This window comes from Ahaetulla prasina, chromosome 7 (genome assembly GCF_028640845.1).
Source record: "Ahaetulla prasina isolate Xishuangbanna chromosome 7, ASM2864084v1, whole genome shotgun sequence".
NCBI lineage: Eukaryota > Metazoa > Chordata > Lepidosauria > Squamata > Colubridae > Ahaetulla > Ahaetulla prasina.
In genome coordinates this window covers 42,195,526-42,258,559 of record NC_080545.1, presented here as the reverse complement: position 1 = coordinate 42,258,559, position 63,034 = coordinate 42,195,526, and the positions used below count along the sequence as shown (strand labels likewise).

Here is a 63,034-nt window from a genome sequence, read left to right as displayed (position 1 = left end):
CCAGCACCAGCCAGGAAGGACACGGGTCCAGTAAACATGTGGTTGCATGTAACCACCCCAGCAACCTGTCCATGTCCTCGAGAGCCACAGTCTCAAACTCATACCAAACAACCTCAACAAGACGTGCCTCCACCATCCCACTTGGATCATCACAATTTTGGTCTAAACTATCCCGAAGCTGAACGATTTTATCATATAGATAACCGTTAAACTCCTCAGCATGTCCCTGTAGGGCAGTGCTTCTAAATTATTTTCTGTCATGCCCCCTAGGAAGAAGAAAACATTTTTCGAGCCCCCCCGCGCGACTGTAAACACGGAGCTTAGCTTGTTATGACAGTGTTTGCCGAGGTCAAACGCGCCCCCCTTTACGGAGCCTCGCGCCCTCCCTAGGGCCCTGCCCCACTATTTGAGAAGCACTGCTGTAGGGGGTCATCCCGCCATTCCTGGTTATTTTGTAATTTTGTTATATTTGTGTTATTTTTGTGTAAAGTGTGATAGTTGGTTTTTGAGCTCTCTGTGAAAGTGTAAACTTCATGCTTCTTGCAGGGGCCATTTTGTGTGAAGTCCAGCTGTTTTTGCATTGTATGTGAGTCAGTTGTGTCGTTTTTGTGTTATTTTTGTGTAAAGTGTGATAGTTGGTTTTTGAGCTCTCTGTGACAGTGTAAACTTCATGCTTCTTGCAGGGGCCATTTTGTGTGAAGTCCAGCTGTTTTTGCATTGTATGTGAGTCAGTTGTGTCGTTTTTGTGTTATTTTTGTGTAAAGTGTGATAGTTGGTTTTTGAGCTCTCTGTGAGAGTGTAAACTTCATGCTTCGTGCAGGGTCCACTTTGTGTGAAGTCCAGCTGTTTTTGCATTGTATGTGAGTCAGTTGTGTCCTTTTTGTGTTATTTTTGTGTAAAGTGTGATAGTTGGTTTTTGAGCTCTCTGTGAACAGCTGCGTATCATCAGTGTATAGTTGGTACCTCACCCCAAAACCACTGATGATCTCACCCAGCGGCTTCATATAGGAACAGGAGAGGCGAGAGAATCGACCCCTGCCGCACCCCACACATGAGGCACCTTGGGGTCGATCTCTGCCCCCCTGCCAACACCGTCTGCGTCCAGTCAGAGAGATAGGAGGAGAACCACCGATAAACGGTGCCTCCCACTCCCAAACTCCCCAGCCGGTGCAGCAGGATACCATAGTCGATAGTATCGAAAGCCGCTGAGAGGTCTAATAGGACCAGGGCAGAGGAGTAACCCTTGTCCCTGGCCCTCCAGAGATCATCAATCAACGCGACCAAAGCCGTCTCCGTACTGTATCCGGGTCGAAAGCCGGACTGGAACAGGTCTAGATAGACAGTTTCATCCAGGTACTGGGGTTATTGATGTGCCACCGCACTCTCTATAACCTTCGCCGTAAAGCAAAGGTTGGAGACTGGACGATAATTTCCTAAAACAGCTGGGTCCAGGGAAGGCTTTTTGAGGAGGGGTCTCACCACGGCCTCTTTCAAGGCAGCAGGAAAGACCCCCTCCTGCAAAGAAGCATTTGTAATCCCCTGGAGCCAGCCTCGTGTCACCTCCTGCGTGTCCAGCACCAACCAGGAGGGGCACGGGTCCAGTAAACATGTGGTGGCATTCAACCTCCCCAGCAACCTGTCCATGTCCTCGGGGAGTCACAGGGTCAAAACTATCCCAAACAGTCTCAACAAGACGAGTCTCAAACCTCTCACCTGGATCTACCCAATTTTGATCCAATCCATCCCAAAGCTGAACGATTTTATCGTACAGATAACCGTTAAACTCCTCGGCACCCCCTTGTAATGGGTCCTCCCGCCCCTCCTGTTGAAGGAGAGAGCGGGTCACCCAAAACAGGGCGGCCGGGCGGTTATCTGCTGATGCAATGAGGGAGGAAACGTAAGAACGTTTTGCATCCCTCAATGCCACTAGGTAGGTCCTACTATAGGACCTAACTAGTGTCCGGTCAGCTTCTGAACAGCTGGATCTCCAAGCACTCTCTAGGCATCTTCTCTGACGTTTCATCTCCCTCAGCTCCTCGGAGAACCAAGGAGCTGGTTGAGACCTAAGCCGGGTCAGAGGCCGCAAAGGCACGACATGGTCCAAAGTTCCAGCTGCGGCCTGTTCCCAGGCCGTGACTAGTTCTTCAGCCGTGCCGTGGGCCAGATTCTTGGGAAACGGCCCAAGCTCCGTCAGGAACCTCTCTGGGTCCATCAGGCACGTGGGATGGAACCAACGCATTGGTTCCGTCTCCCTGTGGTGGTGAGTAGTGGTCCAAAAGTCCAGACGAAGAAGAAAATGATCTGATCATGACAAGGGCTCGACAACTAAATCATTTAAAATCAGATCATTCGACCACTGGCCAGAGATAAAAATCAGATCTAGGGTGCTTCCCCCGATGTGGGTAGGGCCGTCCACTAATTGAGTCAGGTCCATGGCTGTCATGGAAGCCATGAACTCCCGGGCCATCGAGGATGCCATGCCAGTTGATGGCAAATTGAAATCCCCCATGACCAACAGTCTAGGGGTTTCAACTGCCAACCCAGCCAGCAAATCCAACAGCTCGGGCAGGGCTGTTGTCACACAGCAAGGAACCAGGTACGTGATCAACAAGCCCACTTGAGTCCTATGACCCCACTTCACATAGAGGGATTCACAACCAGCTATCTGAGGCACAGTGGTCTCCCTCGGTTCCAGGCTTTCTGTTGTGATCCAGGTTCCTGGACCCGGACTCCTGGACTCGGATGATTCAGAAAGTGAGGGAGAAGACCTGGCAAGCCCTGCTTCTCTTGAGCCCTTTCCCTCCCTGGCACCCACTCAAAGGGAGGAGGAGGGGCCGGCAAGACCTGATTCTCTGGAGCCTTCTTCTGATTTGGCAACGCCCCAAGAACAGTTTTGGAGTGATGCAAGGCTGCGGAGGCGTGACCGGCGCGCGCAGCAGAAGCAGTGTTGGGATAAAGCCAAGTCATAATTGTCATGCAGTGACATCTGCAGAGACTATAAATAGGAGGCGGGACTTCCTGGTTTTTTGTCTTGGACAAAGCAATGAATTTGCGCGGGCAAACTGTTTCAATGGAGGGAAGAATATATTCGTGAGTAATTCTGGCCTTATCTATAATTTCCTCGTTATCTCCAGAAACTTGGCAGGCCTGTGGGTAGACGTGGCCAGGACATATATCTATGTAAATAAAAGGAGAAAAGGAGGCCTCTGACTGACTCTTTGCTGGGAGTATTGGGGGGAGGGAAACAGAACATTTTGTCCAAGACCCCGACTAAAACATCTTCCACCAAAGATGGACCAGCAGCAGGTACAGCAGCAGTTACAGCAGCTACAAGCGGCTAATCAACAGCTCCAGCAGCAAGTGGCTCACTTGGCAGGCCAACTTGCTGCCGGGAATGTGCCTGCAGCCCCCCCATCCTCCCACTCCTCCTCCTCGTCACAAGTGCCCGATAACCGTGCCGGATAAGTTTTCTGGGCAGCCTGAGATGTTCCCGACCTTCTTGGGACAGTGCCAGCTCTACATGGCTATGAGGCCAGAGGATTTCCCAGACAACCGGGCTACGGAGGCCTTCGTGATTAACCTTCTTTCCGGCTCGGCTGCTCGATGGGCCACGCCCCTCTTGCTCCAGGACAGCCCCCTGCTGGCGGACCAACAGCGTTTTTGGCAGCACCTGCGCATCATGTACCAGGACCCCGTTTGAATGCTGACGGCAACCAGGCGCCTTAAGGAACTCCGTCAAGGGAAACGCCCCCTGCAAGAGTACATCGCCGAATTTCGTCTTTTGTGCCAGGACTCTGACTGGAATGATGCAGCGCTGGTGGATGCGTTCCAGGAGGGACTCTCAGAGGAATTGCAAGACGAGCTGGCCCGGGTGGAGGCGCCGCGCACCCTCGACAACTTGGTGCCCGTTTGTCTCCGACTCGATGCCCGTCTGCAATGGCGACCGTCCCGTCGCACCCCCCGGGACCCGCCGTCGACATCTGCACCCCCACTTCCTGCACCACCAGCACCCCGGGTCACCCCACGTTTTGTAACCCCTGCGGAAGAGCCCATGGAGTTGGGAGTGGCCAGACCTCGCCTGACAGCCCAGGAGCGGAACTGGAGGCGCCAAGGGGGATTGTGCCTGTACTGTGGGGAGCCCGGCCACTTCGCCGCTTCTTGCCCCAGAAAGCGAAGGGGGGCACGCATGCCGGTCCCTGAATCACAGCGTGACCAATCGGGAAATGGAGCAGGCCCGACCTCGGGGAAACCCTAGGTCGGGCACGTACTAAGCCCCCACTGGACGTTGCAGAAGTAGACTCTGGGCCCCCTCGGCATCTGATTCTGGACACACGGATATGGTTGGGGAACCAGTCGGACGGGTTCCAGGCCCATGCGCTGGTGGACTCAGGGGCCACAACAAACTTTATGGACCAGGCCTTTGTGACCCAGTTTGTGGTCCCCGTGGTTCCGGTGGACCCTCTGATGCGGGTAGAGACAATTGATGGACGAGAACTGGTGTCCGGCCCCATTAAATTCGCCACCCAGCCTTTGTGCCTGGCTATTGGGGACCATGAGGAGGCGATCCAGTTTTATGTCACGGCGGACCTTCATTTTCCCTTGGTCCTTGGGATGGCCTGGCTTCAGACCCACGATCCTCAGGTGGCCTGGTCGCGGAACGCCATCTCTTTCCCGAGTCTGCAGTGCGTCGACCACATCCGCCACACCTGTGCCGGCCAGAACGTTCCCACCGTTGCCATCACCTTGCCTCCTGAGCTGACGGACTTCGCCGACGTGTTCAGCGAGAAGGAGGCGGACCGACTACCCCCGCATCGGCCCTACGATTGCCCCGTGGACCTTCTGCCCAACGCACCACTGCCTGTGGGATGCCTGTATTCCATGTCGGAGCCCGAGTTGGCCGCCCTCAGGGACTTCCTGGACAAAAATCTGGCCCGAGGGTTCATCCGGCCTTCAAAGTCTCCTCTCTCGGCCCCGGTCCTCTTCGTAAAGAAGAAGACAGGGGACTTGCACCTGTGCTGTGATTACCGCCGGCTAAACGCCACTACGGTGTGGAATCGCTACCCCCTGCCGCTCATCCCGGAGCTACTGGAGAGGTTGCAGGAGGCCACGATCTTCACCAAGCTCGATCTCCGGGGGCCCTACAACCTGGTGCGGATGCGAGAAGGAGACGAATGGAAGACGGCATTCGGCACCCGATACGGACACTACGAATACACTGTCATGCCATTTGGGTTGACCAACGCTCCTGCCGTTTTCCAACACTTCATGAACGACGTGTTCCGAGACATGTTGGATCGGTTTGTGGAGATCTACCTGGCTGACATCCTCATTTACTCCCGGTCCAGGGAAAGCCACCTTCGACACGTCGGTCTGGTTCTGCAACGCTTGCGGGAGCAACAACTCAATGTGAAGCTGGAGAAATGCGTCTTCTTCCGGACTTCCATAGAATTCCTCAGGCATATCATCTCGCCCGAGGGCATAGCCATGGACCCATGCAAAGTAGAAGCTTTGTGTAGCTGGGAAGCCCCTCGTCGGGTGAAGGATGTTCAGCGCCTGCTGGGCTTCACCAACTACTACCGGACCTTCATCCCGGGCTTCGCCACACTGACGGCTCCACTTACCCAGCTCCTCAGGAAGAAGGTTGCGTTCCGGTGGGGTCCCCCACAGCAAGAAGCATTCACCGCCCTCAAGAAATCCTTCGTCACGGAACCCGTCCTGAGGCATCCCGACCCGCTCCGGCCTTTTGTGGTGGAAACGGACGCGTCCAATGTGGCTCTGGGAGCGGTGCTGCTACAGGCTCCGATGAATGGCAGCACACTTTTCCCCTGTGCTTACTACTCCCGGAAACTCAATCCTTCCGAGCGCAACTACACCATCTGGGAAAAAGAGTTGCTGGCTATCAAGGCTGCATTCGAGGCTTGGTGACACCATCTGGAGGGGGCCCAACATCAGGTGGAGGTCCAAACGGACCATCGGAATCTCGAGCACCTCACCACAGCTCGGAAGTTGAACCAGCGGCAGATCCGGTGGTCATTGTTTTTTGCTCGGTTCAACTTCCGCGTGACCTACATTCCCAGCGGTCACAACCGGAGGGCGGATGCCCTGTCCCGCAAGCCAGAGGACCTCTGCGCCAAAGACCCCCTTCCTCCACGGACAGTGCTGCCGGCAGAAGCCTTGGCCGCAGCACGGGAGCCAGTGGACTTGTGGGCCCAGGTGCAAGAGGCGCAGCGCCAGGACGCCTGGTCGCAGCAAAGGAGAGTGGAGGTGGGCCCCACGTCTCCTTGGACCTTGGAGGAGGACTTACTCAAGTTTCGGGGGCGATTATATGTGCCCACAGGACCACTCCGAGCCCTCGTCATGACCCAGTGCCACGACAACCCTGCAGCAGGACATTTTGGGTTCTTCAAGACCCTCCACCTGGTGAAACGGAACTTTTGGTGGCCCCGAGTGCGGCATGATGTACATGCCTACGTGACATCCTGTGTACCATGCCGGCAAGCCAAGGCCGCCACGGAGGCCCCTCCCGGGCTCCTCCAGCCCTTGCCGACACCCGACAGACCCTGGGGGATGATCTCCATGGACTTCCTGATGGACCTGCCACCGTCCTCTGGGTTCACCACGGCGCTGGTGGTGGTGGACATGCTCACCAAGATGGCACACTTCATCCCATGCTGCGGACTGCCCACAGCCGCAAAAACGGCCCGTCTCTTGCTGCAGCACATCTTCCGCCTCCATGGTCTACCGGACAGGGTGGTTTCGGACCGCGGAGTTCAGTTCACAACTCGCTTCTGGAAGAGCCTGATGGCCGCGTTGGAGGTGCAGGTGTGTCTGTCGTCATCGCACCATCCGGAGACCGACGGGGGTACAGAGAAGGTCATCGGTATCCTGGAACAGTATCTCCGTTGCTTCATCAACCAGCAACAGGACAACTGGGCCAATTACCTGTCCCTGGCGGAGTTTGCTTTTAACAACTCTCAACACACCTCTACTCAGATGACCCCATTCTTTGCCAATGTGGGGTACCATCCGCGGCTCTTCCCTCTGGCACCACCAGATTCTCCTGTTCCCGAAACGCAGACCTTCCTGACGGAATTGCATGCGGTCCAACAGTTGGTACGTCAGCAGCTGGATCGGGCAAAGGAGGACTACAAACGATCCGCCGACCATTCCCGACGGGCAACGCCCCCGCTGGCAGTTGGAGACCGGGTGTGGCTCTCCACCAAACACCTCCCGTCCGACCACCCGGTAAAGAAGTTGGACCACTGATTCATCGGCCCGTTCCCTGTCGAGGCAGTCATCAACCCAGTAGCCTACCGACTGACCCTGCCACAATCCATGCGGATCCACCCCGTTTTTCACCAGTCCCTTCTGGTTCCTGAGGCCACACCGAGTCCCCTTCGGTGCCCAACAGCACCCGTCACTGTCGCCGAGGACGGATCGGAGGAATACGAAGTCCACAGCGTACGAGACTCCCGCTGGGTGAAGGGTCATTTCCAATATTTGATCGCGTGGAAGGGATACGGGACTGATTTCCCCTGGGTAGATGCCTCCGACGTTCATGCCCCTGACCTGGTGCAGGTCTTCCATGAGCAGAACCCAGCCTGACCGCATCCCGATCGTCAGCCCCGGGGGAAGGGCCCTGTGGTGAGGGATAGTGTTGTGATCCAGGTTCCTGGACCCGGACTCCTGGACTCGGATGATTCAGAAAGTGAGGGAGAAGACCTGGCAAGCCCTGCTTCTCTTGAGCCCTTTCCCTCCCTGGCACCCACTCAAAGGGAGGAGGAGGGGCCGGCAAGACCTGATTCTCTGGAGCCTTCTTCTGATTTGGCAACACCCCAAGAACAGTTTTGGAGTGATGCAAGACTGCGCAGGCGTAACCGGCGCGCACAGCAGAAGCAGTGTTGGGATAAAGCCAAGTCATAATTGTCATGCAGTGACATCTGCAGAGACTATAAATAGGAGGCGGGACTTCCTGGTTTTTTGTCTTGGACAAAGCAATGAATTTGCGCGGGCAAACTGTTTCAATGGAGGGAAGAATATATTCGTGAGTAATTCTGGCCTTATCTATAATTTCCTCGTTATCTCCAGAAACTTGGCAGGCCCGTGGGTAGACGTGGCCAGGACATATATCTATGTAAATAAAAGGAGAAAAGGAGGCCTCTGACTGACTCTTTGCTGGGAGTATTGGGGGGAAACAGAACACTTTCCTTAATAATGACCGCCACCCCCACCACCCCTACCTTGGGCCCTCAGCTGATGGAATGCTCGGAAACCTGGTGGGCACATCTCCACTAGGGGGACTCCCCCTTCCGTGCCCAACCAGGTCTTCGTAATGCCCATAACGTCCGTGGTCCCCTCCTGAATTAGATCTGAAATCAGAGGAGCTTTGTTATCCACGGACCTTGCATTACATAACATCAGCCGGAGGCCCAAGTCCCGAGTACTTTGGCCACTCGGGGAATGGGAAAAATCTGGGGGGCCGGAGCATGCGATCGCTCTTAAATAGCGAGGGCGTACCCCCAAAACCTGATATGCTCCCCCCCTCCACCATATCTGCTTCTCCCACTTACCGTATCGATAACACAACCCTTTTTGTATATTTTATGTGTTTTTTATATGGCTGTACACCACCCTGAGTCCCTAGGGAGATAGGGCGGTATAAAAGTATGAATAAATAAATAAATAAATAAATAAATAAATAAATAATAAACTGGAACGAAACCCTCCCCCGCCACCTTCGGACCTGTTAACTTAACACCGTGAATGCACATTGGACTTGGCTCCCTCCCCGACGGGTTTCCCCCCCAACCCGTCCTCCCCCCCAACCCAAACCCGTCAATTCCCACCCTCCCCTTAAAATTCCCATTAAAACTCCTCTTAAAAAAATCGGTTAAAACAATTAGTTAAAAATCCCCTAAGCCTCCTAGTTTTGGCATGCCACCTCTCCGAGTTCCAAAATCCGTCCTCAAGGTGGGTCCTTGATAATGTAGAGGGCCAAACCTGCGAGAGAGGGGAATCTCGCAGGGCAAGAAGGTCAGCCGCTGAAAATGTCCGCATGACAAAAACCCGGTTAGCGGCCCCATCCTGGCCGGTCAAGATGTCACCGCCAGCTCTCCGGCTGAGAAGATGATGATCTCTCCTTCGCCGACACTAGGACTTAGGTGGCAGGGATGTTAAGGTCTACAGATGGAAATTGACCCAAGATGGCCAACATTTCTGTGGCCATCATCAAATTATTATTATTATTATTATTATTATTATTATTATTATTATTATTATTATTATTATTATTATTATTATTATTATTATTATTATTATTATTAATTTTATTTTTATACCGCCCTTCTCCCGAAGGACTCAGGGTGGTGTACAGCCAAAGATAAAACACAATACATATACAATTAAAACCAACAATTAAAACCTAGCAAATTACAAAAGGCTGATAATTAAAAGGTTAAATTTAAAATTATAAAAAAATTAAAAAACCCAGTAAAAACCCCAATTTAAGATTAAAACTATTAAAACCATTATGCCAGTCCCGCTTGAATAAATAAATATGTTTTTAGCTCACGACGGAAGGTCCGAAGATCAGGCACTTGACGTAGGCCAGGGGGAAGTTCATTCCAGAGCGTTGATGCTCCAACAGAGAAGGCCCTACTCCTGGGGGCCACCAGCCAACATTGTTTGGCGGACGGCACCCTGAAGAGACCTTCTCTGTGAGAGCGTACGGGTTGGTGGGAGGCATAGGGTAACAGCAGGCGGTCTCGTAAGTACCCGGGTTCTAAACCATGGCGCGCTTTGAAGGTGGTAACCAAAATCTTGAAGCGCACCCGAAAGACCACAGGAAGCCAGTGCAGACTACGCAGCAGTGATGTTACATGGGAGCCACGAGCGGCTCCCGTTACTACTCGCGCAGCCGCATTCTGGACTAACTGTAGCCTCCGGGTGCACCTTAAGGGCAGCCCCATGTAGAGAGCATTGCAGTAATCCAACCGAGATGTGACCAGAGTCTGAGTGACTGTGCATAAGGCATCCTGGTCAAGGAAGGGACGCAACTGGCGAACCAAGCGAACTTGGTAGAAAGCCCTCCTGGAGACGGCCGCTAGATGTTCATCAAAGGACAGCCGTCCATCCAGGAGGACACCCAAGTTGCAAACCATCTCCTTTGGGGCCACTAACTCGCCCCCAACAGTCAGCTGTGGGTGCAGCTGACTGTACCGGGGTGCCAGCATCCACAGCCACTCCGTCTTGGAGGGATTGAGCCTGAGTCTGTTTCTCCCCATCCAGACCCGTACGGCTTCCAGGCACCGGGACAGCACTTCGACCACTTCATTGGGGTGGTCCGGGGTGGAAAAGTACAGCTGAGTATTGTCAGCGTACAGATGATAACTCACCCCGAAACCACTGATGACCTCACCCAGCGGCTTCATATAGATGTTGAACAGGGTAGGCGAGAGGATCGACCCCTGAGGCACCCCACAAGTGAGGTGTCTCGGGGACGACCTCTGCCCCCCTGTCAACACCGTCTGCGACCGGTCAGAGAGATAGGAGGAGAACCACTGATAAACGGTGCCTCCCACTCCCAATCCCTCCAACCGGCGCAGCAGGATACCATGGTCGATGGTATCAAAAGCTGCCGAGAGATCTAATAGGACCAGGGCAGAGGAACAACCCCTATCCCTGGCCCTCCAGAGGTCATCCACCAACGTGACCAAAGCCGTCTCCGTGCTATAACCGGGTCGGAAGCCGGACTGGAACGGGTCTAGATAGACAGCCAAATCCGGCAATCTAAGTCTCCAAGGGCCCCTAATGGGGAGCCTTTGCCGCCTCTGATGAACATAACGGCTACGGCTCCCCCACGGTCTCAAAAGGGGGGTCCTTGGAAAAGTCTCACCACAGCAAACTAGGCTCCCCAGCTGGCAGAATGGACCGTGGACTTCCAGGGCTCCGTGGGGCCGCTACTCTACCACCAAACCCAGATCGGCCACCACTCTCCCCAAGTCCAAATAAAGCCAGCTGCTCTCCTCCGAGCCAGCCCGATAGACCTTGATGGTAAAGCCGATATGGGCCAGGCACCAAACACCAGGCACCAAAGAGACCAGAGGTTGGGCGTCCTGGCCTGAATCCAGCCACGGAAAGGCCAACATCGCTGCCATCGCCGCCAGCAGAAATCCATCGCCGACGCCGCCAACGCTGCCAACGCCGCAGACACCATCCGAAGGCAGGGGCCAGGAAGAGGGCCAGAACCTGCCTCAAACCCACTCTCCGGCAGGTTCCACCCTCAAGTTGTCTCCTCTCAACTCCTCTGGCTTCTCAGGCATCGCCTGGTGAGAATTTCGGCTGTCCAGAGCAGACCCACCAAGAAAAAAGGTTGCTGCGCCACCGCCACCCGGAACTCCATGCCGCCACTGCCGCCGCCGCCACCATCCTGGGCCGAAAAGCAGAGGGCCAGAAAGAGGGCCAGCCCCAGCCTCCAACTCACTCTCCAACAGGCTGGACCCTCCAGATGCCTCGTCCAACCTCTCTGCCTCTCCAGCGCCGCCCGATGACAAACTTCAGCCCCTGGGGGTGGCTGCCACCACTGCCGCCGCCGTTGCCGCCGGAAACTAGAAACCACGCCACGGCCACTGCAGCCGCCGCCCCAGGCAGAGGACCGAAGACAACGCTGGGACAGCTGCTCATCCTGGACCTCCAAATCAGCCCAGCCTCACATCCAGCACTGGGTGAGATATTCCCCCGGCAGGGTCTGGGACCAGAGGGTCAAAAAACGCACCCCTCTTGTGCGTTATACTATGAAGCAGCTGTTCTCTCTGCAATAAATGATTGGTTTAATTTAACAGAGGGAGAATTTTGAAATAGAAGGTTATGATTTATTATATGGATGGCATGCATATTTAATTTATGATAAAAAAGTGGATAAGGCTTTTAAAAACCATGTGTTAAGAATTGCTCTCTTGCGTGTCTGGAAGAAATATTTTTATAAATTAAATTATAAGGTTCCTATGTGGGCAAGACCTAGACATACAATAGAAAACATAAATTTAGAACAGACTCAGGAAATGACTACATATAAAGATCTTTTGTATACTGAAAGTGGTAGTTTGCATTTAAAATCTTTGCACGTATTAAAAGAAGAAGGGAAAAATTATCTAAAAATCACTAAAACGGTAAAAACCGATTAAAAACCAATTAAAATTTAACTAAAATATTTTATTCTTAGGCTAGTCCAGCTGGCTGAAATAATAAAGTCTACAGTTCACGTCTGAAGGTCCAGAGGTTGGGGAGTTGTCGTAACCCTGGAGGAAACTTGTTCCACAGGGCCGGTGCCGCCACAGAGAAGGCCCTCCCCCTGGGGGTCGCCAACCTACATTGTTTGGTCGACGGCACCCTGAGGAGGCCCACTCTGTGGGAGCACACGGGTCGCTGGGAGGCCATCGGCAGCAGAAGGCGGTCTCGTAGGTATCCCGGTCCTAATCCATGGAGCGCTTTAAAGATGGTGACCAAAACCTTGAATTGCACCCGGAAGGCTACCGGAAGCCAGTGTAAGCCGCACAGGATGGGTGTTATATGGGAGCAATGCGGTGCTCCCTCTATCACCCGCGCGGCCGCATTCTGGACTAGCTGTAGCCTCCTGGTGCTCTTCAAGGGGAGCCCCATGTAGAGAGCATTGCAATAGTCCAGGCGGGAAGTGACGAGGGTGTGAGTGACCGTGCGTAAGGCATCCCGGTCAAGGAAGGGGCGCAACTGGCGAATCAGGTGAACCTGATAAAATGCTCCCCTGGCGACGGCTGTCAAATGTTCCTCTAAGGACAGCCGATTGTCCAGGAGAATGCATAAGTTGCACACTCCTTCCCTGGGGGTCAATACTTCCTCCCCCCACAGTCAGCGATGGTGTAAGCTGACTGTACTGGGATGCCGGAACCCACAGCCACTCTGTCTTGGAAGGGTTGAATCGGAGCCTGATCCTCCCCATCCAGACCCGCACGGCCTCAAGACACAGGCCCATCACCTCAACGGCTTCGTTGGGGTGGTTCGGGGTGGAAATGTACAGGTGAGTATCATCAGCGTACAGATGATAATCCACCTCAAAACCACGGATAACCTCACCCAGCGGCTTCATATAGATGTTGAACAGGAGAGGCGAGAGAACAGACCCCTGAGTCACCCAAGTGAGGCGCCTTGGGGTCGACCTCTGCCCTCCTGCCAACACCGTCTGCGAACGGTCAGAGAGATAGGAGGAGAACCACCGATAAATGGTGCCTCCCACTCCCAATCCCTCCAACCGCCACAGCAGGATACCATGGTCGATGGTATCAAAAGCCGCCGAGAGATCTAATAGAACCAGGACAGAGGAACAACCCCTGTCCCGGGCTCTCCAGAGGTCATCTACCAACGCGACCAAAGCCGTCTCGCTGCTGTATCCGGGTCTGAAACCGGACTGGAACAGGTCCAGATAGAAAGTTTCCTCCAGATGCTGAGGAAGCTGATATGCTTCCTCAACACCTGGCCAAAAAGCGAAGGTTGGAGACTGGACGATAGTTCACTAAAACAGCCAGGTCCAGGGAGGGCTTCTTGAGGAGGGGCCTCACCACCGCTTCTTTCAAGGCGGCGGGGAAAACACCCTCGAACAAAGAAGTGTTGGTAACTCCCAGGAGCCAGCCTCGTGTAACCTCCCATGTGGCCAGTACCATCCAGGAGGGACACGGGTCCAATAAACATGTGGTGGGATTCAATCTACCCAACAACCTGTCCATGTCATCAGGAGTCACAGGATCGAACTCAGCCCAGATAACATTCTCAAGACTTGTCTCCGCCATCCCACCCAGATCTATCCAATCAGTGTCCAAGCTGTCCCGAATCTGAGCGATTTTATCAGACAGATACTGTACAAAATCCTCAGCACGTCTCTGTAAGGGGTCCTCCCGAGCCTCCTGTGTAAGCAGGGAGTGGGTCACCCTAAACAGGGTGGCTGGGCGATTATCTGCCGATGTGATGAGTGCGGAGAAATAGTTATGTTTCGCCGCCCTGATCGCCACTAGATAGGTTTGAATATATGACCTCGCTAGTGTTCGGTCAGGTTCGGAGCGGCTGGACCTCCAAGTGCTCTCTAGGCTTCTTTTCTGGCGCTTCATCTCTCTCAGCTCCTTGTTATACCGAGGAGCTGGTCAAGTTCGTCGCCGGGTCAGAAGCCGCAAAGGCACGATGCGGTCTAAGGCGCCAGTTGCCTCCTCCTCCCAGGCGGCCGCCAGTTCCCCAGCCGAGCCGCGGGCTAAATCCCTCGGAAATGGCCCAAGCTCCGTCAGAAACCTCTCAGGGTCCATCAGGTGCCTGGGATGGAACTATTGAACCGGTTCCGTCTCCCTGCGGTGAGGTGTAGCGGTCTGAAAGTCTAGCCAAAGGAGTAAATGATCTGACCATGACAGGGGTTGAGATATTAATTCCCCTAACTCCAGATCATTTAGCCACTGTCCCGAGATGAAAATCAAGTCCAGTGTGTTACCCCTGACGTGGGTGGGGACATAAACTACCTGGGTCAGGTCCAAGGCCATCATGGAAGCCATGAACTCCTGAGCTGCCATTGACGATTCGTCCGCCGACGGCAAGTTGAAATCCCCCATGACCATAAGTCTAGGGGTCTCAACCGCTGTCCCGGCTATCATCTCCAGCAGCTCGGGCAGGGCTGCCGTCACGTAGCAAGGAGCCAGGTACGTAATCACCAAGCACACCTGCACCCCCCGACCCCACCTCACTAAGAAGGTTTCACAACCGGCTATCTGCGGGACAGCGACCTCCCTCAGATCCAGACTCTCGTTAATGACCACTGCTACCCCCCCACCCCTACCCTGGGCCCTCGGCTGATGGAACGCACAGAAGCCTGGTGGGCACATCTCAGTGAGGGGAACCCCCGCCTTCCGTGCCCAACCAGGTCTCCGTAATGCCCATTAGGTCCGCTCCCCCCTCTTGAATAAGATCGGATATGAGGGGGGCTTTATTCATGACGGACCTGGCATTGCATAACATCAGTCAAAGGTCTAGGTTCCAGGGGATATAACCACTCGGGACCCGAGTGAAGCCTAGGGGCCCGGAATGCGGTATTGCTTTCAAACAGCGAGCACGCACTCCCCGAACATGATATGAGCCCCTGCTTCCGCCATACCTGCCCCTCCCTTGTACCGTGCAGATGGAAGTGCCCATACATGGTCGAGCCTTAACCTCCTCCAAGACCTCCAATTTACAAACCTCCAGATCGTGAACCTTAGAAGGGACTAGCCTAATCCCCTGTGGGCGTGCCCCCCCATCCCCTAACCCATTATTTGAATTAGATAAAAGTTTACAAAAAGATAAATTTAAAAACCTCCTTAACCCTCTCTTAGAAGCATGCTACCTGTCAGGATTCCAAAATCCGTCATCGAGGTAGGCCCTCGATAAAGAGGAGGGCCACACCTGCGAGAGGGGGGCATCTCGCAGTGCAAGAAGCTGGTTAAATGAAAAAGTCATCAGAGTCTGAAGAAATGGTGGTATCCTGGTTTGTCGAGATCTTGAACTACAGTCGTTGGGCAGAACCACCAGCTGGAAAACGAAGAGATCTTAAAAAGTGCATGGTATAGACAGCATAGTCCTGGGTGGAAATAAGATGGTCCACCACTCAGGTTCTCACGAAGGTTCCATAAAAAGGAGAGAAAAGAGCAGTGACCGTCGCCGCCGCAGGACGTCTTCCACGATAGCACAATTGCCATTGCCGTCATCACCGCCCTGGCATCCAGCAGCCACTCAAGGAGCCCCAAAGGACCCCCAGCGGAGCCCCCAAGAGATCACAGAGCCCCCCCGGGGGAAGGGGGGACAGTCACCATCGCCATCACCATTTTCGCCACCCCCACCAGGGTATCGCTGCCGGCATCATAGATATTTAAAGGCAACCATGTGTTACTTGAAATAGACTCTGAAAGGGATTTGGTAAAGGACTGTATGATAAAGTGGGCACAAAATTTTCAGGAGCCAATATTATTGGAAACTTAGGGAAAAATTTGGGTTAGAAATGTTAAATTCACGCAGGCACAGAATTTAAGGGAAAATTTTTATAAAATGTTTTACAGATGGCATTTAGATCCTAAGAAGTTATCGTGTATATATCCAGATATGCAAGCAAAATGTTGGAGATGTAATTGTGATGACGCTACATATTTTCATATTTGGTGGACTTGTAAAAATATTAAGGCTTTTTGGATAAGAATTTGTTTTGAAAAATGTTTTGAAAAAGAAGATAAAGTTCCTGCCGCAAGTTTTTCTGCTGGGAGCTATCACGGACTGTACAGTAATTGAGACTAAACTGATTTTAAATCTAATAACAGCAGCAAGATTACTGATAGGACAGTATTGGAAGAAAAAAGAAGTACCTACAATAGGAGAATGGATATTGAAAGTTGCCAATTTGGCTGAGATGGCAAAAATCTCAGCCTTTTTGAAAGACAATACGCAAGAAAGATATCTAAATGAACAGAAAAAATGGATTGACTATATTCAAAAATATAGTCAATCCATTTTTTCCGTTCATTAGGATGATTAGGATGATTAGGATGATTAGGATGTATCATTTTTGATTGTTTTGGGGGAGGTTAGGAATTGATGAGAATTGTAGGAGTATAATTCAGTTAGGAGGGAATTTTTTTTAGTATATGTTTGTTTTATTTTTAACTATACCTTGTGTTTGTTCTGGGAAGTCAGGGGAGGGGAGGGGTTTGTGAAGGAGGGGAGGGGTTAGGGGAGGGGGAAAGGGGGAAAAGTTTTGTAAAACTTTTTCAATAAAAAAAAGAAGAACAGAGATTGTATTTTTTGATTTGACAAAAATGGAAATCATTAAATGCCTAGAAATAATCATCACATTAACTAGATTTCATAAATGTATTTATCATTCCTACTGTTACAACCTAGTATAGGACCAGTGTTCTGTTGTCACTACATGTTAGTCTGTGTGCAGCTCAACATGCAGCTTAAACCACCTATCCTCCAATAAAACAGACTGTGTGTGTAGATCTGGATGCTTTATTGAAAGAGTAGGATATGATGAAACTGAGGAAATAGGAATACATACATACCATGAGAACCAAATAGAAGATAGGCAGTATTGATAGTTGCTGTAGTTGTCATCTTTATCGTTTTGGCAAAGTTCTCCCATCTTTGCATATGAGAAATTATATCTAGGTATTCTCTTTTTAAAATATTTTTCACACAGAGTATTCTATATTTAAATACACAAATATATCTTATTTTTTACAGTCTTTGTATCTCTATTGTACTTTATGCAATTGTCCCCTTTCTTCTCCCACACTTGTCTAATATACTGTGATGACGTAACACTTTCTTATGTATGCTATACTTATATATTTTTTATAATTCTTAATCACCCTGTGTAATACATATATTTATACAGTTCTATTTTTTTATATACACTTCTTAATTTCTTAAATTACCTTTAACTATATTTCTTTACTAAACATAGATATAAATATATAGAGTTGTCAATATAAATCCAATATTATTCCAGTTAATCCAATAATCAACTTAATTCAGTTCGATAATTCATTCAGTTCCCTTTGGTTTATCATCTGTACCTTTTTTAAAAAAAAATAAAAATCCTAGGTGTTACAATATTACATCAGTCTTATTTCCAGTTTCCTCTTCAAACTCAGCTTTTAATATATCCACAATTCCACCAGACAGCTCCTCTTGTTTCTTCTTCTGCTTCTTCTGCTCTTTTTGTTATTCCCTCCTTTTCTATAAGTCCAATCAATCCACTATTCCATTTTACACAAGTGTTTATCCATCAAAGTTCAACTTTCACAAATTCTTTGTTTTGCCAAATTATATTTCATTAGCCAGTATTTTTAGTCTCTATTTTCCGGTTCAAATTTAAATCTTTAGTTCTAATCAGTCCTTATTTATGTTTTCAAATTCTCTTCATCTCCTTTTATTATCTCAGCTCATTTTTCTTTAAGTCTCTCACTCACCAATCAATGCAATTTGTGGATTTCAATTTGAGCCCCAAACTGCTGTGTGCTGTTCTCAGTCTATTTTATCTCTCCGATCTGCAGTTTACTCCATTTTAGCTGCCTTCCTGGACACACTGTGTCACTCTTTCTCTCTGCCTTTACTCTTCCACGCCTTCTCTTTATCACACACCTCTCATCTTCTTCTGGGATTTTTCCTCTGTCGAACGCTGCTGTTGCTTTTCACTCTTTTGCTTCCCACTTATGCAGCAGTCATCACTCCTGGTTGGTCATAAAGACCGATTTCCTTTCCATCAGTTTAAGATCCTGAACTTGGGTGGTTTCTTTCTACCCCCAGCACCTACGGAGCTTGCTCTTTAGTTTATCAATCTCTCCAAGATTGATAATGCCCTAAAAGTGGGCTTTTAGAGAAGATTTTTCAGGGTTTAGGGACAGAGGTCTGTTCCCTCACCCTGCTCCATGATGACATCACTGCTGGAAGTCACTATCACTAAAGTAGGTAAAAAAATAGTGACAATCCCTTCACCTTTTACAACTTCACATACAAGTCAAAAATCAACAACGACCACACTTGGCTAAGATAAATCAGTTCTGGCAACGAACATGCAAAGCATGCAAATAATGATACAAATGCTATAGGAAACAATGAATAAAACTCAAGAAGCAATAGCAAACAATCACGAAGAAACAAAAATGCTACATAAAGAATTAAAGACTGAAATTGGTGAAATGAAGGAGGAAATTAAGAACATGAAAGATAAAATTGAGATATTCAACAAGTAATGTTAGAAAATGAACAAAGAATTCAAAAAGTGAATTCAAAAAATAGAGCAAGTTGATAATAAAATAGAAAAGATGGAGCAGAAAGCCCTACAATTAAATAATGAGTTAAGTGAGTCAATTGCATATCTGGAAATGGAAAAAGCTTCATTATTTTTAAGATTTCAAAACATTCCAGAAGAAAAGGATGAAGACTTGGGAGAGTAAATGGCAGAGATATTAGCAGAAGCCTTAGGAAAAGAAAAACTAGAAACAAGAAGAGAATTGGACGAAGTTTACCGAGTATACACAAAATACACAAGAAGACATAGAAAGGCGAGAGAGGTACATATGAGGTTTATTAAAAGAGCAACGAGAAATGAAATATACAAACAAACGAGAGGGATCTATAATATACAAAGGTGAAGAAATTATAGTATTAAAACAAATACCACACAGAATAAGGGACCAGAGACAACAATACCCATTTCTCACAACACAGTTAATAGTTAGCAAGGTCAGATTTAGATGGTTAGTATCAGAAGGCCTACTTATAACATGGCAGGCAAAAAAATATAAGGTAGACACAATTGAAAAAGTGCAGGATTTCTTTGAACAATACTTTGCACAGAAAGAAGAACAGGAAAGTAAGAAGGAACTTGAGAGCAGAAGTCAAGATGAAGAGATACTGGTGGAAATAGAACAAGAAAGAGAAACACAAAAGAGACAAGAAAAAGAGTGGATAGAAAGAGAAGGAGAAGGAGGAAGGCTAGTAAGAGAGACAAGAAGTACAAAAAAGGTGGAACAAATAAAAAAAGGGAGAGGCAATCAAGGTTTTGTAGTAAACATTAATGGTTTAAACATACCAAGAAAGAGAGCTCAAACCTTCAACAAATTAAAAAAAAATAGAAATAGATGTGATATGTTTATAGGAGGTCCACATCAAAAAGGATTATAGAAAATTGCTAGAAAATGTAAAATTAGGGAATTGGCTAGAGATTAGAAATATTAGAAATATTAGAAGATGAAAAAAGGTGAAAAGCTTATATATACATGTATTTAAAATGGTAAGGTATGAAAGAAAATGAATAGTTTGAAGGATAGATAGGATAGAAGATAAAAAGAAATAAGAGAGAATGGGACAAAAAAGAAGTTTAATTAAATGAAACGAGAGGGGGAATAAGGATGTAAATATGAGAGGAATAGGGAAACGAAGCTGATGTAAAGAAGGAACATAGGTTCTATGTCAATGTATGTTATGTATTGTTATTCTTTTTTTGTCATATGTTTTATGTCAATGTATGTTATGTATTTTTGTTCTTTTTTGTTAAAAATAAAAAAATATTAGAAGGAAAAAGAGAAGATAGGTAGTATTGAGTTACTGCTGAACATAACAATTAATAAATGCAAGTAGTCTAAATTTCACCAGTGATGTTCTATGTGTGGGATATGGGTTTTTTCTTTGGATGAACATGTGCCACAAATTCTTCTTTGTGGTTCTGCCTTCTCCAAATGCTAAAGGAAAATGAAGTCTGGCTTCCCAGTGTGCACTTGTTTTGAGAGTGCGGGCTGATGGGTAAAGGGGTTGGGTCAGCTTCAAAACAATATAATTGGTATTTGTCCCTCTAGTCACTAGACAGGCCTAGAGAGCAACAACAGTATATATAAAAATTATATGCTGGGGCATAACAGCCAGAATCTAAAACATCTAATCTGCACAGCAATGTTGCACTGCAACTAGAGTCCAGGTTAAATTGTGCTGCAGAAAATTATGAAGTTATTTATCACAATGTTTTTTCCTCAAAGATGTCTAACTCAGTCAGCAGTACTGGTAGTCTTTAACTTACAATCACAATTGGGGACCAGAATATTGGTCACTAAGTGATGTCATTGTTAAGCATAACATGAGCAGACTCAATTTTACAACCATTTTACTACAGTCACTAAGCAAAACACCACAGTTAAGTGAGTAAATAAGCAGTCAATAAGCAAATCTTCCCCAATTGACTTTGCTTCTCAGAAGCCAGCTGAGAATGTTGCAGATCATGATCATATGACTGCAAGATGCAACCATTGAAAATGTGAGCCAGTTGCCAAGCTCCTGAATTGTGATTATGTGACAATCGGGGTATGATAGTTGTAATTTTGAGGATCTGTCATCATTTATCTGAGGCGAGGTGAAATCTAAAAATTTTCCTACCAGTTCTGTGGGCGTGGCTTAATTGGTGGGTGTGGCTTGGTGGTCAGGTGACTGGGTGGGCGTGGCCAATAACAGTAAATAATAAAAATAATAAACAAAGTACACAAAACAATAAGCAACACAACACAACTGACTCACACATAAAGTAAAAGCAGCTGCACTTTATCCAAAATGGCCCCTGGAACAAGCAGGAACCTCACACAGCCACAAAAAGCTCAAAAACCAACTTTCACACTTTACACACACACAACACAACACAATACAACTGACTCACACGCAAAGTAAAAGCAGCTGCACTTCACCCAAAATGGCCCCTGCAACAAGCAAGAACCTCACACAGCCACAAAAAGTTCAAAAACCAACTTTCACACTTTATACACACATACAACACAACACAACTGACTCACACACATACACACAAAATGCCACATACACCTTTGTGAGATTTTGTGTGTTTGTGTAGTTAGAGTGAAACACTACAAAAACACACCAAATCTCAGAAAGCTGCACAAACATTTTATTTTATTTTATTTTATTATTTTATTTATATTTTTAGATAAAAGCAGCTAAATTTAAAACTTCATTAACTTTAAATTGCTGTCTAAAAAAAACTCCTTAAAAAAAACCCAATTAACTATTTAACTATTAACTATTAACTACCCAATTAACTAAAGCTCCCCCCCAATTACTTACCCAATTGAAGGCAGGCAGATTGAGTTGCTCACTGATGAGATGGATTGCAGGCAGGCAGATTCAGTTGCTAGGTGATACAACTGATTGCAGCAGCTGAAGCAAGGCTTAGTGAGCCCGAAAGAAGCAGCAAGTAGGCAAGTGGGGACTGGGCGATTGGGTGGGCATGGGCGGGGGGGGAGGGGGCATGGATTTTTGCTATCGGTTCTCCGAACTACCTGTTCCCATCGCTACCGGATTGCTTAATCCGGTCCGAACCGGGAGCCTTTCATCCCGATCTAAGGTCATTGTAACTTTGAACCAATGTTAAATTAATTGTTGTAGGTTGAGGACTGCCTGTATGCTTTATTCCCATGAAATATGACTTATTTATTATTTATTTTATTTATTTATTTTATTTGATTTTTATACCGCCCATATACCATATTGTACAGGCTACAATAAAATACAAACACCACAATATACAATTTAAAATACAAGTTAAAAAACTTATTATAATTAGCCTAGAACCTTAAAATTTATAAAACCAAAACCCCATTTAAAATTAGTAGAAAATTTAAAATCGATAAAATTTATGTAGTTTAAAATTTAAAATTTAAAATGTAAAATTTAAAATTTAGGCCAGCCCCACGCGAATAAAAAGGTATGTCTTCAGTTCGCGGCGGAAAGTCCGAAGGTCAGGTATTTGACGTAAGCCTGGGGGAAGCTCGTTCCAAAGTGTGGGAGCCCCCACAGAGAAGGCCCTTCCTCTGGGGGCCGCCAGCCAACATTGTTTGGCGGACGGTACCCTGAGAAGTCCCTCTCTGTGAGAGCGTACGGGTCGGTGGGAGGCATATGGTAACAGCAGGCGGTCCCGTAAGTACCCAGGCCCTAAGCCATGGAGCGCTTTAAAGGTTGTAACCAACACCTTAAAGTGCACTCGGAAGGCCACAGGTAGCCAGTGCAGTCTGCGCAGGAGCGGTGTTACGTGGGAGCTACGCGAAGCTCCCTCTATCACCCGCGCAGCTGCATTCTGGACTAACTGAAGCCTCCGAGTGCACTTCAAGGGGAGCCCCATATAGAGAGCATTACAATAATCCAAGCGAGAGGTAACGAGTGCGTGAGTGACTGTGCACAAGGCATCCCGATCAAGGAAGGGGCGCAACTGCCGAACCAGGCGGACCTGGTGGAAGGCCCTCCTGGAGACGGCCGTCAAATGATCTTCAAACGACAGCCGGTCATCCAGGAGGACACCTAAGTTGCGCACCCTATCCTTTGGGGCCAATAACTCGCCTCCAACAGTCAACCGCGGCTGCAGTTGACTGAATCGGGATGCCGGCATCCACAGCCACTCCGTCTTGGAGGGATTAAGCTTGAGCCTGTTTCTCCCCATCCAGACCCGTACGGCTTCCAAACACCGGGACAGCACTTCAACAACTTCATTGGGGTGGCCCGGGGTGGAAAAGTACAGCTGGGTGTCATCAGCGCACTGTTGGTATCTCACCCCGAAGCCACTGATGATCTCACCCAACGGCTTCATATAGATGTTGAACAGCAGGGGCGAGAGAATCGACCCCTGTGGGACCCCACAAGTGAGGCACCTCGCGGCCGACCTCTGCCCCCCTGTCAACACCGTCTGCGACCGGTCGGAGAGATAGGAGGAGAACCACCGATACACGGTGCCTCCCACTCCCAATCCCCCCAACCGGCGCAGCAAGATACCATGGTCGATGGTATCAAAAGCCGCTGAGAGATCTAATAGGACCAGGGCAGAGGAGTACCCCCTGTCCCTGGCCCGCCAGAGATCATCCACCAATGCGACCAAAGCTGTTTCCGTGCTGTATCCGGGTCGAAAGCCGGACTGGAACGGGTCTAGATAGACTTAAATGTCTTTGAGAAAAATGTAGATTTATGGTAGAGAAATCAAATCTAATCTCATTGTTCTGTGCACTTAGAAATAAGTCAGCCATACTGAAATAAATGGAATTTATTTTTATTCTGTTTATGCTTAGAACATAGGTTGCCTTCATATATACATTTGAGTGAACAGAATAGCACTTACTTTTGAATAACATAGAATAAAATAGAAACTTCATTGATTGAGCATCCAGCCTTATTAAAAATATAAAACTGGACTTCTGGTTTGACGTCGCAGCGAGACAGTCGTGGATAGCGGGGCTCCATAAATCCCAGCCGACCCTTCTTTGTTAGGAGGCTAAAGTCTCCTGCTCAATCCAAGGCACCCTCCCAACCAATAAAGAGGAGAGACAACCATTTTGGCCGCACCGAAGCTGGAGCAACCGAAAAAGAAATACTAATGAGCTTAATGAATTAATTTACGAGGCTCATTGCATTGCCACAGCTTCTTGTGGCCAGATGCTGCAAGGTTCATTGTGCATCCTGCTGCTCATGGCTGCACTCCGTGATGAGGCATAGGGCATCCTGCTGCTTGCAGCTGCAGCACCACAATGAAGTTCCCCGCCCCGTTTCTATTGCAGCCTATAGTAAGCTTGCAGCAGAAACCCATATTTGAGATTCAGCTGACATTTGGCCCATCTTCAACAGAGGCGTTAGCCCTATAAAAGAAGAAAAAGCATAATAGCAATAGCATTTAGACTTATATACTGCTTCACAGTTCTTTGTAGCCTTCTCTAAAAGGTTTACAGAGTCAGCATATTGCCCTCAACAATCTGGGTCCTCCCTTTACCAACTTTGGGTGGATGGAAGGCTGAGTCAGCCTTGAGCCAGTGAGACTCGAGCTGTCAAACTACAGGCAGCCAGCAAGTAGCAGAAGTAGCCTGCAGTATTGCATTCTAACTGCTGTGCCACTATGGCTCATAATAATACAAAACTACTATGAATAATTTAAAAGGATTAAAGATAATTAATGAACATTAAGGTTTTTCAGAATATTTCCAGTGAAACACCTGAAGGAGTTTGGGAACCCAAACATTTCAAGCATTCAGATTTTGAAAGAGGGAAATGTTTCCAAGCTACCAAATATTGCAGTTTCCCTTTCTATTTTCTAGAATCAAGGATTTCTTTAACTTTAAAGTATTGCTTTCCTTCTATAAGGAGGGGTACCAGAGGGGCAGACTGGGCAGGGCAAAGAGCTGCCCAGTTAGCCTACTCAAGCTTGAGAGCTTTCTTACATACTTAGATCCTAATTTCTTCGATTTTTGCATAGTTTGTAACTACTTAATGGACATATACACTTTATCCCCCACTTGGAACTCATTTGGTTTAGCATTCTTTTTATCAGTGTGTTTTAGGGGCTTGATGTGTCTCATCCAGCACCTTAGATGTGACTGGCCATGTGTGCTTCAGTTGTTCGATCTACTCCACTAAAGAGGGGATCAGAGGCTTCTCTTGAAGCAGTTCTGGTATGTGAATGAAATCCTGACCACAAGCAACTTTGAATAGGGTGAAGCCAGTACAACTATATACTGAGTTATTATAAGTGACAATTGCAAAAGACAGCAGGTCAGCCCAATTGTCCTGCTTGTAATTTACATAGCATCTAAGGTACTATTCCAGAATTGAGTTGGTTTGTTCACAAGCCCCTTTAGTTTGAGGGTGGTGGGCGGAGGTTAATTCCCGGGTGGAGCCTAACAGTTTAAGGAATTCCTGCCAAAATTGGGAGATGAATTGCACCCCCCGTCTGAGATAATATGATCAGGAACTCCATGTAACCTATACATATGCTTTATAAACAATTTAGCAAGCCCTTTAGCCGAAGGTATCTTAGGGCATGGAACAAAATGCACCTACTTGGAAAATAAATCTGTAACAACCCAAATGACTGTGTTTCCCCCACTCTCAGGCAATTCTACTATAAAATCCATAGATATTTCTTTCCCCTAGGATTGGCAACACTCTGGAGGAGTCCAACAGAATTTCCCAGGGGCCATTTTGCAGCAGCAGAGAGGACAACTGGCAACATGAGTCTCAATGTCCTTTTTCAATGAAAGCCACCAAAACTGCTGCTTGATCAGGTCTTCAAAACAACAACAACAAAAAAAAAGTCTTCAAGAAACCAAAATGGCCAGCAGCTTTCAAATCATGGGCCTGCTATAAAACAGTTCCCCTCAAACTGATGGGCATGTGTAATTTGGTGCCAACCCATCCTAGATCATTTCACATGGTGCACTCTTTTGTGTGGGATAAAAAAAAACCACTCATCACTCTTTAGCACCCCCTTCAGTTCCTCGCACATTCCAGTGGAAAGCTCAGGCTCCAATTTTTTCTGAGCTCTGGTAACTATAGGAGAGGCCAGCTGTTTAGAAGTAATAACTGGTCAGATCACTTCAGGCCTAACATTGTTGTATTGGGGCAATCTGGACAAAGCACAGCCATAAAGTTCTTTCCCCAGGAAAGTAGCACAGTGCAAAATTAAACCGGTTAAAATATTGCACCCAAAAAACTTGCCTAGGTGATAATTTCCTTGGAGTTTTCAGGGATTTTTGTGATCGGTCCATACTTCAAAAGGCTGGTTTGCCCTTTTAGGAAATGCCTCCAAGTTATTAGTCCCCATTGCACAGCAAAAGCTTCCTTCTCCCAAATTGCCCACCTCCTCTCAGTCTCAGTTAATTTCCTGGTGGTGTAAGCACAGGGTTGTAACCCCACTTTGACATTTGCCTGGAACAACACAGTTCTGATAGCCACATTACTAGCATCAGCCTGGATCATAAATGGGGCATCAGTGTTGAGGTGTTTAAGTATTGGTTCAGCCACAAACAGCAGCTTGAGCTTTTCTAAGGCTGCTTGACATTCCATGATCTACTCAAGGGGATGACTGGATTTAGTGTGGGTTTCCCCCTTAGTTTTCAAGAGATTAGTGATGGGTAACACAATCTTAGCAAAAGAAGGGATGAATTATCTATGAAAATTAGCAAAACCCAGGAAACTCTGCAACATCTTTCTAGTACGGGGGAATGGGTGCCCATTCCAAGACCTCTCACACCTTTTCAGGATCCATCTCTATCCCCTTGTGTGATATGTGATAGCCCAAGTAGTCAATCTTGTCCTGGTGAAACTCACACTTGGATAATTTAGCATACAGTTCAGCAGCTCTGAGTTTATTCAGAACCGCGTGCACTAGTTTCACATGCTCCTCCATAGACTCAGTGTATATCAGAATGTTATCTAAGTAAATCAGAACTCCTTTGTACAAATGTTCATGCTGCACCTCATTAATCAATTGCATGAAAACAGCAGGTGCCCCTTGTAACACAAATGGGAGCACTCTGAACTGGAAGCAAATGAAAGGGCAATTAAAGGCATTTTTCCATTCATCTCCTTCCTTGATGTAAACTCTATAGTAGGCTTCCCTCAAGTCCAGCTTAAAGATTTTTCCTTTGGTTAAATGTGCCTTCATGTCCTTCATCAGTGGCAGCGGGTAAACATTCTACACACACACAGTGTTTAAACCTTTATAATCCACACAGAGATGAAGAGACCCATCCTTTTTTTCACAGAACAATACTGAATCAGCCACCCACAGTATAGTTTGTTGGATGAATCCCCATTCAAATTCTTGTCAATAAAGATCTGCAGCCCATCTAACTGTCATGGAGTCATCAAATAGACTTTTGACTTGGGGAGTTTTGCCCCAGGCAGGATTTCTATGCTACAGTCTGTGGGGTGATGGTGCAGAAGTGTGTCAGAGCCTCATTCTGAATGTCTCCCTTAAGTCCCACTACTCTTTTGGAATTGTTTCCTTTCCTTCCATTTGTTCCTACACCACAACCCCTAATTCCCTTGTAAACTTGGCTCTTTTGGCTCTTGGTTTATTTTATTTATTTATTTATCAAATTTTTATACCGCCCTTCTCCGAAGGACTCAGGGCGGTGTACAGCCTAAATAAAACACAATATATATACAATTAAAATCAAAATTTAAAATAAAACATATTACAAAAAGGCCAATGTTTAAAAATTTAAATTTTAAATTTTAAAAAATTTAAAACCCCACAACAATAAAACCCAATTAAAATATTAAAAAACCATTATGCCAGTCCAGCTTGAATAAATCAGTATGTTTTTAGCTCACGACGGAAGGTCCGAAGATCAGGCACTTGGCGTAGGCCAGGGGGAAGTTCATTCCAGAGCGTCGCTGCTCCCACAGAGAAGGCCCTACTCCTGGGGGCCGCCAGCCATTGTTTGGCGGACGGCACCCTGAGGAGACCTTTTCTGTGAGAGCGTACCGGTCGCTGGGAGGCATAAGGTAACAGCAGGCGGTCTCGTAAGTACCCGGGTCCTAAGCCATGGAGCGCTTTAAAGGTGGTAACCAAAATCTTGAAGCGCACCCGAAAGACCACAGGAAGCCAGTGCAGACTGCGGAGCAGCGATGTTACATGGGAGCCACGAGCGGCTCCCGTTACTACTCGCGCAGCCACACTCTGGACTAACTGTAGCCTCTGGGTGCACCTCAAGGGCAGCCCCAAGTAGAGAGCATTGCAATAATCCAACCGAGACGTAACCAGACCGTGAGTGACTGTGCATAAAGCATCCCGGTCAAGGAAGGGACGCAACTGGCGGACCAAGCGAACTTGGTAAAAGGCCCTCCTGGAGACGGCCGCCAGATGTTCATCAAAGGACAGCCGTCCATCCAAGAGGATGCCCAAGTTGCGAATCACCTCCTTTGGGGCCACTAACTCGCCCCCAACAGTCAGCTGCGGGTGCAACTGACTGTACCGGGGTGCCGGCATCCACAGCCACTCCGTCTTGGAGGGATTGAGCTTGAGTCTGTTTCTCCCCATCCAGACCCGTACGACTTCCAGGCACTGGGACAGCACTTCAATAGCTTCGTTGGGGTGGTCCGGGGTGGAAAAGTACAGCTGAGTATTGTCAGCGTACAGATGATAACTCACCCCGAAACCACTGATGACCTCACCCAGCGGCTTCATATAGATGTTGAACAGGGTAGGCGAGAGAATCGACCCCTGAGGTACCCCACAAGTGAGGCGCCTCGCGGACGACCTCTGCCCCCCTGTCAACACCGACTGCGACTGGTCAGAGAGATAGGAGGAGAACCACCGATAAACGGGGCCTCCCACTCCCAATCCCTCCAACCGGCGCAGCAGGATACCATGGTCGATGGTATCAAAAGCCGCTGAGAGATCTAATAGGACCAGGACAGAGGAGCAACCCCTATCCCTGGCCCTCCAGAGGTCATCCATCAATGCGACCAAAGCCATCTCCATGTTATAACCGGGTCGGAAGCCAGACTGGAACGGGTCTAGATAGACGGCTTCATCCAGGTGCTGGGGCAGCTGCCATGCAACCACACTCTCTACAACCTTCACCACAAAGCGAAGGTTGGAGACTGGACGGTAATTCCCCAAAATAGCTGGGTACAGGGAAGGCTTCTTAAGGAGGGGTCTCACCACCGTCTCTTTCAAGGCAGCGGGGAAAACCCCTTCCAACAAAGAAGCATTTATAATCCCCTGGAGCCAGCCTCGTGTCACTTCCTGAGCAGCCAGCACTAACCAGGAAGGGCACGGATCCAGTAAACATGTAGTTGCATGTAACCTCCCCAGCAACCTGTCCACGTCCTCAGGAGACACAGAATCAAACTCATCCCAAATAACCTCAACAAGACTCATCTCCATCATCTCAGTTGGATCATCGCAATCTTGGTCCAAACTATCCCGAAGCTGAACGATTTTATCGTATAGATAACCGTTAAACTCCTCAGCACGTCCTTGCAAAGGGTCATCCCGAACCTCCTGATGAAGGAGGGAACGGATCACCCGAAACAAGGCGGCCGGGCGGTTATCTGCTGATGCAATGAGGGTGGAAACGTAAGAACGTTTCACCTCCTTCATTGCCACTAGGTAGGTCTTAGTTAAAGACCTCACTAGTGTCCGATCAGCCTCGGAACGGCTAGACCTCCAAGTGCTCTCTAGGTGTCTTCTCCGGCGTTTCATCTCTCTCAGCTCCTCGGAAAACCAGGGAGCCAATTGAGATCTACGCCAGGTCAGAGGCCGCAAAGGCACGACACGGTCCAAAGCCCAAGCCGCGGCCCGTTCCCAGGCTGCAACTAGTTCTTCAGTCGTGCCGTGGGCCAGATCCTCAGGAAACGGCCCAAGCTCCATCCGGAACCTCTCCGGGTCCATCAGGCGCCTGGGACGGAACCAATGCATTGGCTCCGTCTCCCTGCGGTGGTGGGCGGCAGTCAGAAAGTCTAGGCGAAGGAGAAAATGATCTGACCATGACACCGGTTCCGTCACTATATCTCCTAATTCCAGATCATTAACCCACTGACCTGAGATAAAAATCAAGTCTAGTGCGCCTCCCCCAATGTGTGTAGGGCCATCAGTTACTTGAATCAGGTCCAAGGCCGTCATGGAGGCCTGGAACTCCTGAACCACCGTTGATGACAAGCTGGCCGATGGCAAGTTGAAATCCCCCAAGACCAAAAGTCTGGGAGTTTCAACTGCCACCCCAGCAAGCACCTCTAGTAGCTCAGGTAGGGCTGTAGTCACGCAGCAAGGAGCCAGGTATGTGATCAACAGTCCCATCTGATTCCGATGGCCCCACTTCACAAGGAGGGATTCACAACCAGCTATCTGAGGTACAGTGGACTCCCTCGGCTCCAGACTCTCTTTAATCACAACCGCCACCCCCCCACCCCTACCTTGGGCTGATGGAATGCGCAGAAACCCGGAGGGCACAGTTCAACCAGGGGTACACCCCCCTCTGTGCCCAACCAGGTCTCCGTAATGCCCATAAAGTCCGCGGACTCCCTCTGAATAAGATCACAAATCAGGGGAGCCTTATTAACCACGGACCGGGCATTGCAAAGCATCAGCCTCAGACCCAAGCTCTGAGGATCCTGACCATCCGGGGAACGAGTAAGGACTGAGGGGCCGGAGCACGTGATCGCCTTTAAACATCGAACACGTGCTCCCGAAGAACGATACGGCCCCTTGCCTCCGCCATATCTGCCTCTCCCACTTACCGTACAGATGGAATGACACTCTCTGCTCTGAACACTCCCCTCCCTCCCTGTCTTCGGACCAACTAAAGTAATGCCGTGAGCGCGCGCTAGGACTGGACATACCCTCCCCGACGGGTTTCCCCCAACACCCGCCCTTACCCTCCCTACCCTTAAAAATTCCCTATTTAAAAATCCCCAAAGGCTCTTTTTAGCCGCATGCCACCTCTCGGGATTCCAAAATCCGTCGTCAAGGTAGGCCTTCGATAATGTAGAGGGCCATGTCCGCGAGAGGGGGGAATCTCGCAGACTGAGAAGTTGCGTCCTTAGATACATCTCGGAAATATATGGAGATGGACAAATCCAGTCCCAAACCAGTCTTTAAATACGATGGTAATGCAAATATATTATTACATGGTAGGTTTCAAACCGGGAAATAAGAGTGTAATAGTCCGAGGGTGAGAAAAGATGGTCCAAAGATGTTCAAAAGATGAAATAATCCAAAAGGTGGAGTAAAGGTGCATGATGGCAAAGATGACATAGATGACAGTAAAATAGGCCTTAAGAAGGCCATGTGGGGGGGGAGACGGCGTTACTATCACCGCCATTGACACCACACCACCTCCGACACCAAAGTGGCGGGGGGGGGGCACCTCCCCATGCATCAGCCGATTTCAGAGACTCATCAAGTCCTTGGGGGGCGGAGTCCAAACCCACGCCTCGCCCCAACTAACCGTGATCTTTTTGGGGGGATAACCCCCTCTTCAGGCGCTGCCACTGCCATCCGCCGAAAAACGGCCAGGCACTGGCCACCGCCCCCGGTCCAGTCAGCGGGGCCTACATCCGCTTCCCCCAACCGGCCGAAAATGCCTCCACACCTCCACTCCCTCTCCAAAACACAATCACCTCGGCTCTCTGTCCTGTCAAATGCTCCCCAGGGGAAAAAACCACCTCTGGTGCCCCAGGCGTCGAACGCTGCCGCCTCTGCCATCACCGAAGGGGGAAAACGACAAAAACACCACCCGCCGCCCCAAACATGCAGAACAAGCCGGCGGCCACGCCCTCGTCCCACCGGCCAGCCGAAAACTCCTCCTGGGGGCCGAAAACCTCTCCTCGGCCTGGCAACTATGTCCCACGATGTTCTACCCAACTGGACACGATGTTCCGTCCAGTTGGGGGTGGGAATCCTCTTCGGGTGCTAAGGGTGCTGAGTGGTCCTGCCTACGGCCTCCGCCACCGCCGAAAAAACAAACGCCGGAAAAACGCCGGACACCGCCCCAAACATGCTGGGTAAGCCAGCAGTCGCGTTCTCGCCTCACCACCCAGCCGAAACACCACGAGGGGGGATAAAAAACCCCTCGTCGGCTTGGCATGATGTTCCGCCCAGCTGGGGAGGGGGGCCAAGTTGTCAGAAAGCCCCCTCCCTACCAAAAACTGGATAGGGGAGATTTGCCATCCCCCCGCTACCCCTAGTTAGACGCCATTCTCGCGCATTGGTGAGGGTTTCTCTTCCCCTCTTCCCACAGGTTGGGAATGGATTGTTAGAAGCCCCTTCCTCCAGTTCACAAGAGGGTTCCATTTGTGGAGCCAGGTTAATCCAATCAAGAGGGGCCTCTCCATTCTGAGTGCTACAATGAAACTCAATGTCTCTTTGTGGCTCCCCATCCTGAAACCATAGGTTCAGGTATGAAGTAAGCTGCCCCCCCACCCGCAACTGACCCATCCAACTGGGAAAAGACTATGGGTACCCTTAGTCTCCTCAACCTCTCTACCAGCTCAGATTTCTACCTCATCTGCCAAGACATACAAATGCTGTGTTAGCTTGCCTCCAATCAGTGTTTAAGAAAATAAAGACCCAACTCCATCAGTTTGAAGAAATTGGTAATTTTTACTAAACATGTCAGATTGCAGAGAAAGCTAAGCCAGAACTGAAAGTAATTACAACTGTACAAAAGTATTTCCTCTCTTGAACCTTCCTGCCACCAGGGTTCAAACAGTCAGAGTCCAATGTCCTCTTTCTCCTTGGCCACGTGTTGTTTCACTTCCGATGTTCTCCCTCTGTCAACCTTCTGGATGGAATGCGAAGCATGCAACTCCTGTTACATTCATGCGCCAAATCAGTTCAAATGTCTGGTTGAAAGACTATCTCCTTCTTCACCTGCAATGATCAGCCGAACGCTGGCAACAGTACAAACCTCCCCCCCTTTCCCATAAATCAAGTAAGACATTCAGTAAAGAAAACCTTTCATGAAGTAATAAAACAGTAAAACACTCCAACAGGTAAATATACACTTCAAATAAAGTGGAGGCTGACATTCGGCCCTCCTTCGAAAAAAGGACATTAGTCCTGGAAAAGAAAAGAGAAATGTTAGGGTTTATCAGGATATTTGTTATAAAATTGTTCTAGCTTTTTGGGGGCGCGAACATCTTCTTTATTAACCCATTCGGCTTGTGATAGAGGAAAGTGTTTCCAAGCTACCAAATATTGGATTTTATTTCTATATTTTCTAGAGTCTAGGATTCCCTTAATTTCAAAATGTTATTCCCCTTCTATGAGGATTGGAACTGGGAGCTTAGTGGGGTTAGCCCTAAGGGGGGATGTGTGTTCAGCTTTCATCAAGCTAACGAGGAAAACTGGGTGAATTCTTCTCAAAGTTTTTGGTAGTTCTAGTTGGACAGTGACTGGATTAATGATTTTCACAATGGGGAAAGGTCCCACATATTTGGGTCCAAGCTTTTTTGATTTCTGTGTAGTTTGCAAATATTTAGTGCATAAGAAAACTTTATCTCCTACTTGGAATTTTTTTTCCAGAGTTCTCTTTTTATCTGCTTGTTGTTTGTGTGCGTGATGTGTATCATCTATTGCTTTGCGTGTAATTTTCCATGCATTTTGCAATTGGTCTATCCATTCAGCCAGTGATGGAATGGATAGTTTGTCTTCAGGGAGTTCAGGAATGGGGACAAAATCCTGACCTGAAGCCACTTTGAATGGGGTGAACCCAGTACTGCTATGAACAGAATTATTGTAAGCTACTTTAGCAAAAGGTAGTAAGTCCGACTAATTACCTTGTTGATAATTAATGTAACATCTTAGATATTGTACCAGTACCAAGTTCGAGTGTTCACAACCCCCATTAGTTTGAGGATGGTGGGCGGAGCTTAGTCCTTGGATGGAGCCTATTAGCCGCAAAAACTCTTTCCAAAATTGGGAAGTGAATTGCACCCCCTGGTCTGAGATTATTCGTTCCGGAACTCCATGGAGTCTGTAGATGTGTTGCACAAACAGCTTTGCCAAAGTTTTTGAAGAAGGTATTTTAGAACAAGGGATGAAGTGTAGTTGTTTGGAGAACAGGTCTGTAACTACCCAGATCACTGTATTGCCTCCACTTTCGGGCAATCCACTATGAAATCCATGGATATTTCTTTCCATGGGGCTCCTGGCCAGGCTACTATTTGAAGCAACCCATGAGGCTTCCCTGGTGGTCTCTCTGCTACTGCACAGAAAGTGCAACTTTTTATATAAGATTCAATGTCCTTTTTAAGCCCTGGCCACCAGAATTGTCTTTTCAAGAGGTGTAATGTTTTCACGAACCCAAAATGTCCAGCCATTTTAGCATCATGGCAACGTTGAAGTATGGCCTCTCTCAGAGATGCAGGGACATATATTTTTGCCCCCACCCACACCAGTCCATCACGATGAGTGCACTCGTGTGAATGGGCTAAGAACCAGGATCCTTGTCTAAGGCTTCCATGAGCAACTTGGTGAGATCATCTGGTAGCGTTGCATCGGTTTGTGCTTGGCTACGGGTAATAGCTGGGGCAGCTAATTGTTGAACTGGGAGTATAGGGCATGCTATTTCCTTGTGAGTAGTATTGTACTGAGGCAAACAGGAAAGGGCATCAGCCAGGAAGTTCTTTCCCCCAGGAATGTAATGCAAGGAAAAATTAAAACGGTTAAAGTATTGGGCCCATCGAGCTTGCTTTGGTGATAGTTTTCTGGGAGTTTTCAGGGCCTCTAAGTTTTTATGATCAGTCCATACCTTGAAAGGGTGTTTGGCCCCCTCCAAGAATTGTCTCCATGTTCGGAGAGCCCAGTGCACTGCAAAAGCTTCTTTCTCCCAGATGGCCCATCTCTGCTCTGTTTCAGTGAGCTTACGAGATGTGTACGTGCACGGTTGAAGCTCACCTTTAGCATTGTTTGGGAGTAAGACTGCTCCGACTGCAACATCACTAGAATCTGCTTGAACCATGAATGGGGACTCCATGTCAGGATGTTTGAGGACTGGCTCGGCAGCAAACAATCGCTTCAGCTTTTCAAAAGCGGCCTGACACTCCATTGACCACTTTCATGGTAAGGAAGGTTTGGGCTTAGTAGTCCCTTTCGTTTTGAGGAGATTGGTGTTTGGCAGGGCAATGTCAGCAAACGAGGGAATGAACTGGTGATAGAAGTTAGCAAAAACCAGGAAACTTTGTAACTGTTTGCGGGTGCGAGGGGCTGGCCAGTCTAGTACTGTGTGGACTTTTTCTGGGTCCATCTCAAACCCATCAGAGGAAATACGGTATCCCAGGTAATCGATTTTCGTTTGATGAAATTCACACTTAGACAATTTTGCATAAAGTTCTGCGGCCAGTAATTTTTTGAGTACTGCTCTTACTAGCTTCACATGCTCCTCCATGGTCTCCATGTAAATAAGTATGTCATCAAGATAAACAAAAACCCCTTTAAACAAATGTTCATGGAGCACTTCATTTATTAGTGGCATGAATACTGCTGGGGCTCCTTGCAACCCAAATGGTAGGACTCGGAATTGGAAGCAACCAAGGGGACAATTGAATGCCATTTTCCATTCATCCCCTTCTTTTATGCGTACTCTGTAATATGCTTCACATAAATCCAGACTGGTGAAGAACTTCCCTCTGGCCAAGTGGGCAAGCATATCCTTCATGAGAGGCATGGGATACACATTCTCCATGCACACTCAGTTCAGGTTTCTATAGTCCAGTATTAAGCGGTAAGTGCCATCTTTCTTTTCCCGGAACATGACTGGGGCTGCAACCCGAGGCCTAGCCGGTTGAATGAATCCTCACTCCAAATTTTTATCTATAAAGTTTTGCAATTCTCCCAATTCTTTCTGGGTCATGGGGTATGATTTCGGTTTCGGGAGTTTCACCCCTGGAAGGATGTCTATAGCACAGTCTGTAGGCCTATAGGGAGATAGCACGTCAGAGGCCTTTTCACTAAACACCTCTCATAGGTCCCAATACTCTTTAGGAATTTTTTCCTCCCCCTCCAGCCATTCAAACATCAACCCCAGTATCTCAGCGAGTTTGGGGTCAGGGAGTTTTAAAGTTATCTTCTCCTTCTTTTCCGCCCTTGTGCAGAGTCTCAACACCCCCGTTCTCCAGTTTATTTTCAGGTTCCATTTCCAGAGCCACGAGAGACCCAGTACGAGTGGCTGATCCATGCCTGGGGCCACAATAAAGTTTATGATTTCTCAGTGGTCTCCTATGGTCATCTCTATGGGTTCTGTCACAAAGTGGGCTGGGCCTCCCCCCGCCACTGACCCATCTAGCTGGCAAAATGCTATGGGCCTGCTCAACGTTTTTAGCTTTAGTTCCATTTTCTCCACCACCTTGGGGCTGATGATACATCGGGTACATCCAGAGTCTAAGAGGGCTAGCATTTCTCCCTGCATTCCCGAGGATGGGATGCACAGTTTCACTGGAACGGTAAGAGGCCTCCCTTTCCAACTCACCAGGAGATCCTCTTCTGCTTCGGAAGATGGCTTGCTTTCATCTGGACTGGAAGGAGTCCCTAGTTCCTCCTCGATGGGAGGAGCGTTCTGGTGACATCCGCTCCCCTCTTTGCAACCTCTCGCATCTTAGTTTCTGCCTGCACCATTGCTTTTCTGCCACTAGCGGTCGTCTTTGGTGCCAGCTTTGCGCGACAATCAGCCACTCGGTGGCCTTCCTTTCCAAATCTGAAACAGCCCGTGGTTTTTTTCTTCCCACCTTCCGCTGCAGCGAAATCCTTGGGCAGTCCTCTCTGGAACTGAGTTGGGGTCTGCTTCCAAGCGCGATCACTTCGCAGGCGGTCTTTGGATAGATCGATCTCCATTTCTACTGCTAGGGTGTACCAGCCATGCAAGGTAATTGGGGACACTCAGGCTCTGCACAATTTATATAAATCCCCATTTAAGCCGTCTTTATATATGTCCAAAAGAGCCACTTCCGATCACCCTCTGATGAGAGGCACCAGATCACTGAACTCTTGGTTGTAGTCAGCCACTGGTCTCCTCCCTTGTCTGATGGACCTCATGCGGATTTTGGCCTTCTGCTCTGCCAAGGGGTCCTCAAATTTCATTCTCAGGGTTGCCATAAAGTGGTGGTAGTTCCTCAGGAGAGGGGAATTCTCTTGGTACAAGGACATGTATCAGGAAGCTGCCCTTCCACTCAAGACTTGGGTCACACTTCTCACTTTAGAGGCTTCTGACCGATAATCTTCACCCCACTCCTGCATGTGGCTGTCCACCATAGCCTGGAATAACCCTAATTCCTTAGGGTCCCCATCAAACTTCCTGGGAATTGAGGGAATTTTAGGTTTTTTCCTTCTGTGAGGCAACATTTGTCCAGCAGGGGTCCCTCGCCCTCTATCAAAATCTGCAGCCTCTGGAGAATGCAGCTTAGGTTCTTGTTCCTCCAGAATTTTTCCGCTGTATGCCGCTCCCCCGGTGGCTGTCAAAAATTCTCTTTCCACTTCTTCCCCCTCCCTCCAGGGATTCTGGGTGTGGACCATACCTTTCATGGTCTGCTTGTCGCTCTATCACCTCATGATACAGTCTGATGTCTTCTGCGATTTGTAATTCATCCTTAATTAACTGTTCACGCTGCCATTCTTTTTCTGCTTACGTCTTGTAACTCCGGATTGTAGCTCCCCCGGGTCTGGTAGTTTTCCAAAATCCAGTTTGGCCTTCTCCCGTCTCTCCTCTATTTGTAGTTTCTCCAGCCACTCTGCAGAAAATCCTGAATACTTGGAAGGGTGCGATGTGGCTGCCAAGCCTGCTCCCATCTTCTCTGGCTCATCTTCTGGGGTTGGCTTTTTCCCCAGAAAAGATTTCTTATCAGCTCCTTTGGAAAATCCCTGGGATGAGATGTCTGCCAGTTGTGAGACAATTGATGACTCTGGCAACTCCTCATCATCAGCTCCGCATTCATGCTCCGACATCATTAAAAAAAAGTTTTCAGTCCTCTAGGTTGTGATCCTGGATGACTGATTTTTTTTTAAATTCTGGCTTAATGTCAGCTTGCCTCCAATCAGTATTTAAAAAAATAAAGACCCAACTCCATCAGTTTGAAGAGATTGGTAATTTTAACTAAACATGTCAGATTGCAGAGAAAGCTAAGCCAGAACTGAAAGTAATTACAACTATACAAAAGTATTTCCTCTCTTGAACCCTCCTGCACCAGGGTTCAAACAGTCATAGTCCAATGTCCTCTTTCTCCTTGGCCACGTGTTGTTTTACTTCTGATGTTCTCCCTCTGTCAATCTTCTGGATGGAATGCGAAGCATGCAACTCCCGTTACAGTCATGCGCCAAATCAGTTCAAACGTCTGGTTGAAAGACTATCTCCTTCTTCACCTGCAATGATCAGCCAAACGCTGGCAACAGTACAATCCTCCCTCCCTTTCCCGTAAATCAAGTAAGACATTCAGTAAAGAAAACCTTTTACGAAGTAATAAAACAGTAAAACACTCCAATAGGTAAATATACACTTCAAATAAAGCGGAAGCTGACATGCTGGACATCCCTCCCCCTCGGGAGATGCAGGTATGATAGATGTCATTGTTAAGACCATCCTTGTAACATTCCATCAGGACTTCCTGGGGCCAGATGGCCATATGGCAGGTCGGCTCACAAAACTCCTGGGTGTATTCTGCCAATGATCTCCATCCCTGTGTAATTACACAGGGATGAATTGCATTTGGCTAGGGGGTCCTTGAAGTGCAGATGAAGTGTCAATATAAATGGGTCATAGCTCCTTAGTTTGGGGGCACTGTTGTTGTGAAGAGTAACCATCCACTCTGCTGCAGGGCCATGGTGATACATCTTACTTTGGCTGGCTCACATCCCCATTCATCTCCATACTCCTGAATGTGATTTCAGACTTAGGCTAGGAAGAATCCCAGAACTTTGGGATTCCCCTCTGTATTTTACTCCCAGTGGAGAAACCCTAGTGATTTGGCACCTCAGCTGGCTGCTGAACTGCCCCCTATGGAGCTGCCCCCTATGGAGCAACAGAAGCTGCCGCCATGGCTGCGGAGATGGCAGATCCCCCTTCTGCCTGGCCAGTCTCTCCATGCAGTGGCTGGGCAGGCTTCTGGGCAAGGGATTCCTGAGCTCTCCAAATCCTGATCACCTCTTGCAGCAGTTGCAATGCCTGGCTCTGCATGAGGTCCTCTTTATGAGAGTTAGGCAGTGTGAAGTTGTCATGCTCTACCCCTCACCCCTCCATTCTGTGGGATTTTTGATGCCTCTGGTGAAAGTCACCGCTGGTGGGTGCTCCTCAGGTCTTCCAGCTGTCCTACACCTAGCGACAATCTGGTTTGGACTGGCTTCTCATTGAGTTGCAGCTGGCACTTTTGGAACTTCTCTTTGTTGGGCAGGGGATTGGGGGTGGAGGAACATACGACAACCTAATGACCGTTCGTTATCAGGGAAATACAGTCAGGTACAGGAGAGTTTCCACCCCCTCCCCTTCTGCACAGGGGCTTCTGGCTGCCAGCATTGACAGCCAGATTGGCTGGCAGCTAAGTATCCTTGGGGGGCTAAAAGCCCAGGACAAGCGGTATTTCATTCAGTGGGCTGCGCCGAAAAGGCTGGGTTGGATAGGCTGGGGCCCATTGGCCGAGGGGCATGTCAGCTGAGGAGAAATGTTAGGAGTGAATGGCTGGAGGCGGAACCCTGGTGGCCAAGCAGACATGGCCAAGGGTACAAGGCGAACAGTCCCACACAAAATATATTATGCTGCACACTGAATCAGAGCCAGTTCTCATTCTTAAATAAAAGAAGAATGGCAATTCAGTTTTTAAGCAAAGAAAGATTAGTTTCTGACTCTTTTAAGCACCAAATATATTTAAAAACATGTAGATAATAAATTAATCCAATGCCTTCTCCATGCAGATAATGACTAAACCATATAGTCTAATAGAAAAAGAAGTAGAAAATCAGTCCCATATCCAAAGCTGTTATCAACTCGCGAAGCTTCCCTAACCAGATCCTAAGTTGCCATAGGCAGTGGGATGGGGAATCGAGCAGTTTGCATCGAGGAATTTGTACCTCAATCAAAACAACGCACATCCTAGCTGGCCAAAGTCAAGGCCATCTGCACAGAAACCAGTAGTGGCTGGAGGAGGTGATTTCTACGACCAGTGAAATTGCTTTTTTGGGGAATGTGACTGATGACATATCTTGGGGGGAGGGAGAAATAGGGTCAGAGGCAAGGTGTGAACTAAGTGGGGTAAGAGCTGGCTTCACTAGGTCCATGCCGACATGGCACTCCTAATAAATAACTGGATTTTTCTTGAAAACTGGCTTGAGGCTCCTGCTTTTATTAGGGCATCTGTCAGAACCCTGACAGCTGTGATATATTAATCACCCTGGTCATGGTAGGTAAAAAGTCCTACTAGCATAGCCTCAGGCTCATGGAGAAGAGATGACTTTTTCTGTTGGCAGAAAAGTAAGATAACTTGCAGCTCTTCATATTCCTATCTCCAATAGCCCCTAAAGTGCCCCATGTTGAAATTAAAAAATAAAACCATTGGGTTTTTGTTTTTATCAAGTTTTTTATTTTATATTACATATACATATCAATCCATGAACACTATGACACCTGGGTGCCATACATTTCAATACAGATAAAATAATATTATTAATCATAGTTATCACATTCATCCAGCTTTTATATTTCTAGTAGTAATACACATTCATATCAAATTATAATCCTACATTATTTCATATTGTTTAAACTTACATAATACTACCGCTCAGTTTCTAAACCTCCTCTTATCATTGCATTTATCTTATTTTATAAAAATGAGTATACTAATATTCCCCTTTCTCTTATTTTTGTCTTCTCTTATTTTCACTCTTTGTATCTATTTATATTAAAATACTGTCCTTCATTATTCATTATTCATTATTTCAATATACTATACTATATACTATTCTAATGCCAATCACAATATTATTTAAACATCAAAATAACGCTATTCATATTCTTTGCTTTCATCCAATCTATATAATTCTAGTATTAATACACATGTTTATATTAAAATATGTTCTTTTTGTTATTTAATTGCTCAATGTTTACCAGTCACAATATTATTTAAGCTTACTTACTTCAACCAATTATTTAAGCTTACTTACTTCAATCTCTAATTTTCCCATTTTATTATTACCTTTGTTTCATCATGTAAAGATATATATACAAGTAATATACAAGTATATACAAGTAATATACAATATACAATCAAAATGTTGGTAGCTCAGCGGTTTGAATCCCTAGTTCTGCTGTGTAATGAGGTGAGCTCCCATTACTTGTCCCAGCTTCTGCCAACCTAAAAGTTTTGAAAGCACATAAAAATGCAAGTAGAAAAAATAGGGACCACCTTTGGTGGGAAGGTAACAGCGTTCTGTGCACCTGTGGCATTGAGTCATGCCGGGCACATGAACACGGAGACGTCTTCGGACAGCGCTGGCTCTTCGGCTTTGAAGCGGAGATGAGCACCGCCCCCTAGAGTTGGCAACGACTAGCACGTATGTGCGGGGGAACCTTTACCTTTACCTAATATACAAGTAGGTTCCAATCAGTCACTTCATGCACACACTTCAATTCTTTCACCCAGTTCCACACTATTCACCAAAATCCACTCCAGTTCAAAACTTAGATGGTCATCGGCTGTCCCATCTTCATGGCAGCCATCTTAGGCTGTCTCTTCTCATCGTGGCTGAGAGGGAAGGTAAGTTCTGGAGAGCTGCGACTCTCCAAGACTTTGTGGGGCATCCCTCTTTTCTTCACCGCCTCTCCAAGGCAGCTTTGGCTCCTTTCAGAGCCCACCAATGGGGAGAACTCAGCACAGAGATGTGGAGACCCACTTTCCATGTCCGATCTCACCATGACGTCAACTGGAAGTCCATTAGTTTTTTATTGATGTTTTATTTTATTTTATTTATTTGTCACAATAGTATACATAAGCATAGGCATGAAGTATCTATACAACATATAAGTATATATATGGGTATAAGCATGTAATAACTATATAAATTGTATATAATGAAGGAAACAGTAGGACAGGAATGGTAGGCACGTTCGTGCTCTTATGCACGCCCCTTATAGACCACTTAGGAAAGGGGTGAGGTCAATAGTAGACAGTTTTTGGTTAAAGCTTTGGGGACTTTGAGAAGAGACCACAGAGTCAGGTAATGTATTCCAAGCCTTAACAACTCTGTTACTGAAGTCATATTTTCTGCAATCAAGTTTGGAGCGGTTAATATTAAGTTTAAATCTATTGTTTGCTCTTGTATTGTTGTGATTGAAGCTGAAGTAGTCTTTAACGGGAAGGACATTGCAGTAGATGATTCTCTGAGTTAAACACAGGTCCCGTCGGAGGTGGCGGAGTTCTAAGTTTTCTAAACCCAGGATTTCAAGTCTGGTAGCATAAGATATTTTGTTGTATTCAAAACAAAATAAACAAAACAAGGAGAGAGAAAATAAGTCTTTTGAGCTGCTTAAATCTCCCAGAGTGCAGAACCCACAGGAATAAACTTTATAATGATGCCAACGTGTCAAAAGTTGTGCCCATGTCCTTCCCAAAGTTCCCAAAAATAAAATAATAATGCACAGATGACCTAATCTACTTTATTCCAGCATGCTAGTTTGGGGATTGTGATTATTGTTATGCACATTTTCCTTGGCTAAAGAAAAAAATTAAAAAACTAGGTATAAGCTATGCGTTAACTGTTCTTACTATTTTTTATTTTGATGTATCTGGAGAGCTACATAAGAGATCATCGGGCATTGATTCAATTTTCATTGCCATGTTCTAATAAAAGAATTTGTTCATCTCTGACAATATCATTCAATAAAGAACAATCTGACTTACACATGGTCTGATCAAAAAAATGTGTCTTTATATTGAAATTAGATTTATAGACAATGCAATTACATTAATAGCAGTGCTTGGAAAATTTAATTTATATTTCAGGTTTTTTAGACTTTTTATAAAATATTTGAACTTCTTTGAATTTGAAATTTAAGACTGAGGATCTTTTCCAATAGAAATAATTATTACCATACTCTGGTTAACTATGGCAGATACAATCAACTCATGTCAAGGTGTTTGTTTATGAATTATTCAAAATCATGAAATCATTTATTCTTTATCTATTCTTCTACTATTCTACAATAAGATGTCACCCATTGATAAAGATGTTAAATGCAGGCATGACTCAATAGCACCATTATAAGAGCTGCTGTAGCACTATGGTTAGAGTGCAGTACTGCAGGCTACTTCTGCTGATCACCATGTGCCAGCAGTTTAGCAGACTCACCAGGCTCAAAGTTGACTCAGCCTTCCTACCTTCCAAAGTGGGTAAAATGAGGACCCAGATTGTTGGGGGCAATATGCTGACTCTGTAAACATCTTAGAGAGGCCTGTAAAGCACTGTGAAGTGGCATATAAGTCTAAATGCTATTATGAGACCACTCAGGGTAGTATTATCATGATGATAGCATTACTCACAATTGTTTTTCTCCCTTTCTCCATACAGTAGCTCTCAGAAATTAGTTTGTCTGCAGATTTTTGCTAATCGTAAGATTAATAACAATTATATGGATTGTAGGAAATGAGTACTAGCAAATTTGTAATTTCATTTGCTTTTTGTGATATCATTTTGTTATTTGTATATTGTTAAAGAAACATGTAATATAAACTGCTCAGAGCACCTCTGGATAGGAACACTAAATAAGTCCAAATAAACAAACACATACAATATTCATTTCTTTGTTATAGAGAAAGGACTGAGTTTTTTAAAAAGCTTGTTCCAGAACTCAGAGTTCAACTATTTGTGAACATGAAGCAAAGCAAGGCAGAAAAGGAACTGATTGTCATTTCTTTCCAAGCTGTAGATTTGCAAGAAACAAAAAATCCATACCTCATCATGATTGTTGTGTTTAATATGAGCATACGTTTGAAAAATGTAAGGTGGAAAAAGACTAAGGATTCTAACTCACTTTTAGTGGTTCTTACAAAGATTGGAAAAATTCTTATACAAATCCATGAATAAGACAGATTCATTTTATACAAAAAATATATTGAGAAAGAGATGACGATATCAAAATCTGAGACTGGATCTTTTTTCTACTTCTAATGAGTTCCAAGTAAAAGAGAATAATAAACAAAATATGAGATAATTACATTTTTTAAAAAATCATCAGAATTTTTCTTATTTATTTTCTCCCTATTCATGGATTATTATACTTGTGGATTATTATACTGCATTGTATGCATTCCAGAATGTTAAACACCTTGCTCATAATCAATGTACCCTAGTTGCCAATGCCTGAAAGGAAATAATTCCCTTAAAGTAAGAGCATTATTCATTTTTTAAAAATCTGCCCTTCTTCATTTACTGTACCTTCATTCTTTGAGCTATTTAGAATTGATAAGTAGAGAAAAAGTTACAGGTTATTGCATGTGTTATATTTTCAGGTAAATGGCAACAAAAGTTAAAAGATATTTGTGTCCCTTTCTTGCCATCTAATGATTATTTGGATTTTTGCAGCTCAGGATTTGTCGTTTGCCATAAGAAGTAAGTTCACACCTAGTTTTACATAAAAGCCGTGAAAATACTCAGATAATTTAAAAGTTTAGGTCCCTCTAGTGGTTTAGCACAGCAACAATCAGATTAGAAGAAATACACAAAATCACTTGCTCTTTAATGTTAGCATCTACAGTATGGATTATTTTAGTCTCTGCAAGCTATTCTGCAGATATTTTTCTTTTGCTGAATGCAATGAAAGACAAAATAAGAATCAGAGTGCAATTATTTAATAGAAAAAGAGCTTCATGTACTTCTGAATAACTTTAGAATTCATATTCAGTTTTCACTGGATCATATGCTAGTTCTTGTAGTAAATAATAAAAGTACCATTTACAGAGATGATATAAAAGGGGAGGTAATGCCACATTTTATTCCAAGTGTGAGCACTATGGAAAAGAAGATGGAAAATCTAAAAGTGGAAAAGAAAAAGGAAGTTTGCTGATGAATAAAATTCTATTTTCCAAAGTATGTTTGTCCCCATGTTTTGTATTTGCCAGAACAAAGGGAAACCTAGATAGACAACAATAAAAGATGACAAAATATTGAACATGAGAAAAGTGAAAAACATTGAACCAGGGATGGGTTCTAATTTTTTTTGCTACCGGTTCTGTGGGTGTGGCTTATTTTGTAGGCGTGGCTTGATGGTCATGTGACAGTGGGTATGGCTTGATGATCATATGACTGGGTGGGCGTGGCCAACTCAATGTCTCTCATGTCAAGGGGTACCTCGCCTGGCCCCTCCCCTCCCAGCCATTCCTTGTCACATCCAGCCTCAATGTATCTATAGTTCTGCAAAAATGTTGTTCACCTTTTTGCAACTTTATTATCTACATACTATAGATCAGGGGTCTCCAAACTTGGCCACTTCAACTCCCAGAATTCCTCAGCCAGTTTTGCTGTCTTAAAGTCTTAAAGTGGCCAAGGTTAGAAACCTCTGCTATAGATGCACTTTCATGGACCACTGAAAGGAGGAAATGGCTCACATGATTTGCCCAAGAGTGTGATAGGCAACAGGCTTTTAAAGGGCTGCTAGAAAAAAGGGGGGAGGAAGTATTTTCCAAAGCACCAGAAGGCAAAACAAGAAGCAATGGATGGAAACTCAACAAAGAGAGAAGCAACCTAAAACTAAGGAGAAACTTCCTGACAGTGTGAACCTGTATAGGTTTCAGTCATAATTTCATATACAAAATATTGTTCAAAAGAATCATTAGTATTATGGCTGATGTTTGACAGCAAGCCTAAAATCCCCATTCCCTCCCCACTCCAGGGGAATATTACTTCAAAATCCCATTTCCTCCCCACCCCACTAATCTGTTCTGGGAAGGACTCAAACTCTCCCCTCTTCATTTCCCAAATAAAATATTCCAGACATTTAAAGAATAATCAAGCTGCTAGCAAGGAACCTGCCTGGAATTCCACATTCCTGCCAGCTGCATAAAGGAAACTTTGTAAGCGGAAAACAGCTACGGGAAGTTTGGCTCCATTTACAAGCAGGCAGAAAACTCATTCAAGACAGGATACTTCACAAAGGAAATCGCCCAAACCTTTTTAGAAACACAAAGCCCATGTTGCACAAACCCCAAAACTTCAAGAACCATATAAGAATTCCTCCTCTTATCCAATTTGTTGTTCAGCTGACTCAGAACGGAGCTTCTAGCCGCTCTGTCAATTTAAAATGACAGCGTTTCCCCCACCTCTTCTTCTTTGCCAGGCGATCTCCTGGCTGAGAAGCAGCCGATCAATTTAAAGGGACGGTGTCTTGTTTTTTTTCTGTTCTTCGACAAGTGAGTCTTGATTGTTTTCCTTCTAGCCGATCAGCTGGGAGTCGGGAAGCAGCAATAGATTGGGGGCAGGGGCAGGCAGAATTTTTACTACCAGTTCTCCAAACTACTCAAAATGTTTACTACCAGTTCTTGCAAACTGGGGAGAACCAGTAGCAACCCACTACGGCTTTGAACTATATAAACTTCGGATGATTTGTTGTAAATGCACTCAACCTGGCTGCTTCTCTCTGCCACAGTGCTTTCTGGATGGGACTTAGAGGAAAGCGGCAGCTCATGGCTGCTAAATTTCATTGTGCTGTGCAAGATGTTCTCCCAGCAAGAGCAGTAGTGAACAGAAACAGCTGCCGACTCAGAGAGTACGTGGAGCAACTCCCTGAGTGCCCAAGGCATGCCCAGCACCAACAAGGGCCACAAGAAGCAGCCATGAGATCAAGCAACATCTTGATGGGTGGGAGGCCTGAAAGGAAATTCCACCCCTGAGGGCTGGCCGGCTGGAGCCCCTCCACTGCTGTTCTCTTTCCACCGCTGTTGCTACCGCCATTCTGGAGCTCACCTTCGAGATGGATCAGTAATTTCTTGCTTTGGTCCCCAGGAAGAGCTCCATCACAGAAGGCTGTGTGTCCAGACCAGACACTTTATCTTGGGCCTTTCCATCTCACATGGGGTGGCGGGAGGAAGAAGTGTGTGGTAGGGAAGGCTGCCTAGAGTTTTTGCAGCCAAAGCCAGGATGTCTGTGAACTTGCGTATGTATGAGGAATTTTGGCTGTCAGGATTCCATGGAACACCCTCAACAAAGTCTCAACGCAGGCAAAAGTCCGTGAATACAGAATGTTGTTATGACTAACTTTCTACCTCTCCAACAACAACCCCCTCCCAACTTCCCCAGCTAAAATATTAGGCAGTTAAGAAGCAAAAAAGAAAATTGTCTTCCAAAACTGACAGGCTTCCCCCCACCCTTCAGGAAAGGAACGTATCCTGAAACAAGACTGAAGTTAACATAATTGCCACATTAACCACCTCTCTCTCCCCACCCCCCCTTAGGCTTATCAGGGAATTTATCATGAAATTGCCTAAGGTGTCTGCCTGGACATCCCAACTCTTCACCCACGTGGCTTCAGACAAGGGGTATCCCTTCCAATGAACCAAATATTGCAAATGTCTCCTCTGCAATCTGGAGTCCAAAATTTTCTTCACCTCATAATGAGTCTCACCCTGCACCACAATCAGCTTTGGGGAAGCAGCAGGTTGAGGTCTCAGTTTAGATCCCACAGCAGGCTTTTACAGGCTGCAATGGAAAACAGGATAAATTTTTCCCAGTATGCGGGGAAGATTTAGCTATACAGTCACTGGATTAATCACTTTCACTATGGGGAAGGGGCCTAAATATTTCGGTCCTAACTTCTTACTCTTCAAACTCAAATGTATGTATTTGGTGGAAAGATACATGCGATCTCCCACCCGAAAGGGGGGTTGGAGAGATCGGAGTTTGTCTGCTTGCTTTTTCTATGCTTTGGCCGCTTCATTCAGGGCTTTTTTGGTATTCTCCCAGCCTTTCTTTAATGACTCCATCCATTCATTCAGAGTCATGGAAGAAGGCTGTTCTCTCGGCAGTTCTGGCATAGGGAAAAATTCCATGCCGCTCATAATCTGAAAAGGCATCATTCCCATACTACTATGTACTGCATTATTGTACACCACTTCTGGGAAAGGAAGCAAGTCAGCCCAATTATCTTACTGGTAATCCACATAACATCTTATGTATTGTTCCACCATGGCATTAGCGTGTTCCGCAGCTCCATTCATACTCAGATGGAAAGCTGAGCTAAGCCCCTGAGATGACCCAATGGACCTCAGGTACTCCCTCCAGAATTTAGCGGTGAACTGAACTCCTCAATCAGAGATCACCCATTGTGATCTGGTAGATCTATCAGCTGGTAGATCTGTTTGACAAACATCTTGGCTAATGTCTTAGCTGAGGAAAGTCCAGAACAAGGAATAAAATGGGCCTGTTTGGAGAACAGGTCTATCACAGTCCATATTACTGTATTTCCACCACTTTCTGGGAGCTCTACTATAAAGTCCATAGCTATTTCTTCCCATGAGCAACTGGGCTCAGTGACCTGCTGAAGCAAACTGGGACGCTTCCCCGGTTTTGTCTTATGGCTGGCACATGTGGCACAACTTTTTACATAGTCCTCCACATCAGCTATCATCTTTGGCCATCAAAACTGCTGTCTAATCAGATGAAGGGTCTTTAAAAATCCAAAGTGACCAGCCAATTGAGAATCATGGCTACGCTGGAGCACCAGAAGTCTCATGCTGTTGGGGATTTTTAAACCTTTCCAAGCTAGTCCATCACGAGTCGTCAACGTGTCTCGATTGTCAGCTAGCCATGGATCAGTAGATAGTGCTGTCTTCAAGTCGGCAGTTAGCTTCCCATTAATGGGGTCAGTCCGCCTGCTGGCCTGACTCCAGGTAGTGGAGCCGCACGGCTGCACACTGTGTGTCTGGGATGATGGCATGGATGATGTCCTCCCTCTGGCTGTCATACTGGGGGTTTCCTTGACAGGGCATCTGCAAGCAGGTTCTTCCCCCCGGGATGTATTTCAGCTTGAAATCAAACCGCCCAGCGGACCTGTTTGGGGCAGAGCCTTCATGGGGTCTTTAAGGCTTTGAGGTTTTTATGGTCTGACCATACCTCAAAGGGGATCTTGGCTCCCTCTATCCCGCCATGATAGAAGAGCCCAACAAACAGCAAAGACTTCCTTCTCCCATAGTGCCCATCTCTGCTCGGTGTCCATAAGATTTTTGGACACATATGCACAGGGAAGACCCCTGCTGCCACTGCTATGTCGCTCATGTCAGCCTGGACAATGAACTGCCTATCTGGGTTTGGATGCTGAAGGATGGGCTCCTCTGCAAACCGCCATTTCAAGCTTCCAAACACTTTTTGACAGCTTAGCGTCCAGGCTAAAGGCTGCGTTGGCCGTGGCTTTGCAGGGGAGGGTCCTGTATTTAGCAGTTCAGTAAGCGGCAGAGCTACTTCCAAGAAGGCTGGGATGAATTGCTGGTAGAAATTAGCAAACCCCAGGAAACTTTGCATCTGTTTCCTAGTGTGAGGGGGCTGCCAGTCAAGTACGGCTCGCACTTTCCCAGAATCCATCTCTACGCCTTCGTTCGACACTCGATAGCCCAGGTAGTCCAGAGAAGTTTTGTGAAACTCATATTTGGACAGCTTCGCATAAAGTTTTGCAGCTAACAGTTTCTTTAGTACTTGTCGGACTAGTTTCACATGTTCTTCTAATGTCTCACTGAAGATGAGAATGTCATTCAAGTCAACTAGAACCCCCTTGTATAAATGTTCATGCAGCACTTCATTAATCAATTGCATGAACACTGCAATGGTTCCTTGGAGACCAAAGGGCATGACTTTGATGTGGAAGCTACCTAATGGGCAGTTGAAAGCAATCTTACATTCATCCCCTTCCTTTATGTGCACCTTGTAGTAGGCTTCTCTCAAATCAAGTTTAGTAAACACTGCCTTTTGAAAGGTAGTTCAGTAGGTCTTTCATGAGGGGAAGGGGGTAGGTGTTTTCCATGCATACCACATTTATTCCACAAAAATCCACGCAGAGCCTCGTCCCCCCATCTTTCTTTTCCTTAAACAGCACCAGGGCAGCTACTCTGAATTTTGCAGGTTGAATGAACCCTTGGGCAAGGTTAGTATCGATGTACTTCTTCAGCTCAGCCATCTCTTTTGGGGTCATTGAGTAAATCTTTGGTTTAGGGAGTTTGGCCCTGGGCTCAATCTCGATTGCACAGTATGGCGATGAGGGGGAAGGATGTTGCATTCCTCCTCACTGAATGCTTCAACCAGGTCCCTGTATTCCTTGGGGACCTGGGGCGTCATGGCCGCCTCTCATTGGAGGGGCCCCTGAGGGCTCGTCTCAGTGGGTTCGGCTTCAGGAGGGACAAGCGGCAAGGGGCCCACCCCATCCTTACTTTTCGGTAGCCATCCTCCCATTCGATTGCAGGGGCCCATTTGTCTAGCCAGGTGAGTTCCAGGATGACTGACTCTGCCATTTTTGGGGCTACTATGAATCGAATGAGCTCTGTGTGGATCCCCAGTTCCAATCTGACAAGCTCAGTGACCCGTGTAGCAGGGGTGCCACCTATTAAGGTCCCGTCTACTTGCTGAAAGCAGATGGGGCAGCTTAAGGGGTGTGTCTTTATGCCTAGCTGCTCAACAATGGGGAAGCTAATCAAGCAACGGGTGCAGCCAGTGTCTATTATTGCTGCTACCTCTCCATGTACCCCTGTCTCTGGCACTGCCAGCTTGACTTTGACTGCAAAGGGGTGGATGGTCCCATTTACCATTGGGTCGTCTTCACTGCTGCTACTGCTGGCCAGCCTGGATGGAAGTTCTTTGGTTGAGGTCTCTTCACTCTCTCCAGGGGGAGAGGAAGTCTCAACTGCCTGCTGGGCAATTCTGCTGGCATCCAAGGGCTTTCATGGATCCCTTCTACCTCGGGCTGATGTGGCAGGGTGTGGTTGTGGAAACAGCACAGGTGCCAGACACTCCGCAGCTCAATGACCCACTTGCCTACAACAGTAGCATTTGATCACCCCTGTAGATTGAGCAGGAGGGGTTTCAGTAGGGTTTGTTGGAGGATGTCTAGCAAAAGTTCTCCCTGGGGACATCTCAGCTGAGGGGTTGTGGAATGGGTGAACTTCTCTATCAAGAGCTATTGACATAGTATACCAGTCTTGCAGTCGCTCTGGCACCCCTCGGATTTCACAGGTGGTTCTGACTTCTTGATCAATGGCCTCTTTAAAATAATGCAGAAGTATTCTGTCTGGCCAATGTCCAAGGTTCCCCGCAACCCGTCTAAAGTCCCATACAAAGTCCTTTATAGGTCAATTTCCTTGACTCATCACCTTTATCTTGGCTTCACTCTCATTGATTCGGTCTTGGTCTTCAAATCTGGCCGAGAGCAGCTCAACAAAATCTTCTGCATCATTTAATTCAGCAACCCCCTCAATGTGCAGCTGGGCTATCCAGTCAGCAGCATCTCCCTCATTCATCCCCTCTGAGATTGCAGATACTAAGTCGCAATCTGTTTTGTATTGCTTTCTATACTGATCTATATGAACCCATACTCAGCTGAGAAAATTTGGTAGGCTTACCGTCAAACGTCGCTCTAAACCATGGTGGTGGGGCCCTTGCTGGCAGAATCACCACGGCAACTGGAGGTGGGGCAGGGACCTGTTGGGGTGCTATGGTGGGCGGTGAGGTGAATGCCAATGGCTGAAGTGGAACCTGCGGTGATGGCATGACTGGCTGCTGGATCAGATTCCACGGCAGTGCTGGGATCATTGGGGCAAAATGGGACCATGGTGATCCTGCAAGTGGAGGAGCAGATGGCACTGGCATCCACTGGCACTGGACCCACCCCTGGCCAGGCTAGAATCCCCAGTGAAGTGTTAATGTTTGTTCATCATCATGTACATTTTGGAATGTGGGCGGCACTCTTGTCTCGAATGGCAAACCTCATTTAAGCAATGTTCCCAGCATATACAAGGATACAGGATGAAACAATGTTTAACCCTGAAACGTTTGTTGCTTTAATCATACGTGCATATATGTATATTCACATGAAAGCCAATGATGTGATTACTAACCAATTATTGTGCCTTGGAGATTCATTAGCCAATAATGAAGTAACACATATGTTAGCTAAGCTGAACTGAGTTATGAAAAGCTATATAAATTTTGTGTAATAATAACATTGTGTAATGTTCAATAAGCTTGCTGTTGATTCTGCTGTTGATTCTGCTGTTGTTTCTGATGCAGTAAGTTTGCTGTTGATTCTTTATGCTGTTGATTGTTCAATAAACTTTGTTGCCGATTCTGGAAAAAGTCTGATTCATCATCTTCAGCCTTCGGGTTGTTTCAACACCCGAGCCTGGGGGGATAAATTCTGCAGAGGGTAGCATGAAGGCAGGTTGACGAGGGCTGGATACAGGACAACATCCAGGTGATCGTTCTTTTGGACCCATCTCTGGAGTTGGATCATGCTGGCAACTTTTCCTGGAATTCCTCCACCTGGACTGAGCACCTAGGCTTTGCATCATCTTTGCAGCTTCAAGGCCTCGTACCACGCCTTCAGAAGGAGAATACCGGATCTTGATAAACCTTCTGGTATGTGCTCCCATGGCTCCCTCTGCAATCTCCTCTCTCTCTTCCATCTTCACTGAATCTGATCTCTGGAGGGCACGGGACAGGGGTTGCTCCTCTGCCCTGGTCCTGTTAGATCTCTCAGCGGCTTTTGATACCATCGACCATGGTATCCTGCTGTGACAGCTGGAGGGGTTAGGAGTGGGGGGCACCATTTTCTGGTGGTTCTCCTCCTTCCTCTCCGACCGATCGCAGACGGTGTTGGCAGGGGGGCAGAGGTTGACCGCTAGGCACCTCACTTGTGGGGTGCCACAGGGGTCGATTCTCTCACCTCTACTGTTCAACATCTACATGAAGCCGCTGGGGGAGATCATTCGTGGTTTTGGGGTGAGTTGTCAACTGTACACTGATGATACTCAGCTGTACATATCCACCCCGAACCACCCCAATGAAGCGATGTGATGTCCCGGTGCCTTGAGGCCGTTCAGGTCTGGATGGGGATGAACAGACTTCGACTCAACCCATGCAAGACAGAGTGGCTGTGGATACCAGTGTCCCGGTACAGTCAGCTAATTCCATCGCTGACTGTGGGGGGCGAATCGTTGGCCCCTGGGAATCGGTGCGCAACTTAGGCGTTCTCCTGGATGTATGGCTGTCTTTAGAAGATCATTTGATGGCCGTCGCCAGGGGAGCTTTTTATCAGGTTCGCCTGATTCGCCAGTTGCGCCCCTTCCTGGATCAGGACTCTCTATGCACAGTCACTCATGCCCTCGTTACTTCCCGCCTGGATTACTGCAATGGTCTCTACATGGGGCTTCCCTTGAAGAGCACCAGGAGGCTCCAAATGGTGCAAAATGCGGCCGCGCGGGGGATAGAGGGAGCATCTCGTAGCTCCTATGTAACACCTCTCCTGCGCAGGCTGCATTGGTTGCTGGTGGTCTTCTGGGTGCGATTCAAGGTTTTGGTCATCACCTTTAAAGCGCTCCATGGCATGGGACCGGTATATTTACGGGACCGCCTACTGCCACCAGTAGACTCCCATCGACCTGTGCGCTCTTACAGGGAGGGCCTCCTTAGGGTGCCGTCAGCCAAACAATGTCAGCTGGTGGTCCCCAGGGGAAGAGCGTTCTCTGTCAGGGCTCCTGCCATGTGGAATGAACTACCTGTGGGGCTACGCCTACTCCCTGATCTTCGGACCTTCAAGCGCGAGCTTAAGACTTTCTTCTTTCATCAAGCAGGGCTGGCTTAATGATAAATTTTAATCGAGGGTTTTTAGTGGGGTTTTTAAGGGGGTTATTTTATTTTATAATTTTAGCCACGTATTTTAAATATTCAGCTTATGGAATTAGATTTTTAATTATATATTGTATTTTAAAAAAAATTGTATTTGTGTTTTATTTGCTGTACACTGCCCTGAGTCTTCGGAGAAGGGCGGTATAAAAATGTGAACAATAAATAAAATAAATAAATAAATAAATAAATAAATCTTTGCACCACCCAAGCTTTAGGTTGATGCTTGGGCTCAGCACCCCATTCAGCCCCCTTTCGGGGTGCTGCTTAGTTATTTAAGGGATTTGGCTTAATGTCAGGGTTCCAAGGAACACTCCCAACAAAATAAAGCTCTGAGGCTTGAGGTTCCTCAAAGATCCAATTTATTAGAGATGTCATGTTGGCACATCTGGGAAAACCTGAATCTGAAAGCTTCCAGGTTTTCGACATCCAGCTGACAGTTCACAGCCCTGCCCCACACCCACAAATTCATCACATTGTCCAATCAACTCTTCACATTCAACTGGGTACAATCTTCAGGCAGTCTCCATCAGACACAGGCAAAAGTCCTTGAATAAGGAATGTTGTTATAACTAACTTTCTACCACTCCAACAACAACCCTCTCCCAACTTCCCCAGCTAAAATATGTGGCAGTTAAGAAGCAAAAAAGAAAATTGACTTCCAGTGGCTCCACGCGCATTGGAGACAGCCCTTTCAGACTGCCGCCCCCATGATTCTGTTAAAGCCGTTCAGACAGCATAAATCAGCTGTCTGATGGCTTGAAAACCCTTCCCTGGGAGAAGAGGGAAAGGTGAGCAGCCGGGTGGGGGTAGAGCTCCCTAAGAGTTCCAGGAATAACTCCTGGGGCTCGAAAGGTGAGAGCTCCAAGTTTAAACCTGGCAAATGCTCCAGATCCAGGAAGTTTCTGCATTTTTGCAGAACAAAGTGCTCGCGACCATCTCTGCTATCAAGATGAAGATATTCTAATTACTTTAAGCAGACGGAGCGGAGGCAAGAGGCAGGGTGGACGTTTGTTTTAGACCTCATCTCGATCTTTGAAAGGTATTTGAGAAGAAGGAAAATGGCGGATTTGGTTAATGAGACGTGAAAATGAAACTTAAGGAAGTCTTTGTTAACATCGTTAGCGCCTTATTAACTTTGCTTAAATTTGATGGATTTTATATCTAAGAAGAAATCTTAAAGAGAAAAGTCGAAGGTCTATAGAACTGATTTACCCATTTCAAATAAGTGGCTTGAAAAGATTTGACTTTGTTGCAATTTATAAAGTTAAAGTAAGATGGTTTTTAAACAAATACAGCCTGCTGATTCTAAGGGAGCTGCCTCGCTAGTTCAAATACACAAACTACAAGAGGAGTTGAAAGAATTTCTGAAGAGTCAAATTTCTGCTCGAGACAAAAAATTTAAGGAAATTGAGGAGAAATTATTGGAAATTAAAAATTCTGCTACAGCTGAGAATGAAGATTTACAAGAAGAAGTGAAGTCAGCCTTTATGACTATGATTGAATTTATACAAAAGCTGGATGGAAAAGTGCATGAGATTGATCAAATTAATTTGAATTTAAAAAGTCAAATAGAGGAGCTTCGGAACAAGGTGGTGAAAGCAGATGAAGAATGGGTTTTATTACAATATAAAACAATGGAATCTGCATTGAGGGTGAGAGGTCTAAAAGAAAATAAACAAGAGAATCTAAAAAAGATATTTGCAGAAGCCTTTTCACAGGTGATTGGATTGACATCAGTGGATCTTGAAAATCAAATTGAGAAAATTTACCGTGTCAACTCAGGGGTGGCAAGGTAGAGACAGTTGCCAAGGGATATAGTGATTTATTTTACATCTAGGAAGATTAGGAGTAAAATCTCACAAGCCTCCTATAAAAGTAAAATTCAAATATTGGGTCAAGAGGTTTTGGTGTTGAAAGAAATTCCTTCCAAAATATTGAGGGACAGAAAAGAATATGCTTTTTTGGTAAAGGAGCTTAGAAACCACCAGGTATGGTATAGATGGAATGTACTGTTATAACAGTAAACTATATGGGAGGGAAGTATTGTCTTAACATAGTTACCAAAGCAAGAGCTTTTTATGTTGAGGTATTGAAGGCTGGAAGTTTACCAGATTTAGAAGTTAAGATGGGAGGAGAAGTGGAAATGGTTAAAAAAAGGGAGAAGGAAGTAAAGCAAACACAATTTGAAATTGGGGCTGTAACTTTGGGAGAAGAAATACAGAAAATAGCAGGGGAGGAGCAAAGGATGGTAATCTTTAAAAAAGAACAAGGAGTAAAGAAGCAACATTGTCAAATGAAAAGTATTTCCTTTTATGGGAAAGGGTAAACTGTAAGCAAAAGTTTCTGAATATAAAAGAAATAGAAAGGATAATGTGCATTTGTTTCAGTCTGTAAGTCAAATGTGGGTGTATTACATTTATGTTGTTATTATTATATATGGTGGATTTATCTATTTTGGATAAAAATTGAAAGTAAGGAAGGATAATTTAAATTCTTTTTTTATATAAAATGTTTTATAGATGGTATTTGGAAATTAAGTTGGGGTGTATTTGTTTTAATTTGCAAGTAAAATGAAGGAGATATATTTTATTGAGGTTATTTTATTAATGGTGGATTTAGTTGCTTCGCATAAAAATTGATGTTGGGTCTAAAGTGTTGGGGGGGGGAAATTAAAATAAAAATTAAAACAGAAAGGGAGTTGTTTAAGGTTAAAATGTTAAAATGGTTATAAAATATTTGTAACTTATTGTGATGATGCTAGTGTAACATTGGAAGATGGATTATATGCTAGTTATCAAAGACTAGAGCTTGGAAATATTGAACTTGTTGGAAACTTCAATGTATCAGACTGAAAACCTACAAGAAAATATACCAGAATGAGGAAGATGGACTGACTATATTTAGAATCATTATTGGATGAAGAAACATCAAATATTTTATGAATGAACATTTCCTTCTTCTTTGTTTTTCTTTATGGAGAAGGGGAGTTGAGGTTCTAGGGTAGGGATGGGAATTTATGGTTAATTAGGGTATTCTAGCTTATGATTGTTAGATCGTATACCTTGTATTCTGCTCTGGGAAGTCGGGGAGGGGTTGATGGTGGGTGGGGGAGGGGTGGGAGTAATGGGGAAAAATTTTATTGTAAAACTTTTTCAATTAAAAAAAAAGAAGAAGCAAAAAAGAAAATTGTCTTCCAAAACTGACATTGCCTTGAGCAGAAGTTGAACTATAAGACCTCCAAGGTACCTTCTGATCTGTAGTGAAATGAAAAATTTGTTACTACCGGTTCTGTGGGCGTGGTTTTGTGGCAGGGGGGTGGTAATGTGACTGGGTGGGCATGGCCAACTTTTTTTTTTAACTTTAAAAGCATTTTTTTTACAACCTCTTCGGCCAAAAACTGAGGATGCCAAAATCTGAGTGGAGGGCCTGGGAAAGGTGTCAGAATAACAGAATAACACTTAGAAGAGACTTCAGAGAAATGGCTGTCCATTTTCTGAAAAACTTCCAGTGATTGAGTACTCAGAACTAGACAAATAGTTCCACTGGTTAATTGTTCTCACTGTCAGAAAGTTTCACCTTAGTTTTAGGTTGCTTCTCTCTTTCTTCAGTTTCCATCTATTACTTCTTGTTTTGCCTTCTGCTGCTTTGGGAAATATATTGCCCCCCCCTTCTTTGTGGCAGTCCCTCAAAAGCCTGTTTTGTGACCTGCCTACCACACTCTTCAGCAAAGCATGTGAGCTATTTCCTCCTTTCAGTGGTCTATGAAAGTACATCTATAGTATTTAGATGCAGATAATAAAATAGAAAAATGGTGAACAACATTTTTACAGGATTATAAGACTGGGCGTGACAAGGAGTGGCTGGGATGGGAGGGTCTGGAAGAGGCGCCCCTCAACATGAATGATGTTGAGTTGGCCATGCCCACCCAGTCACATGATCACGAAACCATGCCCACCAAGCCACACCCACAGAATTGGTTGCTAAAAAATTTGAATCTCACCACTGGAAAAGGCCCTTGAGGACATGCTGGAATGAGGAGCAGGAGTGCAGTTTTCCTCATGGTCCACAGCTCCCTTTGTTACTTCTAGCCAGGCAAACTGGCAAGCAGTGCTGTATGTTACCTGAGGACAAGGAATGATTTCTGATTCTCCCTTCCAACTTTTCACAAGCAGTGGTGAAGCCAGAAGGAAGTCTGAAATCATGCTTGCTCCCACTGCTGCATCCAATTGACTGAGAACAAGGCCTGATAAGCAACTGGCATTTTGGCTTCTTTGGAAATGAGGCTAAAATTTGAAATCTCTTAATAGAGGGAAGCAGCAAGAGAAGGATGAGTGACTTGGATGTATGCTGGCAAGGAAGCACCAACTGAGGGTCCACTGGTAGTCAGTGAGTAAGTCTTCTTCTTGGAGGGAAGGGTATTTGGGATATGTCATAATGGAGAGTGGCAATGCAAGTCCTCACACTCTGCAACTCCCTTTGTCTCCCTTCTCCCTACAAAGTGATAGGCAGTTCTGCAAGGAGAAGGAGGAATTTCCAAGCCCTTTATCGTTTCCCAAAAGCAATTTCAAAAGAGAAGCCAACAGGAAATTGGAAATGTCTCCCTCTCTCACTGCTAGTCTTTCTCTTTCTCTGTTTAGGTAAGGAAATATTTCTCATAAAATGACCCAATGAGTCACAAGTTGTCTCGTTGTGCTACAAAAAGACCAGATAATTATGATATTTTTAATTCATCACACCTCTACATGACACCAGACTAGGGAAATATACATTGTCTTTTTTCGTTTCAAATAGTCCACTTTCCATATTAATGCTATGACAATTATTTCATTCAGGGATTCTGCTGCTGCCACACCAGCATGTAAAAAGGAAGATCCTTCTGACTGTAGATCTAACAATCTAGCTAGACCATTGAAACAGACAAACACTATTTAGACATTTCTTTTACCTGTGTTTGCTGACAACCATTCACCTTTGGCCAGAGTTTGGGGGAAAAAAAGATCATCTATATAAAAATTGAATAAAATAAATAAAATAAATAAATCTGTCCTTTGTGGGTCAAGAGTCCAGGAACTTCTTGAAGTCCTTGAAGATCAGAATAGAGAGTTTTATTGGAATATTCTTCTTTAAAAAAAAACATTGACAGCAGCTCTGTTTACAAAATTAAGTATGAATAATTGGAAAAATGGCAGAAATTTATGGCATAGCATTAGGTGGGAAGAAGGAAGGACTCATCTTGGTGCATAGGAAATTTAATTTGTTTTTTAAAGAAAGCAAATTATTTTCCCTCCTTGGAATATCTCATGTTATTTTGCTTATGAAAGAAATGAAATAAGCAGCAAACACTGGGATTATTTGTTGACTCATTCCCTCTTTATATGTCAATATGACCCATATAAAGCTCTGATAATGTTCAGTACAAAACTATGTATCACTCCAAAAATTTTAACTGAGTTGAGTAATTTTTCCAAAAGTTATACATAACCATTTCCAAAGGCATAATAGTCTGCAGCTTTTGTTTTTGTTTTTTAAAAAAGAGGTTTCCTCTAGTTGCTATCACAGTCATGTAAAGGTGAAAATGATGCAGCATAATATATTTTGTGTGGCATGCTAGATTGCCTGTGATAGTTTAACGGCTTCTCAGATAATGGAATATTCCATGGCCCTTGAACCATGGAATAATCTTTCCTTTTTTATTGTTGTTGTCCACCTCTGTGGATTTGCCCTCAAACAAATACCTTGCGAAATTATTCCTGCAAGAGGAATCATCCTGCAGCATCTGGCAGGTTTGGTACTTTTCTCCTAAGCAGGACATGAAGTATTCAAAGGCGCCACACAATCACAAAAGCAATGCTTTATAATTAGCTACATGAACATTATCTGTAAAATAAAATTCTATTTTCCAAAGTATTTTTGTCCCCATGTTTTGATTTTCCAGAACAAAGGGAAATCTAGATAGACAACAATAAAAGATGACAAAATATTGAACATGAGAAAAGTGAAAAACATTGAACTATGTAAATTTTGGATGATTTGTATAACTTGTAGGTAATTATAATGAAATTGTGCCCTGCAATCTGGTAAAAATAACAGCACTAGAACTTCAGAAATTACCTCTTTGCATAAACTGCTCCTGGGACTATCTATGGATTTGAATTTAATCGCAACAAAATTAAGAAATGTATTTTCCCAGCAATAAGTATTGCTTATAGTTTGACCCAAATATAAAGAATTCTTCATGCTGAAAATTGTTGCAGGCTAAAGAAAAGTCAAAATAGCTCTCATGATTAAGAAAAATAAAATAAAATGTTTTATATGAATACCAAAACAATAAATAAGTTCATGTTTAACTGCAACAATACAATGGAGACATCTAATAATCGATTTCAGTCATCCATGCTCCAAGTGTATTTCCTTTAAATAAAATGTTTTCAGTATTGGCAGTACCATTTTCTTTACTAGTGCAAAATTTTAATTCATATAACATAAATGAATTTTTAGTATTTTAACTGCTGTTTTAACATCATCAAGCTACATTATATGTGCAGATTGAGGCAATAATTTATCTTCCTGTGTCAATTGAGTTCAGGAAGTTTTATGTGCACTGAATGTACTTTAAACTGATGAAAATGATGGTTACATCGCTGCCATTATTATATTTTCTGTAACATTGCAGGAACTATATATGTTTCTAAAATGTTTTAGCTATTTTGTATTTGTGCATCTGATTTTCTCTCTCTAAGTGAATAGCCTTACATTTTGCACCACAGATGTCCTGATAAGGCACAGGATCAATATCTTTTTGAACCTTGAGCCTGTCTTTTGAGGTGTTAATACACACGGGGGTGGGGGGAGAGAGAGAGAGAGAGCTCTATATGTCATCAGCCACACATTGGCATCTAAAAATCACTTTTTTCTTTTCTAGATGCTTGAACCTAATGCTTGAGATTTCCTCCAGAATTTTTCCAGGAACTGATCTGTAGTTGATTAATCTGTGATCCTTTTTTAAAAAAACAAGTTTTTATTGATTTTTTATTTTCCCCCCACACACGAATACATAGTATCAGCCTCCACATGCTGCATTTATTGTTTTATTACTACAAATTAATTGCTTTATTGCTGTTTTTTATTGCTGTTCAATTGTAGTAGGTAATATTCTCTATAGGGACGCGGTGGCTCAGGGGCTAGGATGTTAAGCTTGTCGATCGAAAGGTCAGCAGCTCAGCAGTTCAAATCCCTAGTGCTGCCATGTAATGGGGTGAGCTCCCGTTACTTGTCCCAGCTTCTGCCAACCTAGCAGTTTCAAAAGCACATAAAAATGCAAGTAGAAAAAATAGGGACCACCTTTGGTGGGAAGGTAACAGCGTTCTGTGCGCCTTTGGCATTGAGTCATGCCAGCCACATGACCATGGAGACGTCTTCGGACAGCGCTGGCTCTTCGGCTTTGAAATGGAGATGAGCACCGCCCCTAGAGTCGGCAATGACTAGCATGTATGTGCAAGGGGAACCTTTACCTTTACCTTTAATATATCTCTGATTACGGTTTAGCTGCTTCAGCTGTCATAAAAGGGAGAGTGGAGAGAAACAAAAGTTATATTCAGAAACAAAAGTTATAGTGCATGGGGTTATTCGAATGTATTCACTGGCTAGAAGGCGGGCTGATAACACTCAAAGCTAACGATCCGTGCATACCAGAGAGATGAAGCCATCTGAAGATGCTCCTCACGTGGCACCTGAGAAGAAGGTGGATTGGACCAGACTGCCTGGACTATGCAGGGAGGAGGGGTAATGTTAGAACTTCTATGTGTAAACCACACCTATTGCCTCAGAACTTGCTTACCTAGTGGTGCATTCAGTTCATACTCAGTAAAAGTACCTTTCTCTACAAACAATGGAGTTGGGGGTTTTCTTTCTTGAGTTTTGAAAGAAGGCACACCTGACACAAAGTTTATGAACAGAGTATTGGCCATATCATATCTTATACAGTTTAACATATCCAAATACATTTCACTTTATTATAATTTCTGCCAAAGTATTCTTTTTCCATATTTTGATCATGTCTTAATATTTTCATGCTCATTTATATAAATTACATCTTCCTTCGCCCTCCAGTTCTAATTTCTCAATTTTTACTAATATTTATCCTCTTTTATTATTTTTTAGCTATTTCAATTTTTATCCTGATATATTCAAACATATTCGGGGTTGTCTTTCTTCCATTTCATCTTTTCCATTTTACAGTGTTGGAAGAAATATCCATCTCGGTTCAGTTCCAAGTGGGGACAAAGACACTGGAAACATGGAGGCTGCTTGGAAAGATGGTTTAATGGTGGTCAGGATCACATGGCTTGAGATCCTGAACAGAAAAGAGCTGAGATCCTGTGTGCTCCCTGGCTTTATGCTTTTTCTGAGCTTTGAACTTTCTGGGGCACAAGAAGAGTACCCTGATTGGCTGTCAGACTCCCAGGGGGTGGGGGTCTTAGCTAGCCTTGCTGGCTGATGTAATCTTCCCAGGTGCCATGTGGTGAGTTTCAGTTGCTAGATGGATTCTATTATGATGCAGATGATGGCCCATAGACAAAGGTGGGGGGTGGCAGGAAGTTACAGGGAGCTGCTTTGTCTTTAAAACATGTTTCTCCATTTCTCATCCAGGGAAATATATTCTGCCTTTTTAAATATTTTCTAAAATATTTCATTCTTCTAGGAGGGGGGTGGGTGCTAAATTCCTACAATAGCAATCTTTCTTCTCCTTTTCATTCCTCTCCCTCCCTTATTTTATCCTTCCTACTTTCTTCTCTCCTCTCCTACTCCTTCTCTACTTCCCCTTGCTTTCTCCCCTTCCCCCCTTCTTCCTCCCTATCTAATCTTCTCTCCTACTCTTATTTCCCCTCTCTTTCTTCCTCTCCTCTTCCCTTTCTTCTTTCACTCTCCCTCTTTCCCTCTTTCCATCTCTCTCCTTCTTCTTATCTCTCTCTATTGCTGTATTCATGTTCATTTCAATATTTTTAACTATGGTGTCCAGGCAACCCTGATTTTCCCATTTATTAAATATACTTCTCAGCATTCCTCTCATATGTTTTAATTATTAACATTGTCTTCATCTTATTCCATTTTTACCTTACAATCTTTTAATTAATACAACTTTCCATCTCTTGTTTTCTTTAAATTCTTATTCACAATTCAATAATTATTTTTCTCTTCCAATAGGATACATCATTTACTAACATTTCAATTTTATTCCATTTTACATCTCAGTTTCAATTATTTTCACTTATACACCATACTGTCTTTCACATTTCATCTGCTGGACTATTTTTCTTAAACAAT

General features: G+C 45.5%; 1 protein-coding gene across 1 annotated transcript; it reads left to right on the top strand.

The window, feature by feature from the left end:
* The first annotated feature begins 4,497 nt into the window (after positions 1–4,497).
* LOC131202537 (uncharacterized) lies at positions 4,498–38,986 on the top strand. Its single transcript, XM_058191644.1, is given in 8 exon segments — positions 4,498–6,346; positions 11,073–11,723; positions 14,142–14,181; positions 31,342–31,863; positions 36,189–36,303; positions 37,350–37,432; positions 37,571–37,664; positions 38,795–38,986. Coding segments are annotated over 8 exon segments (3,432 nt in total). The 5' UTR covers positions 4,498–4,611.
* Positions 38,987–63,034: the final 24,048 nt, after the last annotated feature.